The 72,089-nt window shown below is 45.4% G+C and overlaps 1 protein-coding gene across 2 annotated transcripts; it reads left to right on the top strand.

The window, feature by feature from the left end:
- Window positions 1-16,287: 16,287 nt before the first annotated feature.
- LOC122930275 (ras-related protein Rap-1A) lies at window positions 16,288-66,427 on the top strand. Of its 2 annotated transcripts, none has more exons than XM_044283521.1 (9): window positions 16,288-16,473; window positions 36,525-36,586; window positions 41,030-41,119; window positions 46,952-47,020; window positions 49,807-49,863; window positions 55,757-55,897; window positions 56,495-56,638; window positions 61,134-61,252; window positions 65,682-66,427. In XM_044283521.1, the coding sequence occupies exons 3-8, from the start codon at window positions 41,063-41,065 to the stop codon at window positions 61,221-61,223; spliced, it is 558 nt and encodes a 185-aa protein (XP_044139456.1). In that variant the 5' UTR covers window positions 16,288-16,473; window positions 36,525-36,586; window positions 41,030-41,062; the 3' UTR covers window positions 61,224-61,252; window positions 65,682-66,427. The 2 variants fall into 2 exon arrangements, with proteins under 2 accessions (XP_044139456.1, XP_044139457.1); XM_044283522.1 differs by lacking the exon at window positions 16,288-16,473 and adding an exon at window positions 16,657-16,742.
- Window positions 66,428-72,089: the final 5,662 nt, after the last annotated feature.

Raw genomic sequence — 72,089 nt, 5'->3', positions numbered from 1 at the left:
GATTAAAAAAAACAACAATTTATACAATATAGACTGCAAGCAATATAAAACCTCATGTGTGCTGCTGCATCTTGCTCATTACCAATGCTCCATTCTATTATTGATCACATGATCAATAGCAAACGACAATGCTAAATTATTTTCTTAAAGGGGTTGTTCGACGAAAAATTATTTTTGTAATTGCATGTAATTAAAAATGTAATATAGCCACTGAGTTATTCAATAAAATGTATCTGCATAGCGCCACCTGCTGTTTGCCATTTTTATTCTTTGTCCTGCTCACTGAGAAGGCCGCACGTGCTCAGTTTCATCTTTCCAACTGCCTCCTGAGCTGTGATAGGGAGAGCTGAGACACGTCCCCTGAGCTGTGATAGGGAGAGCTGAGACACGCCTCCTGAGCTGTGATAGGGAGAGCTGAGACACGCCCCCTGAGCTGCCAGCTTGATATAAATCTAACAGAGCAATGAATGGGGAGATCTCTGGATCCATGAGAGGTACAGGGCTGCTTCTAGCTTTGTTAGAAAGAGATAATCATGTACTGTATGATGTCTGATTGTCATTTTAACATTGTTCATGGGGTGACCCATTTAAAGAAGCAATGCTAAGAAATGGTTTTTCAGTATTACATTTTCATTTTTGTCATATTCAAATCAACATTGGAAAATTGCAGTTGAAAGGAAGGCAGAAAGCGAAATTCATAGGTATGGCGATTTACCTTAGGGCAGGGATGCCCAACCTGCGGCCCTCCAGCTTTTGCACAACTACAACTCCCAGCATCCCTGAACAGTCTACAGCTAACAGGGAATGTTTGGAGTTTGGCAATAGCTGGAGGACTGCAGGTTGGGCATCCATGTCTTAAGCTTCATGCATACGACTGCACCGTGTTTTTCTGTCTGAAAATTGTGGATCCGCAAAACACGGATGCCACCCGTGTGCGTTCGTCAATTTGAGGAACGGGCCGCCCATTAATGGAAATCTCTATTTTTTTCTGCAAAACTGACAATAATAGGACATGTCCTGTTTTTTTGCGGCTTGGATGCGGACCCAAACAACGTTCCTGTGCATGAGGCCTTAGGGTATATTAACAAGGCATTTTTTATGCAGATTTTAAATTCACATCAAGAAGTGGCATACCAAATCTTGAAGCAGAAATCATGCCGTGTAGCCACACACAGTTTAGCCCCATTGAATGGAGTTCAATCCTATGCAGATCCTGGGCAGTGCAAACCACCAATGGAAACCGATCTCTGCGGCAGATTTTTCCGCACGACTCATGTCATGTGAACATATCCTAAGATGCATGCCATTGTACTTTACAGATTGCACTCGTAAAAAGCAGTCTGTTTACTACCAACATGGTGATGTGGTAACCCAGGGCACAAAGTAACAAAAGGAGCAGGAAAACCAAAGCATTTTGGTTAGTAACAGCTCAGTGAGTAGAGACAGAGAATACATAGAACCGGCACCATACACGGAGACGGGGAGGTAATAATAGAGACTACATATCTGCAGGCTTTTCCAAAAAGTTATGTCCACCTTTGAAAAATATTACCATTATCTATTTTGTAAAGACTGTATTATAACCCAGAGCTGAATTCATAATTCTGCTGGTCATTTGTGGCGTTGACAAGCTTGTTAAAAGACTTAACCCTAACAAGTAATCTAAGATTCTCTCCTGTAAATGGAGAGTGAGTTCTTCCTCCTCTGATTACCGTAGAGCGCCTGGAATAATGACTCTACAGGGAGTGCAGAATTATTAGGCAAGTTGTATTTTTGAGGATTAATTTTATTATTGAACAACAACCATGTTCTCAATGAACCCAAAAAACTCATTAATATCAAAGCTGAATATTTTTGGAAGTAGTTTTTAGTTTGTTTTTAGTTTTAGCTATTTTAGGGGGATATCTGTGTGTGCAGGTGACTATTACTGTACATAATTATTAGGCAACTTAACAAAAAACAAATATATACCCATTTTAATTATTTATTTTTACCAGTGAAACCAATATAACATCTCAACATTCACAAATATACATTTCTGACATTCAAAAACAAAACAAAAACAAATCAGTGACCAATATAGCCACCTTTCTTTGCAAGGACACTCAAAAGCCTGCCATCCATGGATTCTGTCAGTGTTTTGATCTGTTCACCATCAACATTGCGTGCAGCAGCAACCACAGCCTCCCAGACACTGTTCAGAGAGGTGTACTGTTTTCCCTCCTTGTAAATCTCACATTTGATGATGGACCACAGGTTCTCAATGGGGTTCAGATCAGGTGAACAAGGAGGCCATGTCATTAGATTTTCTTCTTTTATACCCTTTCTTGCCAGCCACGTTGTGTAGTACTTGGACGCGTGTGATCGAGCATTGTCCTGCATGAAAATCATGTTTTTCTTACCTTGCAGACTTCTTCCTGTACCACTGCTTGAAGAAGGTGTCTTCCAGAAACTGGCAGTAGGACTGGGAGTTGAGCTTGACTCCATCCTCAACCCAAAAAGGCCCCACAAGCTCATCTTTGATGATAATAGCCCAAACCAGTACTCCACCTCCACCTTGCTGGCGTCTGAGTCGGACTGGAGCTCTCTGCCCTTTACCAATCCAGCCATCTGGCCCATCAAGACTCACTCTCATTTCATCAGTCCATAAAACCTTAGAAAAATCAGTCTTGAGATATTTCTTGGCCCAGTCTTTACGTTTCAGCTTGTGTGTCTTGTTCAGTGGTGGCCGTCTTTCAGCCTTTCTTACCTTGGCCATGTCTCTGAGTATTGCACACCTTGTGCTTTTGGGCACTCCAGTGATGTTGCAGCTCTGAAATATGGCCAAACTGGTGGCAAGTGGCATCTTGGCAGCTGCACGCTTAACTTTTCTCAGTTCATGGGCAGTTATTTTGCGCCTTGGTTTTTCCACACGCTTCTTGCGACCCTGTTGACTATTTTGAATGAAACGCTTGATTGTTCGATGATCACGCTTCAGAAGCTTTGCAATTTTAAGAGTGCTGCATCCCTCTGCAAGATATCTCACTATTTTTGACTTTTCTGAGCCTGTCAAGTCCTTCTTTTGACCCATTTTGCCAAAGGAAAGGAAGTTGCCTAATAATTATGCACACCTGATATAGGGTGTTGATGTCATTAGACCACACCCCTTCTCATTACAGAGATGCACATCACCTAATATGCTTAATTGGTAGTAGGCTTTCGAGCCTATACAGCTTGGAGTAAGACAACATGCATAAAGAGGATGATGTGGTCAAAATACTCATTTGCCTAATAATTCTGCACGTAGTGTGTAGTACAGACACAGAGCAAGCAAGGAATGCTGGGAAATTAAAGGGGTTTTTTCAGGATTAGACTATTAAAGACCTGTCCTGAGGACAGGTCATCAATATCTGATTGGTGGAGGTCTAACTTCTGGCACCCCCAGGATCAGCTGTATGAAGAGGCCACGGCGCTTCGATGAGTACTGCAGCCTCCTCACAGCACACATAGCACAGCGCCGCACATTGCACAGTGGCTCTGCTTGGTATTACAGCTCAGCCCCATTCATTTAGGCCTATCCTGAGGATAGGTCATCAATATCCAACTCCCTTTAAATCTTGCAGAAATGTGAACGCAGCTTTGGACTACAATGCGGAATCAGAACAAGATTAGTAAAGTGGTGTAGTTTTTGGTGTCCATTTCTAATCTGTTTTCTATCCATTAGGCCTCACGACTATGTCTATGTAAAACAGACCCCTTCTATGTCCATTCCGTTTTTTCCTCACTCCCATCAATAGAACAGACTGTTCTCTTGTATAGCTCGTGTGGGGAGATTCTTGGATCTCAATGGGTCAGCGTGCTATCCTTAGCTATACGGCAGCATCACTTGAATTCTGTAGTATATTCATTTCTTATCTGACGTCTCGGTCACCGTTCTTCTGTGGTACAGAGAATATACAAAGTGATAACAGCTACAATATGTGAAAAAGTCAGAAATGTCGCCTAGTTTCTATACAAATAGAAGAATGAAATACATGTGTGAGACAGTTTGAAGTGTTCCCACACCCTACTTATTTAAGGAAGTTCCACTGTGAGAATAGCTTTATAAACAGTATAAAACCACCGGGTATTCACAATGCGACAACATCAAAAGACTCCAAGGAGGGAATTTGTCGTTAGGGGACCTTTGGAAGTCAGTTTTACAAGAGCCTGAGTCGCCGTAATCTAAGCCAAATGTATCAAATGTTGAATGGTGTTTGATAAATTTGGTGTATCCTAAGGACTGGCCATTTTCTGGCTACTCTTCATCAATGTGTTTGTAAGATGATTATATGGCACTTACTAATATAGTCTTTGTTAATATTCTGCACCATTTTCTATATTTTGTAAGGTATTCTCCCCTGTTGGCCAAGTCTTTTGTGCTGTCCACGTAGAGCTCCTGTCCGTAAAATGGCTGCTGATGGAGGGTCATGTGACCAGGCAAATCACCTGCACTAACCTCTCAACATTGCATGTGTAGACGGAAGGAGTGGTATATTTTGGTGGAGAAGGTTGACTGATGTGTCTGGAGTTATTTTTGCCTGGTCATCAGCGGCCATCTTATGGACAGGTCTTCTATGTGGACAGCACAGAAGATCTGCCCAACAAGGGGACATGACTTATGAAATGACACAGAAAATCAACAAAGGCTAAATTACGTGTCATATAATCATCTTAGATACACATTGGACACAAGTAGTCAGAAAGTGGCTAACCCCCTTTAAGGCCTCTTCCACATATCCATGATAATATCTGTGACAAGTTGGTCAGTATTTCAACTAATAATGTCTATGAGGGGTCCTTCGTTGGTCAGTCTGTCTGTTCTTTGCCCTCCATGTATCATCCGTATTCCACATGCACTGCTAGGATGAAAGGGGATTTCAAGAGCATCTCTTTCCAATAGTCAGTGAAAACCACTGACCGATCACGAGTGCCATTCATATTTTGTCAGTGGCTTTCACAGACCCATAGACTTCAATGGACCTCTATCACACATCGGTGAATCATGTGTTCTGCACAGATAGCACACATATCCATTGATTTTAATGTGTTTATTCACACATGCTTGTTTTTCCACTGACCATGCATAAGTGTAAAAGCAACGGAGACACTCATGACTTTGGTCCATGAGGTGGATAAAACATGCCCACTGAAGTCTATGGGCCCTTGAAAACCACTGAGAGAACACAGATGTCAACCATGTTCTGTCAGTGGTTTTCACAGACCATTGGTGGGAGATGCTCTGGAAATCCTTTTTGTGCATGTGGAATACATATGACACACGGACCATCAATGGAATCTTCAGACATAGTCACAAAGGAAACACTGGCCATCTAGTTATGGACAGACGTGTAAAATAGGTCTAAGGCCGCTTTCACACAGTCAGTGTTTGGTCACCAGTTTCCATCAGTGATTGCAAGCCAAAAACACAGAATGTGGGTCAAAAAACACAGAATAGGTGCAAATCTCTCCATTATGAATTATTACTGTCGTGAGATGTTACTCCACTTTCCACGCTACCCCTTTAGGCTGCCCGTACCTGATGCCAAAACAAGTTGCATGTACAGGTGCGGCTTAGAAAGTACCGATACATCGTGTACAGACAGCCTTACCAGAGTGCGGGTACGGCCACACGTTCAGGATTTTTTATGCAGTTTTGGAAGCCAAAATTGGGTGTGGATAACAAAAGGAGAGAAAGAATAAAGGACAGATACCACTTCTCTTTTTTTAATCCACTCCTGGTTTTGGTTGAAAACCGCATAAAAAATAACTGAATGTGTGATCGTAAACTTGAGACAGTTTTTGAAACTTTTTAAAGTCTGGCTTAAATTAGCTCAACAGGCTAACCACACCATGTTCCCATAGTAAAAATAAAACTTTGGTAATATGTTTCAGCAAATAAGCCTAAAAACATTAGAAGTCACTACTTTGTGATTTTCAGAAATCAGAATTCTTTAGTGCAGGGCAAGGAGTGAAAGTTCTAGAATTAGACGAAATGTTGTGAAATACTATCTAAAACCACCTCAGATTTGCACATTTAAAGGGAATATGTCACCTATTCTTTTTTTTTTCTGCCAGTTAAAACCATATAGTGACATATTTCTTTACTCTGATTTGATTTTCTGATTGCAATATTTTTAATTTCTATTTTCTGGACTTGATTATGGGGGTGGTCATCTTGGCTGAGCTGTTATTAACAGCATTTAGAGATACGCACTACAGCAGCCACCATGGGCCATAGACACAATGGACAGGAGCTGACTCATTGACTTCTGTAGGGGAGTTTCTGTGACCCATGCAGAAGTCACGAGGGAATATACAAACTGTGACAGCATCTATCTAATTATTTATCTATTTATCTATCTAGTCAGGGGCGGACACAGACAGTAGAGGGCCCCTGTGCAAGGAATGTACCTGGGCCCCCCTCCCCCAAACCACACTTACAGATATAAACATCTATGTGCAAATAAAAAACATCTTGTTAATATGGGTGAATATATTTACAGTATATATATTTTTTTTTCCATTCTAGGCCATGCCTCTGCCCCCTTAATGCCCCCATATAGTAATTATTCCCCCTTTGTGCCAGTACATAGTAGTAATGCTCACACTGTGCCCCCTTCACAGCAGATGCCCAGATCTTACAGGCTGTTTTGTTTACTTTTTACACTGCTAGGCGAAGACTTCCTCCTAGCAGTGTTACCGGTAATGGGTGGCTTTACAGGCTAGGGCAACACTAAAGCCCGTCCATTAGTGCTGGTGATGTCACCGGGCCCATAGTACCCCCAGTGGTAATAAGGCTACCCACAGTGACCTCAGTACTAATAAGGCCCCCCTAATAGAAATAAGACCAATCTATAAGGCACTTCTATAGAGCTCTCAGTAGTAGTAATGACCCAACAATTCCCACAGTATTTATAATGTTCCCTGCAAGGCCCCCTGTAATTATAATGCCTCCTGCCGTACCCCCTGGAGTTATAATCTTCTCTGTAGTGCCCCCATAAATTATAATGCTTGTCCTCTCCCTCCAGTATTTTATACCATGCAGTCCAATGTAAATAACTTCACCCCTCTCCCTCCATTCTTCTAATCTATACCATGCAGCCCCATGTCAATAACACCAGTCCTCCACCTCCAGTCTTCTATACCATGCAGTCCCATAAAAATAACATCAGATCTCTCCCATCAGTCTTCAATATGATACAGTCCCACGTAAATAAGCTCTATTCCTTACAGTCTTCTATAACATACAGTCCCATGTAAAAACTTCACTCCTCTACCTCCAGTCTTCTATACCATGCATTCCCATATACAGGTCCTTCTAAAAAAATTAGCATATTGTGATAAAGTTCATTATTTTCTGTAATGTACTGATAAACATTAGACTTTCATATATTTTAGATTCATTACACACAACTGAAGTAGTTCAAGCCTTTTATTGTTTTAATATTGATGATTTTGGCATACAGCTCATGAAAACCCAAAATTCCTATCTAAAACAATTAGCATATTTCATCCGACCAATAAAAGAAAAGTGTTTTTAATAAAAAAAAAAAAGTCAACCTTCAAATAATTATGTTCAGTTATGCACTCAATACTTGGTCGGGAATCCTTTTGCAGAAATGACTGCTTCAATGCGGCGTGGCATGGAGGCAATCAGCCTGTGGCACTGCTGAGGTGTTATGGAGGCCCAGGATGCTTCGATAGCGGCCTTAAGCTCATCCAGAGTGTTGGGTCTTGCGTATCTCAATTTTCTCTTCCCAATATCCCACAGATTCTATATGGGGTTCAGGTCAGGAGAGTTGGCAGGCCAATTGAGCACAGTAATACCATGGTCAGTAAACCATTTACCAGTGGTTTTGGCACTGTGAGCAAGTGTCAGGTCGTGCTGAAAAATGAAATCTTCATCTCCATAAAGCTTTTCAGCAGATGGAAGCATGAAGTGCTCCAAAATCTCCTGATAGCTAGCTGCATTGACCCTGCCCTTGATAAAACACAGTGGACCAACACCAGCAGCTGACATGGCACCCCAGACCATCACTGACTGTGGGTACTTGACACTGGACTTCAGGCATTTTGGCATTTCCATCTCCCCAGTCTTCCTCCAGACTCTGGCACCTTGATTTCCAAATGTCATGCAAAATTTGCTTTCATCCGAAAAAAGTACTTTGGACCACTGAGCAACAGTCCAGTGCTGCTTCTCTGTAGCCCAGGTCAGGCGCTTCTGCCGCTGTTTCTGGTTCAAAAGTGGCTTGACCTGGGGAATGCGGCACCTGTAGCCCATTTCCTGCACACGCCTGTACACGGTGGCTCTGGATGTTTCTACTCCAGACTCAGTCCACTGCTTCCGCAGGTCCCCCAAGGTCTGGAATCGGTCCTTCTCCACAATCTTCCTCAGGGTTCGGTCACCTCTTCTCGTTGTGCAGCGTTTTCTGCCACACTTTTTCCTTCCCACAGACTTCCCACTGAGGTGCCTTGATACAGCACTCTGGGAACAGCCTATTCGTTCAGAAATTTCTTTCTGTGTCTTACCCTCTTGCTTGAGGGTGTCAATGATGGCCTTCTGGACAGCAGTCAGGTCGGCAGTCTTACCCATGATTGCGGTTTTGAGTAATGAACCAGGCTGGGAGTTTTTAAAAGCCTCAGGAATCTTTTGCAGGTGTTTAGAGTTAATTAGTTGATTCAGATGATTAGGTTAATAGCTCGTTTAGAGAACCTTTTCATGATATGCAAATTTTTTTAGATAGGAATTTTGGGTTTTCATGAGCTGTATTCCAAAATCATCAATATTAAAACAATAAAAGGCTTGAACTACTTCAGTTGGTGTGTAATGAATCTAAAATATATGAAAGTCTAATGTTTATCAGTACATTACAGAAAATAATGAACTTTATCACAATATGCGAATTTTTTGAGAAGGACCTGTACATTACACCTTTCCCTCCCTAACACAACCGGATCCGTTCATGATGGATGCATGCGGTTGTATTATTGTAACGGAAGCGTTTTTGCAGATACATGACTGATCCGCAAAAAACGCTAGTGGGAGTATCGTGGGAGTTGTAGTTTTACAACAGCTGGAGGGCAGCAGGTTGAGCATCCCTGTTCTATAACATACAGTCCCGTGTAAATAATTCCCCTCCCTTCAGTCGCTCTGACATAGTTCTAGTGAAATAATATATTTCCTTCTCACTAAGGGTACTCTCACACAAGCGGCAGGATGGATCCGACAGGCTGTTCACCCTGTCGGATCCGTCCTGCCGCTATTTCGCCGTGCTGCCGCTCCATCCCCATTGACTTTAATGGGGACGGGGCGGAGCTCCGGCGCAGCACAGCAGTGCATGGCGAAAGGCCGCCAGACTAAAAGTACTGCATGTCCGACTTTTTAGTCCGGCGGCCTCTCACCGCGAACTGTCGTGCTGTGCCAGAGCTCCGCCCCCGTCCCCGTTATAGTCAATGGGGACGGAGCGGCGGTCCGGCAGCACAGCGAAATAGCGGCAGGACGGATCCGACAGGGTGAACAGCCTGTCGAACCCGTTCTGCCGGTAGTGTGAAAGTAGCCTAAGCAAGGAGGAGGTATAATGGGGACAACCACATCTCCTAGCATTTCTCTGGCACTCACATTCATTCCATGGCATCACAGGTCTCGCCACTGCTGCACTGCACTGATCACATGATGGTGACCTCATCACAGGTCCTATCACCACTTCCACTGTTGAAAAGATCACATGACTATGATGTCATCCCAGGTCCTCCAGCTATGAAGTTTAGGCACAACGGGCAGCAGATTCACAGTAAGTCAAAATCAAGTCTAAATCCATCCTTTCAGTTTTTTACCGCCTATAAGAAGAACGTAAAGTGAACGCTGATGTGAAAGCATCCTAAGGAGATGGCTGCTGAAAAGTGGTCTGTGCGGACCAAGTGGCGCCCATGCAAAAACTGCAGGATTTTAAAAATTTACAAAATATAGATAGTGACAAAATTAAAACCAATTCTTTAAAACTATTTGAACAAAAACATGTGATTTAAACAAGAGGTCATTTTCTGATGACACATTCCCTTTAAATCGTCTTCTGCCCTCTACTTCCTTAAACTGAATTCTTTGTGACCCACGCCCATGCACTAGAATCACCAGACCGCTTAATCTGTAGCAGACTCCAAAATTCCTGTCAGCACATCCAACAATTTATTCTTTTAGGCAATAGTAAAAAAAAAAAAAATAATGTTTCCCTAAGCATTTCAATAAATTACGCCTTAATTTTGCAAATTATCTGAATGCCCTATTTCTGGTAATGTAATATACTACTGTATTTTAAATGCTACAAGCGCAGGACAATAATCGCATTGGCTGGAGCAAAGGGGGCATGCTGCGTTCAGTATAGGGACTTAAAGTGGTTATCCAATTTCAAGAACCCCTCCCCCCCACGTGGCGGGCCCCTCACCGGTAATACGCTCCCGGCTCCGCTCCTGGTCCCCGCACTGCCACTGCTACTTCTCCCTGCACACGGATGAAAACATCCGGTGTTGGGGGGGGGGGGGGGGGGGGAAGGGGCAGCCAATGGCAGGCAGGGACGAGCCTCCCTAGCATCGCGGGTGACGCTAGGCAGGCTCGTCCTGGCCTGCCATTGGTGTTTTCTTCCGTGTACAGGGAGAAGCTGCAGCAGCGGTGCGGGGACCAGTAGCGGCGTAAGTATATTACCGGTGAGGGGTCCGCCACATGTGGGGGGGGGGGTTCTTGAAATTGGATAACCCCTTTAAAGGGCATCTGTCAGCAGATTTGCAACTATGAAACTGGCTGACCTGTTACATGTGCGCTCGGCAGCTGAAGGCATCTGTGTTGGTCCCATGTTCGCATGTGCCCGCATTGCTGAGAGAAATTAAGATTTAATATATGCAAATGAGCCTCTAGGAGCAACGGGGCGTTGCCATTACACCTAGAGGCTCTGCTCTCTCTGCCACGCCTTCTCCACTTTGATAACGTTTTCCCTGCCTGCCGCTGTTAATCAGAGTGCAGAGGGTGCCGCAGCTGCGAGAGAGCTATAAGGGCTCATTTGTCAGTGTTTTGCGGTTCCGTTTTTTGTTTCCGTTGTGTTTCCTTTCCATTTTTCCGTATGCCATATACAGTATACAGTAATTACATAGAAATAATTGGGCTGGGCATAACATTTTCAATAGATGGTTCAGCAAAAACAGAACGGATACGGAAGACATACGGATGCATTTCCATATGTGTTCCGTTTTTTTGCAGACCCATTGAATTGAATGGAGCCAAGCACCGCGATTTGCGGACAAGAATAGGACATGTTCTATCTTTTCACGGTACGGAAATACTGAAACGGAATGCACACGGAGACACTTCCTTTTTTTTTGCTGAACCACTGAAATGAATGGTTCAGTATATGTACCGCATACTGAACTAAAAAAAACGGCAAGTATACTGAACGCAAAAAACTGTCATGTGCATGAGCCCTAAGTGTAATGGCTACACCCCCATTGCTCCTAGAGGCTCATTGGCAAATATAAAAAAAAAACATTTTCCTTATAGGTCAGCCAGTCTTATAGGTACAAATCTGCTGACAGATGCCCTTCAAGTCCCTGGTGCCAGTCCTATTGTAGGGAATATATGCAGTGTATATCTAATAAATATAGGACACCACAGTTTTTTTAATCCATTGCACATGTGTGAGGAGAGCACAGAATTACCTATACTGGAGGCTTCTACAGTAAAATGACCTATGTCCATACAGGTCAAGTAACCATATGTGTGCTGGTCCCTCAATAGCAACCGGCCCTGCACACATTTGTGCCTTCAGGGACTACTGCACACGAGTTTTGTTGCGGTTTTTGCCATGATTTGGTTTATGCACTTTTGGTGGTAATAGCCCCCCTTGAAGCATTGGGCCCTAGGCGGCCACCTAAACCATCCACATTACAGTCCACCATTACTTACCTACCATTATTTGTAAGATTTCTAGGCTGTGCTGTAGGGTCCTAAACCATGTTATACCTACATGCATAGAGAATGACAGCTTTGTGTCACGGCGAGGTGTGGGAGGAAACACCACCCCAAACACAAGGGGGGGGGGGGGGTATCTGGCCTAGAAGCTAGGGAGAGGAAAAGGTCAACACCTAATGAATCCTAACCCTAGCCCTGACTGCTAACCAAATGAAATGACCTCAGTGGTAGGACCGTTCATTCACTGGAACCTAAAGCCTGACTTAGGCCTCATGCACACGACCGTTATTGTGTTCTGTTCCGCAAAACGGGGTTCCGTTGTTCCGTGATCCGTTTTTGTTTCCGTGTGTCTTCCTTTATGTTTGGAGGATCACCAGACATGAAGGAAAGTAAAAAAAAAAGGTCTAGTCAAGTTTCCCATGCAAATGATAGGAAAAAAACTGACGCGGACGACAATCTTGTGTGCCTCTGCGTTTTTTCACTGACCCGTTGACTTGAATGGGTCCGCAAACCGTTTTCCGTGAAAAAAATAGGACAGGTTATATTTTTTTGATGGACTGAAACCACGGATCACGGACACGGATGACAAGCGGTGCATTAGCCGAGTTTTCAACGGACCCATTGAAAGTCAATGGGTCCGCAGAAAAACGGAACAACGGACACGGAATGAAACAACGGCCGTGTGCATGAGGCCTTACCCTGTAATGCCCTGAGGTGGTGACAGGGCCCAAAGGTGACCCGTTCCTTAAGCAGAAGGAACAGAGGTCTTGACTCAGACCAGATACCAGAAGGCAGGGGAAACAACACAAAACAAATACAAAGGTATGAGACACTTAACTCCTGAAGTAGAAGAAAGAGCAGGAACACCAGAAGAGACAACACACACCAGTTCTTCCACTTGCAAATGAAGCTATACACCGCAAGGAGTGAAGGGAGTAGCCAGACTTAAATAGTAGTGACCACTATGCTGCCCCTGACTAGAGCTGTGGTCATTACCATCAACAACAAAGTGAAATAAAAGAGGCTGTCAGATGACATCACGTGCAGACAGCCTCTCCGACCTTCTAACACCTAGCCTGGGAGTGACCGTGACACTTTGGTTTTGCTATTATATACCAGATATTAGTGGAACATTATATTTCATTTTTAGGCCGTGTACCTATATCTAAGCCCCTAAAAATAAAAAGCACATACTGTACTGTTAAGTTCAGCCATAACTATTTTAGCTACGCCGATGCTCGGAGTCCTTGAGAAACAAAAATACTTGAGATATTTCAGGCCGTAGAGAACAATGGCTTTACTTGAGTGTGAAAGTAGAGATCAACAGCTTCCTGTCTCAGCAAAGGCACCGTAAGCTCCTTAAAGAATTGCTGAATTTCACTACAAGAACGGAAGCCTCACATGACATGACACACACGCAGAAATGACCCCCCCCCCCCCCCCCATCTGCTAACAGTATCGCTGTCTGTACATTACACTGTCTTACCAGGCTGAAGGAACCCACTCAGATGGCTCGTTAGATATGTATTCCAAGCACTTTCCACTTGTCACAGTGGTTTTCCCCCGTTCACCATGTCTTACAGGATAAGCAGAGCCCATTTCACATTCGTGCCCTATACTGCTATTTGCATTCACAAATGCCAGAGCATGTTTATCTAAAAGTAATTTATGCTAAACTTTGTTATTATACTGCATATAGCCAAACAATTTAAAAAAAAATTGAGCATTACGGACATCTGATGTCATGCAGTAATAGGCGTTCTACCAACAACTTTCATTGAATTCAACCCTGAGACACCCAAAATAGTGCTGGAAGCATGGTGGAACCCAGAAGGTTCCTTCATTATTTCCCTGGGTTGTATGTTCTACTCCTACGTCCTATTCTACACTGATTCTTGGAACGTTTATCAAACTGGTATAAAGTAGAACTGGCTTAGTTGCCCATAGCAACCAATCAGATTCCACCTTGCATTTTGGACAGCTTCTTTTGGAAAATGAAAGGTGGAATCTGACTGGTTGCTATGGGAAACCAAGGCAGTTCTACTCTACACCAGTAGTTTGATAAATGACCCCCTTGGTACCGTCTTCTAGTCTTGTTTCTTGGCTATGCTCTCCACTCCTTCCCTGGCTGTGATGTTTCTCTTTGTCTCTAGTATCAATCTCCTCAGGTCTTTAGCTCTGACCTCCAACTGTGCGGTTAAAGGGGTTCTCCGGGCTTTTAATATTGATGACGTATCCTCAGGATAGGTCATCAATATCAGATCGGCGAAGGTCCGACACGTTCATTTCAATCGGACGGATCGTTGTGTAATAACACCTTCTCACCTCTGCAGAGGCGACGGCGAGAAGGTAAACAGCAAAGAAAAGGCAGCTGAACGGCGGGGGGTGCCGGATGTGGGACCCCCGCCGATCTGATATTGATGACATATCCTGAGGATAGGTCATCAATATTAAAAGCCCGGAGAACCCCTTTCACCAGTGACCTCCCTATCCATCTGTTTGCAAACACGTCGCTGTGGTTCACCTGATTGAAACCCTGGTTTTCTTTTGTTGATCTGAGGCTCCGTTCATGAGGTTTGACACTTTTACTTAAAGGGGTTGTCCGGGTTCAGAGCTGAACCCGGACATACCCTTATTTTCACCCAGGCAGCCCCCCTGAGGCTAGCATCAGAGCATCTGATGTTCCGATGCGCTCCCTTGGCTCTTTTGTTTTCAATAACACACAGTGTGTTCGGTGAGGTCACCGGCTCTGATGGGCGGGCTTTAGCGCTGCCCTAGCTGTTTTACTGGCCAAGGCAGCGCTAAATCCCGCCCAACAGTGCCGGTGACGTCACCGGGGTTCCTGGCAGGCCCATGGAGAGCCCTGGTTCGTCACCGGATCTCCAAAAAATGCCTTTGCCCTGCGCGATTTCGCCTGATTGACAGGCAGTGGCAAAGCAGCGAGGAAGGGGCTGGCCACAGAAATGAGTAAAGTCAAATATCGATGACCTATCCTGATGAATAAGTATCAGATCGGTGGGGGTCCGACACCCAGAACTCCCACCTATCAGCTATTTGAAAGTGACAAAGAAGAGCACACAAGCACAGTGCCCTACATTGTATAGTGGCCATGCTTGGTATTGCAGCCCAGGCCCCTTCACTTGAATAGGACTGAACTGCGCCTAAACCATATGACTGATGAATGTGACCTTACTGGTCTTGGAAGAGGCCGCAGCGTTCACTGGAGAACCGCGGTCTGATTGTTGGGGTGTCAGAACCCCTCTGATGACCTATCCTGATAACAGGTCATCAATATTAGATTCCTGGAAAACCTTTTTAGGGTACATTCACACGACTGTATCTATGGGCCTGCATCTGTTCCTCAATTTGGCGGAACAGATTCAAAACCATTCATTTCAATGGGACCGCATCCGCACTTTCGTTCCGCGGCCCTGCAAAAAAGATAGAGAAAGTTCTATTTGTGTCCACAATTGTGGACAAGAATAGTCATTTCTATCATAGTGCTGGCTGTGTGTGTTCCGCAAAATGCAGAACGCACACGGCGGGTATCTGTGTTTTGCGGATGTGCAATTTGCGTACTGCAAAACACAAACGGTCGTGTGAATGTAGCATGCACGAACTTTACAGAGGAGGGTGCTGGCTCGGAACCCCTGCATTAGCCAGACTGGAGAGACAGCCCACTGAAAACTGAGCGGCTTTCTAACGCCACAGCATGCCTTATGGGGTACGGTTCTCCCCATTGACTAGACGCTGGTTCATAGGAAAATGTGTAGTTGTCCATAGGTAATAGACTGTGATATGTGCCTTATTGTATGTATACACACTAGTGCCAGGGCAGGCAGCCAATCATCTGTTAGCTCTCATTCTTCAGAAGTATTTTAGAAAATGGAAGCAGCAACTTGATTGGTTACTATGGACCTCCCCACCCCTCTCTCTCTCTCGCTGAAAGAAAAGTGCTCTTCCAACCAATCAGATGTCCGCTTCCATTTGCTAAACTACACAGAAAAAATGAAAGCTAAACGCTGACTGGCCTCTATAGGTAACTGCATTCTCCCCCTGTAGTGGATTTTATACATGAGAACCTATAGGATGAGGTCCCCTCCATGACAGCTACAAATGGGGGCAGGAGGGAGCTGAGCCCCTAGCGGCTGGGCGGGTTTCTGACACGTCCTATAGTAATCACAGGCCGCTGGCTGTATGTGACAGGAAGCCGGGGCGCCTTACATCACATAACGGTCCCGGCAGCTGCGCGGCTCTGATTGGCTGCCTCCATACATGCGCGCTCCCTGCACTGCAGGCCCCGCCCCCTCCCAGCGAGTAGGAGGCGGTGACGCGCACAGGCGAGGCGGGTTCCCGGCGTGAGGCGCTAGTAGCGGCTGTTGTGTGCCAGTGTGTCCGGTTAGGAGCTGTCTGTGCGCTCGCACCAGAGGAGAAGGGCCTTGCCGGGGGATCCGGCTGGAGGTGGCGGCTGCAGCGTTGTGGAAGAAGCCAGCGTGTCGGTAAGCGGCTGCCGGGTGGGAACTTCGGACTCCTCTAGTGACCAGAAGCTCAGGAAACGCCGGGGATGCGGCCCGCCTTAGGCCCCGAGCTGTAATCTCCCTGTCCGGGTTGGGTGGGGAGGGCGGAAGGGTTACGGCCTGTCACTGGGACTTCCTCCAGGCGGGGGCTTTGTATGCCGTGTCCTGTTTCCGCACTGCTGCAGCTGCGTTACACTGTGTTATCTACTTCCCTGACCTCCAGGAGCAGCGCTGCAGGGAAACTTCCTCTTGTGAGTACATGGCGGCTTGTCTGAAGAGCTAGCACTCTGGGAGTAGCAGAAAGTAGTGGGAGGATGCAGGACTGTCTTCCCCCCTGCCTGTCAGCTATTAGACCGCTGCCCATCATGTGCCTGCCCCCCTCCTGTTAAAGCCCCCTGCCCTGCACCCTTCCCAGTGTGGGTGGTAGGACTGGTGGGTGTGGTGGTGACATTGTGGACGCTGCCTGTCTTCTGTGATTGCTGTGTGTCCGAGCACTGATCGCTCGCTGAGTAATCTAGTAGATCACATGCAGGAGGATCTGCCCCTATACTGACTGTTGGGAGGGTAGTCCTCTGTCTGGACGGCCAGGGAGGGTAGTCCTCTGTCTGGACGGCCAGGGAGGGTAGTCCTCTGTCTGGACGGCCAGGGAGGGTAGTCCTCTGGCTGGCCGGCCAGGGAGGGTAGTGTGCCGGCCAGGGAGGGTAGTCCTCTGGCTGGCCGGCCAGGGAGGGTAGTCCTCTGCCTGGCCGGCCAGGGCGGGTAGTCCTCTGGCTGGCCGGCCAGGGAGGGTAGTCCTCTGGCTGGCCGGCCAGGGAGGGTAGTCCTCTGGCTGGCCGGCCAGGGAGGGTAGTTGCACAGAGAGGTTTAATATTTCCACAACAGTTTGTTTTGAATAACTGGTCACCAGTGGACTTCCCCTTTAAATCATGGCAGCTCCAAGCTTGCATGATGCCTAAAGAGAACCTGTCACTATGAAATCCAGAGCAGTCTGCAGGCAGCAGGCTATAGAGCAGGAGGAGCTGAGCAGATTGTACTGTTCTGTGGGATAGGATTCAGTAAGACTTGGACTTTTTACATTTATCTCAGTGCAGGGAGGGGATGTTACCAGGGACTGACCGCTGTCTTTTATGTCATGTTAAATCTCAGCTTTTTTTTTTTTTTACACCTCAGTTGTACACGGGGGAGATGTTATCGGTGATGGTGTTCCCTGTGTATACAGATATAGCTGTCAGTCACTGATGGTTGTGTACAGGGGTGGTCTTAAAGGGGTTCTCTGGGCTTTTAATCTTGATGACCTATCCTCAGGATAGGTCATTGATATCAGATCGACGGTGGTCCGACACCTGGGACCCACCGCTCAGCTGTACGAAGGGAAGACGCGCGCCGTGTGCACGTGCTCTGCTGCTGTATGTCTATGGTGAAGCAGGAAGAGGAAAGGGAGACCGCACGTGCCTTCCCTTTTATACAGCTGATCAGTGGGAGTGTCGGGTGATGGACCCCACAGATCTGATATTGATGACCTGTCCTGAGGATAGGTCATCAGTATTAAGTGTGGAGAACCCCTTTAAAGGGGATGCCCCCTTTGTAATAAATATAGGTTACTGGTTTCCTGTCCTTGCTCCTGCCATCTTCTGTACATGTCTGCCCTGCGGCTCCTGTATACTACGTCTGTGCTCTTCTGGCAGCGCTGGCCCCTCTAAATGACGTCAGAAAAAATGGCCCCAGTCCCAAACCCCATTCAGCCGGCTGTCCGTGCTCCCCTTGTGTTTTCTACTGCACAGGCTCCACATCCCGCGATCCACTTCTGTGCAGTAGACATCATTCCCGCCTGCCGTGTCCCCTTCTCGCAGTTGGCATTGTATGTCCAAATCTCATGCCAGCAGGGCAGACATTTACAGAAGATGACAGGAAACAAATAGCCTATAATTATTACTAAGTGACCTACCCCTTTTAAGAGCAGAGAAAGCAGAGATCTAAATGTATAAATGACAGGTTATATAACCGTATATCAATCTGCTCAGCTCCTCCTGCTCTATAACCTGGTCATGGCTACAGTTTGTCATATAAACGTGTGCCGTGATGGGACACGCTTCTCTGCCGACCGCCTCTTAAAGAACAGGAAGAGTCCTCAAGGGACAGTAGCGCCTCTCCTGGTACTTCAGGGCTCTGACTGGTTAAGCTTCTATAGGATACAATACGGATGTCATAATGGACGACTGTCCAGGACCTTTTTAGGGTTTGTGACTTCAGATGTTCCCTTACTGTGGTGTGGCAGCAAGGACTGTTGTGTGTGATCCTCATGGTCGTCACAAGAACCTGCGTGTTGTCAGCGTTCCCCTGCTGCCCCCTCATTAAAGGGCATCTGTCAGCAGACTTGTACCTATGACACTGGCTGACCTGTTCCATGTGCGCTTGGCAGCTGAAGGCATCTGTGTTGGTCCCATGTTCGTATGTAACCGCATTGCTGAGAAAAATTATATTTTATTAAATGCAAATGAGCCTCTAGGAGCAACTGGGGCGGTGTTGTTACACCTAGAGGCTCTGCTCTCTTTGCATTTTAATTGGTAGGGCCAAGCAGTGAAAATATTTTTACTCCCTGACCCTGTCAAAGTGCAGAGGGCACAGCAGTTGCAGAGAGCTGAGCCTCTAGGTGTAACGGCAACGCTCCCATTGCTCCTAGAGGCTCATTTGCATATATAAAAACATTCTTTTTCTCACTAACGTGGGCACATATGTCCATGGGACCAATAAAGATGCCTAGTGTAACTTTTTTTTTTTCTTTTAGGTGTCATAGTTTTGATTTTTAATTTGATGCCAAAAATTTTCAGTTGGCTCCTAATTTCTTTAGCCTTGGGTGGTAAAGGCTGAAGCAGTTTAAAGAGGTTCTCGTATCCAGTTATCTGGAAATGATGTCCAACTTATTATGTCGTCTGTGTAGCAAGGGTACTTTCACACTAGCCTTAGGCCTCTTTCACACGGGCGTCGCGTTTGAGGGCCGCATAGGCTGTGGGAAAATTGTGCGATTTTTGCCTGCGATTGAGTTGCGTTCTTCAGTTTTTTTGTCCGCGCGAGTGCAATGCATTTTGCACGCGGGTGAGAAAAAACTATGTGGTACTCAGACCCAAACCCAGACTTCTTCACTGAAGTTCGGGTTTGGGTTAGGTGTTGTGTAGATTTTATTATTTTCCCTTATAACATGGTTATAAGGGAAAATAATAGCATTCTTCATACAGTATGTAAAGTAATATAGGGATGGAGGGGTTAAAAAAATTAATAAATAAATAATTAAACTTGCCTCATCCACTTGTTCGCGCAGCCCCGCTTGTCGTCTTCTTCTTTGAGGACCTGGGAGGAAAAGGACCTTTGACGTCACTGCGCTCATCACATGGTCCATCACCAAGCCGGGCTGCTCGAACAAGTGGATGAGGTGAGTTTAATTATTTATTTTTTTAACCCCTCCATCCCTAATTTATTTAGCATTCTGTATTAAGAATGCTATTTATTTTCCCTTATAACCATGTTATAAGGGAATATAATAAAGATCGGGTTCCCATCCCGATCATCTCCTAGCAACCGTGCGTGAAAATCGCACCGCATCCGCATTTGCTTGCGATTTTCACGCAGCCCCATTTACTCCTATGGGGCCTGCAATGCGTGAAAAACGCACAGAGGAGCATGCTGCGATTTTCATGCAACGCACAAGTGATGCGTGAAAATCACTGCTCATGTGATCAGCCCCATAGAAATGAATGGGTCCGGATTCAAAGCCGGTGCAATGCGTTCACCTTACGCATTGCACCCGCCCGCAATTCTCGCCCGTGTGAAAGAGGCCTTATTCTTTTCCGGTGTAGAGTTCCGTCCTAGGGGCTCAATACCGGAAAAGAACGGATCAGTTTTATCCCCATGCATTCTGAATGGAGAGAAATGTGTTCAGAATGTCTTCAGTTCAGTTACGGTACGGTAGTCATGATACGGTTTTATCTCCGGCCAAAAATCTGGAAACACTTGCCGGAATGCTGGATCTGGCATTTTTTCCATAGGAATGTATTAGTGCCAGATCCGGCATTCAAAATACTGCAGTGCCGGATCCGTTTTTCTGGATGACACCGGAAAGACTGATTCGGCATTTCAATGCATTTGAAAGATGGATCGGGATCCTGATCAGTCTTACAAATGCCATCAGTTGGCATACGTTTTGACTGATCCCGCAGGCAGTTGCGACAGAGGAATCCGGCAGGCAGTTCCATCACCAGAAGTGTGAAAGTAGCCCAAGTCAGTGGTTTTATGACAGCGCTGGTGTACAGGGCTGTAGAGTGCCCACATGCTGCCCTCCGGGTACTGATAAGATGCTCGCAGTTCAGTGTTCTTTTTCTGTAAAGAAACCTTTTTAAATTGAATTTTTTTGGCGGAGATTTTGAGGTGACACATACAGCTTGACTGTGGCGCGGAAAGCACAAATGCATTTTTGTACTTTGCCCATAGCTAACATGGAACGTGCGTGTGTGTTTGCTCCATGGGAAATAATGGCGGCCATTTCTCTCTGATGTCCCATTGTGTAATATAAAAGGGAAAGCAGAGACCGTTCAGCCCCTGTCCCTTAACCTGTAATATGTGGCCTTAGATGTGGAATACCGTAAAGTCTATGAGGTTAGACCATTCTCATCTACACTTTTTTTTTTTTCTCTTCCTTGCAGATATTATTGACCTGTCGTCCAGATTTTGAAATCTGCAGCATGTCAGTTTGTGCAATTTGTGGTGCAGATGTCACGCTTTTCAAAGGGCACATAAAGCCAACCAAGAGGTGCACGTGGCAGCAGAATCCAACACACTTTGTCCCATGCTGATCGGTGACCCCATTTCCAGAAAATACGTGATTTTGTTTTATGCAAATAAGCCTCTTGGTGCAATGAGTGTCGCGGATGCACCTGAGAGCACCTAAAGCTCCGCTCACTTTCCATGGTGGCCTCCCTGCTTTGAGTGACAGGGTCTGGCCCTGTATTCTCGTTCATGCAGGTTCACCTCTGTGATTAGCGCAGTACGGAATTCATCCCCCTGGCAAGCTTCAGCCTAGTACAGTCAGAGGCCTGGAGTGATTACATCCACACTGCCTTCGCCCTGTCAGTGTGTCTGGAGAGGGTTAGGCTCAGCCGGCACGGAAAGCGAGAGCAGCTTTAGGTGCAGTGAGGATGCCTTTGTTGCGTCAGGGGAGTCATTTGCATAGAATTAAAAGCGCTAATTTCTCTCAATTGGAGCCACCGATCAGGATGGGACCAAAAGCTGCCAAACACGTGTGTACAAAGTCAGTTGCCTTTATTTGCATGAATCTGCTGACAGGTTTGGTTTCCTTTAACCCCTTCCTGACACTTGACATACTAAGTGACTTCCCACATTTTGACGTACTATTACGTCATGGTGATCAGACGGGCACTGGAGCGGTGCACACCCGATCACTGCAGGGGCCTGGCAGTCCTTGATAGCCGGGCCCCTGCTGTATCCGCCGGCATTGCTGTAAAAGCCGATGCACTGGATTAACCCCTTCTAAAACATCATTTTATTTTATTTTTGTTTGTTTCAAAACTGCTATTATTGTGAAATAAGAAAATGTATACATTTTAGGTATCGCTGCATCCGTAACGATCTGGTCTATAAAAATTTCACATGACCTAACCCCTTAGGTTAACGCTGTAAAAATAAACACTGTGCCAAAATTACCAATTTTTTTGGTCACCTTGCCCCATAAAGTGTAATAATGAATGATCAAAAAATCATATGTACCCAAAAATGGTACCAATACAAACGTCAACTCTTCCTGCAAAAAACGAGCCCCTGCACAAGACGATCGCCAGAAAAATAAAAAAAATAAGGCGTTCAGAAAATGGGTGTGGAAATCGTATCACCCAACGCCCAGGACATGCAGTTCCGGGCGCCGGGCAGGTAGTTTGTTCAGTAGCTTAGCCCTGCTGGGGGGGACGGGGGGGTGTAGAAGGGGTTATCGGCCCCCTGTCAGAGTTAAAGGGGCTTTCCATTTATATAAACTAGTGGGTTCATTTATCAAACTGGTGTAAAGTAGAACTGGCTTAGTTGCCAATAGCAACCAATCAGATTTAACTTTTTTTATTTTCCAAAGGAGTTGTCAATAATGAAAGGTGTAATCTGATATAACATATTAAAGGTGTTGTCTTGGATCAAGATAAAACAGGCCAGTGGTGAAAATTAGACCCTATTCAATTTTTGCAGTTCCCGTGCCACCAAATCCGGTGCTGCAGTGGTGAGATGCTGAGGCCAGTGATTGGCTGCAGTGGTCACGTGTCTGAACAGGATGTCAGTCTTACAGCACAGTAAACAAATCCTGAAATGGCAGGGGATCTTGTAGCCAGGTATTGCTTCTTTAATTATTGTATACAACTACTCATCATCATTGTCTTGATCCCAAACAGCTCCTGGCACCTATTTAATCACCTAACTGGAGAGGACATGGTGCTTTGGTGCGCGTGGTGTCCCCCTCATTGTTTATCAGCCACGGCGCCGGCCATTTTTTAGTGGCTGTGGCTGGTACTGCCGCTTTGTTCCTGTATTACCAGGTGCGCTCGGCTATCTGTTTGGCTTGCGTTCCACTGCTGCGGTGTGTGGAACGCACGGCCATCTTGGTTATCACATGACTGTGTGTTCCACGGATACCAATGGTGGAACGCACGGCCATTTTCCCGAACATCATGAGATCAGAAGGAGAGATGGGTGGAGAGACATACCTCCAGGAGTGGCTTAGGACGCTAAGCGTCCCACTTAACCCGATTAGGCTGGTAAGGGGAGACGCTGATTAATTTGCTGCCCAATAATAGCGGTGACTGTTAGGCCCCTTTCACATGAGCGAGTATTCCGCGCGGGTGCGATGCGTGAGTTGAACGCATTGCACCCGCACTGAATCCTGACCCATTCATTTCTATAGGGCTGTTCACATGAGCGGTGATTTTCACGCATCACTTATGCGTTGCGTGAAAATCGCAGCATGCTCCTGTTTGTGCGTTGCGGTGCGATAATCCACGCAATGCAGGCCCCATAGAAGTGAATAGGGTTGCGTGAAAATCGCAAGCATCCGCAAGCAAGTGCGCATGCGGTGCGATTTTTTTTTTACGCATGGGTTCTAGGTGACAGTCTATTCACTGTATTATTTTCCCTTATAACATGGTTATAAGGGAAAATAATAGCATTCTGACTACAGAATGCATAGTATAATAGTGCTGGAAGGGTTAAAAAAATAAAAAAAGTTAACTCACCTTATCCTCTTGTTTGCGTAGTTCGTTCCTGGTCTGTTCTTTGCTAGCTGTGGGCTAAAGGACCTGTGGTGATTTCAGATCACATGCTCCATCACCATGGTGATGGACCATGTGATTGGAACATGTGATCTGACGTCACCACAGGTCATTCAGCCCACAGCTAGCAAAGAACAGACCGGGAACTACGCGAGCAAGAGGAGGTGAGTTAACTTTTTTTTTTTTTAACCCTTCCAGCACTATTATACTATGCATTCTGTAGTCAGAATGCTATTTTCCCTTATAACCATGTTATAAGGGAAAATAATACAATCTTCAGAACATCAATCCCAAGCCCGAACTTCTGTGAAGAAGTTTGGGTTTGGGTACCAAACATGCGCGATTTTTCTCACGCGAGTGCAAAACGCATTACAATGTTTTGCACTCGCGCTGAAAAATCGCACATTTTCCCGCAACGCACTAGCCTCTTATCCGGGCAAAAAACATGACGCCCGTGTGAAAGAGGCCTTAGGGACGGAGCTTCAGTGAAGTTGACGAATCCGAGTGAAGCCCACCCAGTATTTTACAGTTTAAATGGGAGTCCAGTTCCCTGGCAAGATGGAGCTGTTATTTTGCCCCCTGGAGCCCCCCAGCCGTGTATCCTGCCTCTGCGCGAGGATTGGAGCAACATGTCCTCGATCTGTATCCGCTAAGTGATCTTATCAGAAAGTGTTGCTATTCTTATTGAATGTGTGTTGGACTGACACCTGTCCACACATTAAGGGTCCATTCACACATCCGTGTGTGATGTGCGTTCCGCATTTTGCGAACCGCACATCACCGGCACTTAATAGAAAATGCCTATTCTTGTCCGCAATTGTGGACGAGAATAGGACATGTTCTATTTTTTTTCGGGATCGGAATTGTGGATGTGCGGCCCCATAGAAATGATTTAGTCCGCAATTCCGTTCCGCGAATTGCGGACGTGTGAATAAAGCCTTATGCCTATAAGGCCATAATAGAGGCTGCTTGCCTCAACCTGGTCGCAGATGCTCTCCTGTCTGGGGAGCTCCAGTTTGTTACGTTTTGATGTATTAGTTAGTAGATTATTGCTATACTGTTACTGGCAGTCCCCTGATGAACCTTTATTATCTTTAAAGGGAACCTGTCATGTGGATATTTGATTATAATCTAACTAATTATATACAATCATAAACTACTAAAAAGTACCTTAGATGTATTCACTTACTGGTGTGACAGATGGTTACCCCATAATCTACACACAAAGATGCTGCATGCTAATGAGCTGATTGGAGTCCGGCGTGAGGTCATTAAGTCCGTATATTTAATTCAGAGCTATAGCCACTCCCCTGCCCACCTGCTGCCGATTCCTATGTAAACAAACTGTCATTCAGCAGCAGGTGGGCGGGGAGAGTCAGGAGCTCATGAATATTCATGACTCATCATAATAAGAGAATCAGTCACTTATTTATGTTGCCCTTAGTTAGGACACCATAAAGCTGGTGACAGGTTCCCTTTAAAGGGATTCTGTCATGACATTTTAGGCCTACAACATGAACATATGGCCAGGTCCGTACTAATAACCTGAATCCAAAACTGTCCTAATTAAATGTGCCTGTGGCTCTATTAGCACATAAAACAGGTTTTTATAACCTGTCATTCACCTACCTAAGGTGCCCAAGGGGACGTCGCTTCATACAGGGTGCCCGGCTGCAGCCATCTCCGTCTGGTGCCCAGCGCCACCTTCCCAGTTGAAATCGCCGCCTTCCTCAACTCAGCCCCGCCTCCGCAATCGTCCGGTCCCTCAGGTTATGCCTAGTGCGCACGCGCGGGATCTGGCAGAGGGACCGGACGATTGCGGAGGCGGGGCTGAGGTGAGGAAGGCGGCGCTGGGCACCAGACGGAGATGGCTGCAGCCGGGCACCCTGTATGAAGCGACGTCCCCTTGGGCACCTTAGGTAGGTGAATGACAGGTTATAAAAACCGGTTTTATGTGCTAATAGAGCCACAGGCACATTTAATAAGGACAGCTTCGGATTCAGGTTATTAGTACGGACCTGGCCATATGTTTAGGTTATAGGCCTCAAATGTCATGACGGAATCCCTTTAAGGGGAAACGCGTTGGTACAATACAGATGTGTCAGAATAGTGATATGGCTAGGACAAGTCGGTCTAGGAACGTGGACGGAGTGCATCTCCGGGCTGAGCAGTTTTCAGAAGGGCCAGAATAGGGACAGTCAATCACTTTTGTTGTGTTGATCTATATAAGAAGATCTCTACCCTGGCCACTGCCTATTATATTTATAGTCTTTGGGTTATCGTGTGAGACTATAGTTTAAGAACTTGACAGGGTGCACCTGCTCGTGTAGTGCATCTCCGGACTCAGCGGTTGTTTTCATACTTTAGGTCCTTGGCTGCATAATTTACCCAGAGTCCGCTGACCGTCCATTGTACTGACAGCTTTCTATTGTGGTACTACAATTATCAGGATCCTGTTTGGATTAAATATTTTATCTTATGTATGTAGAATAAAAGTTACATTTTAGAAGTTGCCCTCAGTGATAACACCAATTAAAGGGACACTTTCATCAAAACTTTCACATACAAGCATCCTATATGTGAATATTCTGTGAAAGTTGGAAACTCAATGTATTCAGTTTGTGTCCTGGCTCTTCAACTTCCTCTTTTGTTTGGACTTTTAGCACGGCAAACTGCGACCCCGTTCAGGGGCTGCGCTGCTACACAACAATCCATGGTCATGAGACAAGTGTTAGCCCTAGCCCCATAGAGGTTGTTCAGTACGGGGGGGGTGAAGTGATTAGGACAGAGCCACATGTAGTACCGCTCACAGCCGCCTTGTAATGGAGACTGCGGCACTCCTCCAAGTGCAGTGTCCCCTTCTGCTGGGGCTGGAGAGGTCAGACCCCACACAATCTGATACGAATGCAATATCCTAAAGATAGGCCATCAATATTTAAATCCCAGAAGTCTCCTTTTCTTTTTTTCTTGTATAATGCAGTTCTCTGCTTTCCTAATTGACTTTGTCTCTGATTCACCCGTGTCAATATGTCTGCTGAGTTTCAGTGAATGGAAACATTCCTGTTTACATTGAGTCAGAGCACCTGTCCTCACCCGGCCGCACTCACAGCCGCTACACTTGCTATGGTTTCAGTCATCTGTGAGCTAAACACATTGAGCATCAGATCAGAGAGTAAAAGAAGTCTGATGGGTCATGCCAGCCAAACCCTTAAGATGCCTCTGGTCAAAACCTTAGGTTTCCCTGACTCCCCCATAACCGTGCGCACTATAGCCTCAGCTCCTGGGGTAAAATAAGCCTATCAGGTGGTGCCATGTTTTATCACAGGCTCTCTTCGCACTCCATTTTTCCTTCTGGCGGACGTCCACCTGGGGTGTGTTTTCGTGATGTACATGATGTATATTTTTGTCATAAGTATGTGTATGGGCCAGCTTTAGGCCTTTTTCTCTTTGCCATTTTTCACTGATATGTGCTGTCCGCAGTTTCCACGGACAGCACACTAATTTGTTAATATTTAACTAATTTTAGCCTTAAAGGTAACCTGTCACCAGTGTGGCCTATCGAGCTACTTACATCATCACACTGCCAAGGTTCATAAACTTGTTTTCTGGAATTACCTAATAAGTCTCTTTGTGTCCAAAAAAAACAAAAAAAAAAACTTTGAAAAAGTACCTTACATCATGAACACAGTGCTAGTGAAGTCACTGGGGGTATTGCTGCCTGAGATGAGTCACGTAAGTCATGCTGGCAATCCCGCCCACATCGCTGTTACAGCCCACCCCTTCTATCCTGCACATCAGCGTCTGGCTGTGCGAAGGAGCCCAGATGCAGACTGCTTTCATCCTTCTGCTTCAAGCCACCCCAGGTTCTACAGAATATAGATATAAGGGCCTGGTCTTGTTTGAAAGCTGGCATTCTAAGCTTTAAAACAAGACCAGAAACACAGCATTGTCTAATGTCTACATCGTGTCAGGAGAAAAAGTAGCTGAAACCTGCTTTCACTTTCATTTCCTGATATTCTTAGGAGCCAGAGAGATGAGTGTTGTCTGCTATCAGATATTGGTGACCTATACTCATGATACTCAGGATAGGTCATCAGTATCAGATCGGCGAGGGTCCTCCATCATGTACCTCCTCACGTAATTGGCAACATAGGGTTAATGTGAGGTACATGATGGGTTATTTACTAATTATATGAGGCTCATGGAGGTCTAGATTGCTAAAACCGTGTGCCTCGCATTAAGGCTAGGTCTACACGACGACATTTGTCACACGACCGACAGGGCACAACTACACTGCAACATTTGTCGCGCCACATTTTGTTGCACCAATGTCGCGCGACTATTTTTCATAATAGTCGTGGTGTCGCACTGCAACATGCGACCTACTGCGACACGACAGTCGCAGGAAAGTCCATCTTGAATGGATTTTATGCGACTGTCGTCAGTCGCAGCATGTTGCAGTGCGACACCATAGACTACCATTATAAAAATTGTTGTGCAACATTGGTGCAACAAAATGTCGCGTGACAAATGTAATCATGTAGACCTAGCCTAAGAGTAACTATGTAGCTCATGCATTAACTCCATGTCCATTATGTGTGGAGGTAGTTGATGGGGTGACTTATTAATGTGAGGCACATGGTTTTATCAGTCTAGACTTCCATGTGCTTCACATTATTAGGCTCATGCACACAAGCATATTTTTTTTGTCCGCATCCAATCCACATTTTTTACGGGTTGGATGTGGGTTTTTTCACTTCAATGGGGCCGCAAAAGATGTGTGCAGCCCACTTTTGGTTACACCCACTGTCGCCGAATGTTTTTATCCGCATGACGTGCAGGGATCCAGAGTGACGCGGGTGCCGGGGAATGGGGCATGTATGATTAGAATTGGATAACCCCATTAATGTGTTTGAGTATTTTTTTTTGTGTGTGCTGTCCAGTTGGTATTAAGTATCACAATCAATACTTTTTTGATACCAAAATCGAGCTCAGATTTCTGCTATTGTGACTACTCAGCTGCTGACATTCATCTAAATGTGTGGCCACCCTTGGTGCACTTGCAGTACTGCTTGTCACCACTGGTGGCACAAATACATTTTATTGTCCCTTTTCTATTTCTTTCTTTCATAGTGACACCTTTGTGCCCACCAAAGATATATTTTTATGACCCGTATGTGCCTTGTGCTGTGCCAGATTGTGGATCAGGTTATTGCTGTACACTTTTGTTAGCTGCCTGCTGAACGCAGCCATGTCTTCTGACCACCCCATACACGTGTGCTGTGAATGGGGCAAGGGGAGAGAGCTGCTGCCAGATACCTCATGTTGTTTTCTCCAACATTTGCCGTCGGTAGAAGCTGGCACACCTCTATACACATTACCTTGCCGACCGTCATTGATCAAATGTCTACGGCCTGCTTCGATCATTCAGTGCCCAGGACAACTTATGTTTTTTTTGTTTTTTAAACTACTAAAATTATCTGTAACTCATCTACATGCCGGTTAGGTGTTGTCCTAGCGTACACACTTTAAGAGGCTGCATACATGACCTGGATAATGGGCTCTTTAGCCTATCCCAAAGCGTATGTATTATAGAGAAAAAATATATTTTATTTAGTGAAGACACACATTGAAGATGCATGCATGGCCCACTTGTGTCACTTTTCTGTTTGGTGGTCTGAATATCATTAAGAAGACCTGCATGACTTGATAGTTTCATAGTGGATCCATGGACCGTCCTTGTGCAAGAAAATGTTCATTCCCAGTCTAGTGAGGTTCTGAATTTGTGGCCGAGCCTTAATGCGATTCTGCAGGTTAGAAAGTGCAGCACTCCTAATGCGAGGCCCAATGTTGTAGGACCTTGTCAACTGCGTGGAGGGTTCTGGATGTGTTTGCCATGTATTGTGGATACTATAAGAAAGGACTGGGCGTATCCCTTATAAGAGCATGAATCATCGCTTCCTTCATAGCTTCAACATTTGTACAAACTTTTTACCCCTCTTTATTGTAAAGAGGACCAGTCTGTTGTCTGTTTTTGTGAACTGTTGTAAATGGTTTTGTATTCCTCATGAATACTCTAGATTTTCATTCCTTTTATTATTCCTAAAATGATAAACTTTGTAATCTTTCTTATTGGAGAAATATGCCTCTTTCTCCACTAATCGCCCTCCTTTCTGCTCACCCACCACCTGCTACCAGAACTGTTAGTTCACTCTGAAGTCGCTTTCCGTCTCACTTAGGGCTGATTCACGTTGCCTCACTCGGTTCAGGAAGCACGCGGCCGTATGTTGGCCGAACTGACTGCATCATACTGATTAATATGATAGTCCGTTCCAATCTGATGGCGGCTCAGTGGTTAACAATGACACTTTGCAGAGCTGGGTTCTAATCTGACTAAGGACAACATGTGCATGGAGTTTGTATGTTCTCCCTGTGTTTGCGTGGATTTCCTCTGAGCACTCCACTTTCTTCCTGCACTCTAAACACATACTGATAGGGAACTTAGATGGTGAGCTCCACTGGGGACAGCTAGCATGTATAATGTCTGTAGAGCACTATAAGTGAGTAAAAGACATGATAGACCTGTGATCACATAGGAATTGATGGTATCAAAAATCGCTATGATGCAGCCAGTTCAGGCCAGGTTAGCTGCGGCCGGTCTGGGAGATGTGGCCGACACATGGCCCGTTTTTCCCAGACCGAGCGTGGTCGCATGAATCTGCCCATGAAAGTCTTTTGGAGGGAGGAGTCAGGGGACTAGTGGGTCTGATTACCAGCTCCCCTACCTCTTTGTAGCAGACCCACAGAAGCATGGAAAACAGAAGTAGAAATGAGCAGTGTAGCAGTGACTCCAGCACTGGGGTGATATATACCATTAAAGCCAGCTCTGTGTGTCTCTGCAGCTGCTTCCTCCTCCCCTCTCCATAGACTGTCAGCATGTAGCCTCACCTCTCAGGGAAGCTGAAGAGCTGTATTTTCTCTGGAGATGTATTTTTATCAGTAAATTCAGGGACAGTATTATAATATTTTTTTTTTTTTCTAATTAAAGGGGTTCTCCATGCTTTTAATATTGCGGATGACCTATCCTCAGAATAGGTCATCAATATCATATTGGTGGGGGTCAGATCCCCGGCATTCCTGCTGATCAGCTGAATAAAGGGAAGACATGCATGTGCCGTCTCCTGTCTCTCTCCCTGCTCGCTTCTGCTATGTCTATGGTGAGAAGGGAGACATTCGTATGAGCGGTCTTCTGGAAATTTCAAGGGGATAGAGGTAATAAGCTTGTTCCCTGTGTGGGATATCTGGATAGAGCATGTTGAAATCCAGTATGTACGATCGCTCTTTACTCCAACATCTGCTGCAGGGAAACGGTTGGGCGGCCCCAGTACACAATAGATTGATGCTTAGTCCTAGTCTGTAAAAGCTGCGGGTTTGGATGACTGAGCTTGTTTCCTGTATTGTAAGGTATCATTATTACAGCAGACATCTTTAGCCTAAAACCATCTTCTACAACATAGGCACTGAGTGAGAAATATTTAGAAATGTTGCCGTAGTTTGGCTTTACTAGCTCTCTCAGAAAGGCTTTCATTCGGACACCTTGGTAAGTTCCTGCTCGGGGACGTCCACATCTTCTGCTGGGCAGCTAGAGCGGCTGCAGTGGTGTAAATGTTTTTGGAGTAATATTAGCAGTGGTCTGTGGCTAGGAACGTTCTCCACTCCTCCACTGTCTCTCGATTTAGACAGGACTATAAAGCTAGCCAGAGTTTTAGATTTTTGTTGGCTGATTTCGATTTTGACCCGCTGGATTATTGACTGTATTATGTGACTGCTTTCATCGTTCCTTTATTCCAAATCTACAAATGGTGCTAATGATAAGCAAGTCATCTGAAATGTTTGTTTTGTGACACCTAAAGGGGTTGTCCAGTATTAAAAGTAGTTATCCAGCCATGACAAATCTAGCAGGGCTGGCAGCAGACAACTCCAATGGTGGTAGCCTAGACTGCTAGTGACAGAATGTTCTGACCACTGTGGACCCATCACCACCACCAATACTGAGAATGGGTCCCATCCCAATGCAATAACAGGTCAAGCATTTGCCCTACCACTACAGTCGGTCTCTATGGGACTGCTTGAGATAACCAAGTGCTGTACTTTGCTATCTCCTGCGGTGCCTTAAAGGGGTTCTACAGTTTGTTTTAACTGATTATCTATCCTCTGGATAGATCATCGGCGTCTGACACCTGGGACCCCCGCCGATCAGCTGTTTAAGAAGGCAGCAGCACCGCAGCCTTCTCACTGTTTACCGCTGGCCCAGTGACGTCACGACTAGTATCAACTGCCCTGGGCGCGGCTAAGCTCTGTTCACTTGAATGGAGCTTAGCCGTGCTCGGGCAAGTTGATACTAGTCGTGACGTCACTGGGCTGCGGTAAACAGCGAGAAGACTGCAGCGCTACTGCCAGCGCCGCTGCCTTCTCAAACAGCTGATCTGCAGGGGTACCGGGTGTCGGACCCCCGCCGATCAGATGCTGATGATCTATCCAGAGGATAGATCATCAGTTAAGGGCTCTTTCACACTTGCGTTCTTTTCTTCCGGCATAGAGTTCCGTCGTTGGGGCTCTATGCCGGAAGAATCCTGATCAGTTTTATCCTAATGCATTCTGAATGGAGAGAAATCCATTCAGGATGCATCAGGATGTCTTCAGTTCAGGACCGGAACGTTTTTTGGCCAGAGAAAATACCGCAGCATGTGGCGCTTTTTGCTCCGGCCAAAAATCCTGAACACTTGCCGCAAGGCCGGATCCGGAATTAATGCCCATTGAAAGGCATTGATCCGGATCCGGCCTTAAGCTAAACGTCGTTTTGGCGCATTACCGGATCCAACGTTAAGCTTTTTCTGAATGGTTTCCATGGCTGCCGGGACGCTAAAGTCCTGGCAGCCATTGTAAAGTGTAGTGGGGAGCGGGGGAGCAGTATACTTACAGTCCGTGCGGCTCGCGGGGCGCTCCAGAGTGACGTCAGGGCGCCCCAAGCGCATGGATCACGTGATCGCATGGCACGTCATCCATGCGCATGGGGTGCTCTGACGTCACTCTGGAGCGCCCCGGGAGCCGCACGGACTGTAAGTATACCGTTCCCCACTACTACCAGGACTTTAAAGGGGTTTTCCCACTTCATAAAATAGGTTTTATCTAATCTATTTACCCCCACACAACATATCTTCCTATCCATGTTATTATCCAAAAGCTACCTTTCATTCAAAAAATCATGTAAAGCGATTCCTTTGTTGTTTTCTGTATCCCATGGATACGGCCTCTTTCGTCCGGCCGCATCGCTGTGCCGCGCCTGCGCACAACAGCTGAACCAGTACTCGGGCCGCCTCTCCATTCTTACAAGTACGCGCACGCCCGCGCATGCGCAAATACAGCAGGCGGGTGCCGGAATCAAATAGCCGGCACCCGACCTCTATGACAGGGAGCGGGACCTTAGGGGTTAACTGCCGCTGATCGCAGCCCCCTATCATAGAGGTCGGGTGCCGGCTATTTCACTCCGGCACCCACCTCCTGCATTTGTATTAACATTGGTGGCGCAGTGCGCCCCCCCCCCCCCCCCCAGTATAATATACATTCAGTGCGGCCACCCCCCCCCCCCCAGTATAATATACATTCAGTGCGCGCCCCCCCCCCCCCCAGTATAATATACATTCAGTGCGGGCACCCCCCCCCCCCCCAGTATAATATACATTCAGTGCGGCCACCCCCCCCCCCAGTATAATATACATTCAGTGCGGCCACCCCCCACCCCAGTATAATATACATTCAGTGCGCCCCCCCCAGTATAATATACATTGGTGGCGCAGTGGGAAGTGCCAATGAGGGTTAAAAAAATAAATAAAAAATTAACTCGCCTCCACCAATTGATCGCACAGCTGCCGGTCTCCTGTTCTATCTTCAGGACCTGTGGTGACGTCACTGAGCTAATCACATGGTCCATTACCATGGTGATGGATCATATGATGTACCATGTGATGACCACAGTGATGTCACCAAAGGTCCTTTCACAGGTCCTAAAGATAGAACAGGAGACCGGCAGCTGCGCAATCAATTGGAGGAGGTGAGTTAATTTTTTATTTATTTTTTTAACCCTCATTGGCACTTCCCACTGCGCCACCAATGTTTATTATACTGGGGGGGTCCGCACTGAATGTATATTATACTAGGGGGGGGGGGGTGGCCGCACTGAATGTATATTATACTGCGGGGGGGTGGCCGCACTGAATGTATATTATACTGCGGGGGGGTGGCCGCACTGAATGTATATTATACTGCGGGGGGGTGGCCGCACTGAATGTATATTATACTGCGGGGGGGTGGCCGCACTGAATGTATATTATACTGGGGGGGGGGGGGGGGTGGCCGCACTGAATGTATATTATACTGGGGGGGGGGGGGGGGTGGCCGCACTGAATGTATATTATACTGGGGGGCGCACTAATGTATATTATACTGGGGGGGCCGCACTAAATGTATATTATACTGGGGGGGGCCGCACTCAATGTTTATTATACTGGGGGGGCGGGACCTCACATACGGCTCCATGTGGATGACTCATACACATGAACGAGCACGGACTGAGCTCTGAGGGTGAGTCATGAGGAGGCGTGGCCTTCACTCAACTGCCTGAGAACCAGGAAGTTATCAGGACATCTACTGCTGATAAGATTAAAAAAGCAAAGTGGGACAACCCCTTTAATAGTGTCCTGGGTGCCATAGTAACACTGAACGCATTTTGAAGACTGATCCGTCTTCAAATGCTTTCAGTTCACTTGCGTTTTTCCGGATCCGGCGTGTAATTCCGGCAAGTGGAGTACACGCCGGATCCGGACAACGCAAGTGTGAAAGAGCCCTAAAACGAACTACAGAACCCCTTTTAATGTTTGAATGGAGCGGCCCCACCGATCAATTAGTTATCCCCCTTCACTGCAATATTTTGATGAAATGTACCTCCATATCTTCTGACATGCCACCCAGCGAACGTTGAGGAGAATACAAGAATCATGAAGGTAAATTCATGTTCTTTAAATTGAAATCTGCTCTTGATGTAAAGGGAATCTGTCGCCGAGCAGGGCAGCATAACCCAGAGACGGACATGCTGATTTCAGTGGTTTATTGTACCAGGAGATTCATGTACCCACTGACGACTTTCTCTATGTTAGGCCTCATGCACACGACCGTTGTTTCATTCCGTGTCCGTTGTTCAGTTTTTCGTGGTTTTCTGCGGACCCATTGACTTTCAATGGGCCCGTTAAAAACTCTGCTAATGCACCGTTTGTTATCCGTGTCCGTGATCCGTGGTTTCAGTCCGTCCAAAAAATATAACCTGTCCTATTTTTTTCACTGAAAATGGTTCGCGGGCCCATTCAAGTCAATGGGACCGTGAAAAAACTGCGGAGGCACACAAGATTGTTGTCCGCGTCCGTTTTTTTTCCATATCATTTGCATGGCAAACTATTATTTTTTTTTTTTTTACTTTCCTGTCTGGTGATCCTCCAAAAAATAAGCAAGACACACTGAAACGGAACCCCATTTTGCGGAACGGAACACAACAATGGTCGTGTGCATGAGGCCTTACTGTGCATAGGGATAAGTTGTCACTCAGTGGCAGCAGTGTTAGGTGTAGCCTGTAGAGCGTAGTAGAAACGTGGTGTCTTCAGTCAACTTGTAGCTCCTACTTAAATCTGCATTAGAGCTCATGCACACGGCCTCTGGATGTCCGCAAGACATGGATACCAGCTGGGTGCATTCTGCATAACGGCCGGACCCTAATAGAACAGTCCTGTTCCTGTCCGTAATGTTCTATAATTTTCCGGATCTCATCTTCTATCCAGGCTAGATGCGACACAACAGGGTCCTAGAACCTCCTTTCAGTTGTACGGTTTTCCACAATAAACGTGTTCTTTTGCGCTAATCTTGTAATCACTGACATTTTTTATTACATTCTCACTCACAGTTTTATTTTCTTTCAACTGCTTCTTGGTCCATCAAGTCCAACCTATAGTCCCTACATTGTTGATCCAGAGGAGGGCAAAAATGAGGATGATACCAGTTGCCCCATATTAAGGGACAACCTTTATTTTTTATTTTTTTGTTACAAAAAAAATCTTGGTAATTTTACATTGTAGGACGGGGGCCATTGTAATTTGTAAATAGTTTTTCCTGCAAGGTTTACCAGTGGCCTCCTCCTATGTCAAGCATTCTACCTTGTTTGAGGCCGACAGGGGAGAAACCTTTTCAATTTGTGGGATGTACTGTAGGAGTATGAGGGTACCGATTGACAGACATCGCTGCTGTAGGACCTGTCACCGCTCCTCACATAGTAAATTCTTGTATTCTACCTGAAAGGACCATTCCACAGCATTTAGTATTATGACGGTGTTGTGCTGTTCCTTTTATTTCTCCTAGAAGTTTATGAAAAAAAGGTACAGCCTGGTGTTACCAGTCAGGGAGTCTCACATTGCCCACCCCCAACTGGTACCACCCAGATGTATATTTATAGGGATGACCCCAACATAAGAATAGATGTTCCAAAATTATCACATGGGGAATAGCAATTAGTTACTGAAACAGACATGTCAGAAGGGTATTCCAGGATTTAATATTGATGGGCTATCCTCAGGAATGTTGTGTGTTGTCACTAACACATATTTTTTTTATCTGCTTTTGCAGGTCTTGGTAACTATTGTTCCAAAAACACGAAGCAGCGACTGTTTACATGCTCAGGATAACGAGTAAGTTTGGTGTTGACTTTTTGCTAAGAAATGTAAAATGTGCAATTTTTATTTATTATTTAGGGTATGTTCACGCAGTAGATTTTTTCCATGCAGATTTCAGCAAATATTCCTCACCTAAATGTGCGTAAAACCTTGTGTATTCTGCCACCCGTGCTGTAGTTAGTCTCGTTCTTCACTCGCTCACAAACCTGGGGCAGCTCCGCAACGTGTGCTGGTGAAAATCCGCTGCAGAAATAAAAAGATCCACCTACCATTTCTGCCATGGATTCTGTGGTGGATTTTTCTGGTGGAAAAATCCACGGTGCAAACCTAAACTAGATGGAATATATCATCCAGAAAGCAGAGTCTGTGCGGAGAGTCTGTCTTCAGTGGTTTACTGAGCGCAGAAGATTCCTCTGTGTGATCAGATAGGCGGTGACTGGGCACGTGTACATCGTCGGGGCTGGGGGACTGACGAGGCGGCTGGAAGCCTCTGTATGTTACACACCGGCGTCTTCAGCGCTCAGTAGAACTGAGGACTAATTCTCCTTAGCAGCGCTCTTAGAGCATTGCTGTCAAGACTTTTTACATCTTGCTTTCTAGAACAAAGAAACATGTTCCTCTAATAAAGTATCACATAAGTGTTTAATATCCCGGTCCCTACACAATATTAAGGATAAACTGAATAGATAGATACACTTTTATCAAGTATATACTTTAAGTTTACAGCTTTCACACTGGAGCACACAACAGGCTGACTTCTATATATATATATATATATATATATATATATATATATATATACATACACACATACACACATACACACATACACACATACACACATACACACATACACACATACACACATACACACATACACACAGCGCTAAGGCTGTTTGTGTAGCTTCTTCTTACCTCTCTCTGGCTTCTGGGAGAGGGGCTGAATTTTGTGTTTTCTTGGAAACGGGATAAATGTACTGACCACTTTTCTAACCATTAACTAAAATCGGTTATATTATTAAATTCCCTTTAACCTGTCATAAAGAATGAGACATGAGTGTATAGTGTGCCTCTATTGACTTTTGAGAAGAGAGTATGAGCTCTTGGCAAGCTCCGCAGCGTGTGCAGCTGAAAATCCGCTACAGTATTGGCTTAACTGGGCGAGAAGCCTAGGTCAGCATTTGGGAAATACGGTATCTCCTTATGAACGTCTCAAGGCCTTTTGAAAGGTCTACCACTGACTTATAGGATGGTTACCTTGCATCGGGAGGCATTAGAGGCAGAGCTTGTTAAAGGGGTTATCCCATGACTAATGAAAAGAATGAAAACCAGGCAATAAATAGTTCTCGACAACCTCTTTCTAACAAAGCAACCAGCCCTGTACCTCACATGGACCCAGAGATCTCCCCATTTATTGCTCTGCTGGATTTATATCAAGCTGACAGCTCAAGGGGAGTGTCTGTTCTGCTGCAGCTCAGGGGGCGTGTCCATGCTCTACCTATCACAGCTCAGGAGGCAGCTGAATTATAAAACTGAGCATGTACGGCCTTCTCAGTGAGCAGGACAAAGAAATAAAAAATAAAAAAAACACTAGGCGGCACTATACATATACAGCCAGATTTATCATTGGCTAAAGTCAAAATAATGGAGAGAAAAAGTCGAAAAATTTTGCGCAATCGCTAAAACTGCGAAACAAATTGCGACTTTTATTGGCTCTGTGCTATGCTCGCCAGTTTTCTGAAAGTGGGCGTGTTTTCTTATGTAAATGAATCTCTAGACAGATTTACTATTGCGCCAATTTCAAAAGCAATTTCACTCCCGTGAGGACCATGCTTATCTTATGCGACTTTTTACTAGAACATGCAACTCTTCCAGAAACTGGATCTTATACAAGCTCAAAGTAATTAACTATTTCTAGCACCCTTATAGAATGCTTATTTCTGTCCCTTGGTTCACATGGTAGTCACTACTTTTCTGTCCTGGTTGTAAGTAGCTAGGGTTTAGTAGGTAGTATCTGGATAGACGTGTATTGTGTTGTACTTCACCATTTGTTGGAAAATGTAGTGTAGGAGGGTGAAAGCATGAGAACAATGCTCTAGAGGTTTACAGTAGAAGATTGTTCTCATGAACATATGACACTTGACTAATTCTAGTGCGAAGTATGACTATGTGAACAAACAGATATTTATACATACCGGCAAACAGATGATGACGTCTGTATGCATGACACTACGGCTTCTGGTATTCTGTTGGTTCTTTGCATTATTGGTATGTTTGGGTGAGATAATCTTGTTGTAAAACTGGGAAGGAAGCCATGTAGATGTTTAAGAGAAATGCAAAAGCTGTGTTCAGTACTTGGTGGTGCAGGTGGGCTATGTTCAGTACTTTCTAAGAAGCCTTTGTCTGTGTCAGATGCACTCTAAAGGAGTTGTCCAGCTTTTACTAAGTGATGGCCTTTTGGCCTATAAGGATTAGGCCATCATTAGCTGGTTGGTGAGGGTCCAACACCCTGAAGCCCCACCGATCAGCTGTTTAGGTGTATCTGCTTCATTGGAAGTCGGCACCGGAACTACACCGCTATGTCAACACTGCTCCGGAACTACACAGCTTTGTCTGTGTAATGAACAGAACTCATAACTGCAGCATGGTTCCCATTGACTACTGTACTGTAGTTTCTGGTGCTTACTTCTGGGAAGTAAGTGTTCTTTCCCGACAGTCGGCTGCTCATTCAATGAAGGAGACGGCGCATTTACATGCAGCGATCTCTTAACAGTATGAGGACGAGGGATCGCTATAGGGTTGCTCATACAGAAACATGGCTTCTGAGCAGCTGATTGCAGTTAAGACTGCATAATCTGCTGCTCAGAAACTATGATCGGTGGTGCCTGCACAAGCAACATGATCACCCGACGAGTCATCGGTGATTGGCGGCACATTTAGACAGATGGTCATTTCCGATAATCTAGACGATTGTTGGTGCGTATAAATGCACCGTTAGCCAGCATTACCTCTTAAATTGCTTGTTCGTGGTATTTAAAAAGAAAAACTCCCACAACTAGCAATTGTGATAATCTAATGAAAGAATGTTTACTCACCTCACTGCAGCAATGGTCTGCCCATGTGCTGTATGCTGCTGAGGCCAGTGGTGTCTGCAGTGTGCTCAGAACTCCCATAGAAGTGAATAAGATTTGTGTATGTGCAGCCACCTTGCTGTACAGTGTTAGAGGGGACCTTCATCCTGTACATAGGTTCTGGTCTAGTGGTCTTATTCGGGAGTTCATCACTTGATGGTGGTAGTAGTGCAGCATATAGTGCTTGTTTTGCGGTCAAAGCCACAGAGCTCAGAGTGTCATAAACTGAAACCATGATGCAAGTGTGAACAGAGCCCTGCTTAATTTACCATATAAGTGCTCCCAGCATTGTGGTATTGCTGCTGCTGTAGATGCATTCCCCTCCCATTCATTTTTCTCTGGCGCTGATGCCTAAAATTCAGCGCGCTGCAGCTATGGCATGGCGTTCCATTACTACGGCTGATGGGTGATAGAATAATAGAGACAGAATAAACATGGGAACAAAGATGTTTATTGCTGGCTGTGTCATTCTCCTTATTCGTCGGGGTGAACAAGTATCTCCGAAGTTAGGAGACAGATTGCCATAAAAAGGCATACTTCTGCCGAGCCGGGAGGAAGTACTTGGAACGACAGTGCATTCGAACTTGGCAAAGAGGAGACGTCCTCTGAGAAATCCCGAAAAGCCATATAAATTCAGAGTAGGTTTTCATTATGTGCAGCTCATTTTACAGTTTTGTCCTTATATAATAGAGAACCTAATGTAACAGTATATCTTGATTTAAAGGGGTTGTCTGGTATATATTTTTTAAATGTAAGGAATGCTTTAAAATAAAAAAGAAACCCCTTTAACCCCCTGCTGCCCCAGCACCTCCGATCCTATGGTCCCCGCTGGTCTCTTTATACTTCTGTGCAGCTGATTACGTGCCATCTAACCATGTGAACACTGCCGCCAATCACTGCCCTCAGTGGTCTTGTCTAGGTGACATGATCACCTGCATGGGAATATACACCAACTGGTGCTAGAGCAGCAGGAGATGCCTGCTGGCTGTACACTCCGCCATTGCTTAGGCGATCTCTTTTCAACCTCTTTCCCCCCCATATACATGCCTGCACGACTCGGCTGAGCATGCATGTGTTCTGAACGGGGGGAGGGGTGAAAGCTGCTGGATGAGATCAAACTGGTGTAAAGCTTAGTTATCCATAGCAACCAATCAGATTCCACCTTCCATTTTTCACAGCTCCATTGGAAAATGAAAGGTGGAATCTGGTTGCTATGGGCAGCTAAACCAGTCCTACTTTGATAAATCTCCCCCATAATCCCTGTGTCTATGTACATAGTTTGTTGTAATTATTTTTTTTTTTAAATAAACTTTCTTTCGCCTTACAGTTTGCATCAGTATTTGACAAACCAAAAACCATAATGCGCGAGTACAAGCTCGTGGTCCTTGGTTCTGGAGGCGTTGGGAAATCCGCACTGGTAAGTAACGTCTAGATCTACATTACTAAGGACCCTAAGATTGAAGGAAAGGACCACCACTAACCATTTTATTAATTACTTTACTCTTCCTGATAGATTGAAGGATGCAACTTTGCTAATATTCTTTATTTTAAGAATTTCATTTTAGGGTATATCTTTTATGCAGACTTTCTCCATGGTTACGGACCACAAAAAGTCCTGTATAGTCTGATCATGCAGTCAAATCCCCTTCATCTTTTTCCTATTTGTGTAGCAGTTGAAAAGGTATGGTTAACAAGTAGGGAACAGAAAGAAATATGACTGCAGGATCAGACTTAAAGGGGTTGTCTGTCCCGGCTTGGAGCTGACAACCCCTGGGGTCCTCTCTTGTCCACCTGAACATAAAAAGGAAAAAATACCACTCGCCTGTCCGCCGTCCCACCACTGTGACAGTCCCTGCAGTGTCGGTCTCCAGGTCTGCCATGCATGGAAGCCTGTTAGACCCTGCCAGATTCAGTGTCTCATAGGTATTCTACTGGCAGGCCTAAAAACATACCGCTCCGTATAAGGCTACTTTCACACTAGCGTTTTGGCTTTCCATTTGTGAGATCCGTTCAGGGCTCTCACAAGCGGTCCAAAACAGATCAGATTTACCCTAATGCATTCTGAATAGAAAAGGATCCGCTCAGAATGCATCAGCTTGACGAAACTGAGCCAAACAGATCCGTCCTGGCACACAATGTAAGTCAGTGAGGACGGATCTGTTTTCTCTGGCACAATAGAATCTGAATTGCAATCTTTAATTCCTCCAGCCTAACAGTGGTCGTACGTGTCCCGAAAGCTGCAGCACACAATAAAGTTACGGCTCTGCTGTGAATGGAGCTGTCCATGTGCAGTTTGGTATTGCCGTAGTCTTGCAGGAATTGATAAAAATCTGTAATTGATCGGATGAACGTTCGTCGGTGGAAATTTAACAACAAGAAGATTTTTGGCCGACTGATGGACTAAAATGTGTGCGGTCATGTCTGCAAAATGATCGATCACCAGATGGATTGTTTATTAAACCTACTATCTAATGTGTATGGACGCCTAAACTGACCCACAGAATAGAGACTACACATTTAGGTTCCATTCACACGTCCGCAATTTCGATCCACATTTTGCGTAACTGAATTGCGGACCCATTTATTTCTATGGGGCAGCACGATGTGCTGCCCGGACACGGAATTGCGGATCTGCACTTCCGGGTCCGCACTTCTGTTCCGCAAAAAAATAGAACATGTCCTTTTCCTTTCCGCGGACAAGAACAGGCATATTCTATTAGTGCCGGCAATGTGCTGTCCGCAAAATGTGGAACGCACATTGCCGCTGTCCGTGTTTTTCGAATCCATGGATGCGCAAAACACGTTGCGGACATGTGAATAGAGCCTAATGCTGTGTGGTGAATGACACAAAATATAAAAAAATTATAATAATTTGTTAAAGGGGTTATATCATGACAGACAATGGGGCCATATCGCTAGGATATGCCCCCATTGTCTTATAGGTGTGGGTCCACTGCTGGGACCTGCACCTATATCGAGAATGGAGCCCTGAAAGTGAAGGAGGGTGCACTGTGCATGCACAGCTGCCCTCCATTCATTTGCTATTGGGTTGGCGAAAATAGCAGAGCGGTGGCCGGTCATGCGCGGTGCTCTCCTATTCACTTCTATGGGGAGCCGCCTTGGTGGTGGCAGGACCCGGGTCAGTCACCACCTTGTGGGGCTCCGTTCTAATAAAAGTTAGAGGTTATCCGGAAGTAAAATATTAATGACCTATTCCTCAGGCTAGGTCATCAATATCGGATCAGTGGTGCACTTCAAGGATTAAATGAAAAAATAATCACCTTTTATTCACCCATGTGGGCAGCTCAACGTTTCGGCTCAGCACTAGAGCCTTTCTTAAGCTTGAGAAAGGCTCTAGTGCTGAGCCGAAACGTTGTGCTGCCCACATGGGTGAATAAAAGGTGATTATTTTTTCATTTAATCCTTGGAGTGCTGCCTATTTTTGATATATACACGCATACATATACACACACACACACACTATAGAGGTCACACATATACATACTACAGAGGTCAGATCTATATATTTTTTTTTTATTCCCCCCTCTAAAAACTGTTTGTAAATATTTATTTTATGTAAATAATATATATTTAACTGTTTGTAAATATAATACACTGCAATTCTTCTGTATTGCAGTGTATTACATCAGGTTTAGTACGACTAACCGAATGCCTATTAGATCCTGCTGAAACGGGTTTATTAGGCATCTCTGCCTGTGTTCCATTGTAGTGCCTCAGGCTACCATGGTATCCCCTTGGCATCTCACGATCGCATTGTGGGAAGGTGAGGGCGTTGTAATTGTGTGAGAGGAAGCCCCCTCCCTCCCTTTAACCACTTAGATGCCATTGTCACCTTTTTGATCATGGCATTGTTTGTTGGATCCCTGCAGTTAGTGGGTTGCCAGCTATGTGACATTGATGGCACGGGCACAGCTCTAGGATGCTGTAGGTTAGCCATCTTCCTGCTGTGAGGTATTATGGTACTCCATCACCTCCTGGAGGCCGCTGTAATCTGACATTTCTTGTGTATTGACTTTCATTCATTTCTGCTACTATAAAGCATGTACACACCCTGCTGTCCTTTCTATACGGACAATACAGGGAAAATGTCTTCCTCTTCTACCGATTGACATCTAAGTAATGAAATACATGAGGGCTTCCCATTGATGTGTGAAACATGAGAATGAGCGTCGGTTCTGCCGCCCAGCACAGCAGAGAACAGATGAGGCTGCAGGAAAACCTCTTCTCCTCGGCTTTTGTTTGGACAAGTTCATCAAACATTATGCAAGATCAAAGGTTATTCCCACGCAGCTCGTACATGTACAGATGGACGGCTATGATTTTGCTCATGTGCACGAGGCGATGGAACTTGTTTTCCCACTTAGCTGGAGTGCTTATCTGAGCACAATGTAGACACAGGTCATGCAGGCACTAACGCTCCCAGCCGGTTTGAGGTGAATACTGTATAGGGTGTTAGCCCTCCTGACATGTCAGTTCTAGTAAATAATCGTATTCCCTTACATTTTAAAGTTCTAGAGTATCTTTTATCTAGTTTTTTAGTCCTACTAGAAATATATGAATAAATTGACAACTGGGTGTGTCCCTGCACAGCCTCACATTGTCCAATCAGAAATCGGTACTACCCCTGTATGGAAAGTTGGAAACACTCCATTTAACAAGGCGAACAGTAACATTAGTTGTGAGGTTATTCATTTTATTTCTTGGAGGAGTAACAGAGGCACAACACTGCAGAGTCATAAGTAAAGATGATTCAGAACTCTTATTGCATGGGGAATTCATATATTTACTAAAACACATCAGCAGTCGTGGGTATTATATAGGACAACAGTAAGGGGTTGTCTGCTTTTGTTATATTGATCACCTATCCTTAGGATTGGACGTCAATATCAGGTTTGCGGGGAGCCAACACCTGGCACCCCCGCTGATCAGCTGTGGGAAGAGAACCCCAGTGTTTGTACGAGCGCTGTGCTCTCTTCTGTTGCCCCTGCAATGTTGACGGCGAACAGGTGTAATTGAAGTGAATAGGAGGGAGCCGTCCCATTGAAGTGCATAGAGATGGCGGAGCTGTAATTACACTGCTTACCGCTGCAATGTCGACGGAGAAGAGAGGCTAGGTCAGCAGTATAGCAAAAGCCAACAACTACTCCGGTCATCTGCTTAGTCAGTGTGAGAGCGCTGTTTCGTGGCTTTTCTTCTTATGTACACTGTAAGACTACCTGAACATGTGGCGGATCCTCCTGCATAAAAATCACAGCATTATACAGTATCATTTCACGAATCTCACGTACATGTTGCTTTTTCGTTACATGTGCAAAATGACCTGCTGATTTTGAAATCCGCAGCATGTGCACCAAAAAATGCGAGTAACACATGCGGCCTTTGGTGCGGAAATGCATAAATCCACATCGAAATTCATTTGGAATTTCTAAAAGATGGCCCACAAGCCATGGGCAGGTAGTTTGGAACTGGCCATAAATGTTAGATTAATGTGAGGTGAACCTGCAGTGCATCTAATGTATATGGGCGACTGGATATCAACATGGCGATCCTTTTGTTAGGTGAGATAAGTGTCCGGCAGCGGTTTATGAAATATAGACCGTGAATCTCTTCCAGCATCAATGTAACTAGGTAAATAAAGGATGTTCCAGCTTTTTGATGGTTTTTGGCCCTTCCTTAGGCACCGCTCCATACGTTTTGCAGCAGCTGTTCCTGGTATTGCAGCTCACTGCTGTTAAGTCCCATTCTAGTGCATGAGACTAAGCTGCAGTACCAGGCACAGCCACTAGGACAAGCACTGCACTTTGCCTGGTAAATGATGAAGGGGAATGCAACCTCGATGAACTAGTGCATTGTCGTCCATGAAGTTGAAATTAGGCCAGTGTAGTTCATGCAGAGTATGGGCTTGGTACTGTACTATTCACAAAGTGTAGGGCAGTTCTGTATTGACCACACACACCTGCCCACACTGTAACACCACCACCACCAAAGGTTCACCAGTGGCTGATGCATAGTGCTCTCACTGACCTTCTCCAACATTGTTGGCGGCCATCATTTCTGCTCAGCGTGAATAGACTTTCATCAGTGAACAGCACTGAGGCCCACTGGCCCCTCGTCCAGCTTGGATGATCCAGGGAGCATCTACGACGATGATGCCTGTGGTCAGGTACCCTTGCAGGTCGTCTAGCACGCAGACCACATTGATGTAAACGGTTTTGAATGGTCTGACGTGACACTTGGGTGCCTCTCACCTCTCTTAAATGTGTCTGAAGTTGTGTGGCATTCATCATCTGGTTCTGCAGGGCATTGTTCACAATGAAGCGGTCATCAGTGTGGGATGTGGCCAATGGATGTCCACTTCTATGCCTCTCTGTCACTCTTCCAGTCTCTCTGTATCTCTGTTGCAACCTACTCATGACACTCCTGTCTGAGAACATTCTGCTTGAAGCCTCCCAATGGTGAGGTACTGTTGATCAGTTGTTAGGTGGTGTTTTGGTCTCATGATTTCAAAATGTGAACAGCATGATGATGAGGAGGACAGTTTAATTACCAATTCTAATTGAACCAGGAAACTTTATTGGGCAATTCATGGATCAAACACCTGTTGTGAATTTTGTCGTTAAGCTCATTGTTAGAGAACATAAAGTTGTGCTAAAACATTGAACAGTTGGACATGTGCATTCAGAAGTTTAGAGAAGGTCACATTAAATTCACCTGAGAAGGTTAGAGTGCATTTTAGGTTCACCTGGAAATTTCACCCACAAGCCAAATATCCCTAGCTTTTTGTAAGTAGTGTTTTTGTATATATATGTGTGTGTGTGTGTGTGTATGTATGTGTGTATGTGTATATATATATATATATATATATATATATATATATATATATATATGTGTATTATCTATCCACACATCAAGTGAAGAGTTATGAGTATCTGTACAAGGAGAGGCTAAATGATGTCAGTATATGAAAGGGAAGGTTTAAAGCGTGATGTGTCTGCTACGTGAGGAGTGGCACTGAGACGCTGTGCTGAAGCTTAAGAATCAAGTAATATATACAATAAACCTTCCAATATCTACATCCGACATTATGCAAAGATCTGTACCGCATCTTGTAAAAGTCCTACGACCTCAACAAGACGGGTGAATGTGTAGAATGTAATCGTGGATTTATATTCCTCTCGTGCCGGTGAACTGTTGTGTAATTATTATTATTTTTTTTACTCTTTGTTAGACGGTGCAGTTTGTTCAAGGAATTTTTGTGGAAAAGTATGACCCTACCATAGAAGATTCCTACAGAAAGGTAAATGTCATAAAGAATGATTCCGCTTGGGGTCCATTCCGCAGGGATCTGTACTGGGACCAATTTTGTTTAATATCTTCATAAGTGATATTGCAAAAGGCCTCGATGGTAAGGTTTGTCTTTTTGCTGATGACACAAAGATATGTAACAGGGTTGATGTTCCTGGAGGGAAACGCCAAATGGAAAAGGATTTAGGAAAACTAGAAGAATGGTCAGAACTCTGGCAACTGAAATTTAATGTGGATAAGTGCAAGATAATGCACCTGGGGCGTAAAAACCCAAGGGCAGAATATAGAATATTTGACACAGTCCTGACCTCAGTATCTGAGGAAAGGGATTTAGGAGTAATTATTTCAGAAGACTTAAAGGTGGGAAGACAATGTAATAAAGCAGCACGAAATGCAAGCAGAATGCTTGGCTGTATAGGGAGAGGTATAAGCAGTAGAAAGAGTGAAGTGCTTATGCCGCTGTACAGAACACTGGTGAGACCTCACTTGGAGTATTGTGCGCAGTACTGGAGGCCATATCTCCAGAAGGATATAGATACTCTAGAGAGAGTTCAGAGAAGAGCTACTAAACTGGTCCATGGATTGCAGGATAAAACTTACCAGGAAAGGTTAAAAGACCTTAATATGTATAGCTTGGAAGAAAGAAGAGACCGAGGGGATATGATAGAAACTTTTAAATACATAAAGGGAATCAACTCGGTAAAGGAGGAGAGCATATTTAAAAGAAGAAAAACTACCACAAGAGGACACAGTTTTAAATTAGAGGGGCAAAGGTTTAAAAGTAATATAAGGAAGTATTACTTTACTGAGAGAGTAGTGGATGCATGGAATAGCCTTCCTGCAGAAGTGGTAGCGGCAAATACAGTGGAGGAGTTTAAGCATGCATGGGATAGGCATAAGGCTATCCTTCATATAAGATAGGGCCAGGGACTATTCATAGGATTCAGATATATTGGGCAGACTAGATGGGCCAAATGGTTCTTATCTGCCGACACATTCTATGTTTCTATTCACGCGTCTGTATGAATGGGTCCACAACCGTTCCGCAATTTTGCGGAGCAGGTGCAGACCCATTCATTTCAATAGGGCCGCAAAAGATGCTGACAGCACACTGTCTGCATCTGTAGTTCCGTTCCGCAGCCCCGCAAAAAAAACATAGAGCATGTCCTATTCTTGTTTACAGACAACAATAGGCATTTCTATCACAGGGCCGTCCAAGTGCGGTCCTCAAAATGTGTGAGTGCACATGGCTGGTGTCCGTGTTTTGCGGACCCTTAGATTGAACGTTTATGTGAAGAGAACTTGTCACTAGGAGTTGTCAGTATGATGCCCTAATCAGCGTTAAACTACTGGGTACAATTGCCCCCGCTAAACAACGCCCAAAGCCCCTTTTCACCAATAGTGCTGCTTTTTGGGAGCATAATAAGGATGTATCAATATAATATACAGACAGAGACTTAGACCGATAGGTAAGAAGGTGCCATCAGTGGGTAACGTTATCTCTCACAGTGGCATCTATCAATGGTTTGAATATATGGGGTAGCAAGAGATCTGCTGCGCCTTTAGACGGGCAGATTGTCGAACGAACATTCACACGTTCCCAATTATCTAGCTGTGTCGTGGGCTGTGTAAAATTTAAAAAGTGAAAAACCTTACTAGTGTTTTAAATGTCCTGCCACTCTGATCCCCACTGAATACTGCAGCCATTTCCTGGCTGCAGTGGTCATGTTCTGTTCCTACATTCATGACTGCTGGGACCATTGATTGTCTGTAGCAGTCACATGAATGATGAATGTGACAGCATCTTTGGAGGCTGGTGCGGGACATTTTTAAAGGCGGGGGGGGGAAATGTGTGTCTCCCCCCCCCATATTTATATAGCCTTCTGTGCCATATTTTAAAAATAATGGAGAACTGTATCATAGCCAGCATTAAATGAAATGTGTCAGAGCACAGTACCTCGCAGCTTGCTGTATATTGGATTGTGTAGCCACATATCCACAAGTGCTGACCCCTGTCCTCCACCAAAAACGCTTGTTGTGGGCATGTGGATCTTGGAGCAGTGGACAAAGAAGGCCTGGTCGGATAAATAGCATTTTCTTTTACGTCATGTGCACTGTCAAGGGTGGTCGTGTCTCTTACTAAATGAAGAGATGGCACCAGGATGCACTATGGGAGGAAGGCCAGCTGGTGCACACTGTCCTTCAAATCCCCCAGATCTCTATTCTATCGAGCATCTGTGACGTGTGCTAGAAAAACAATCCCTGGAGACCACACCTCGGGGTGTTCTGGTTATAACAAGTTGTCCCCTATCTAGAGGATCGGGAATAAGATTTGTGGGGGTCCTACTGCTGGGACCCCCACCGATCACAAGAATGGGAGCCACGTGCCATGTGGAGCCCCCGTGAAATGGACAGAGTGGCTGGTCGGAAAAGTGCGGCACCGCTTCATATTTCTGTGGGAGTGCCAGAGATGGCCGGTCGCTGTACCCGTTCTCGTGATTGGTGGGTCCAGTGGTATCACTATCCTGTGGATAGGGGAATACTTATGACCCCCTATCCCTATAGGATTTGCTGCTATTGTGTTGATGCCAGATACCAAAGGACCCCTTCAGAGGTCTGGGGTCCAGCCTTGTTAGGTCAGAGCTTTTTTTTTTTTTTGGGCAGCATAAGTAGAATCTACACAATATTTTGCAGTGTGTATAATATTATAATATACTCATCTGTATGTGTGAATGTACATCAATATTATTCATGGTTTCTTCTGGTATTTCTTCTTAGCAAGTGGAGGTAGAAGGACAACAATGTATGCTTGAAATTCTCGATACAGCTGGAACTGTAAGTCACTTGGCAGTCTGTGCCTTTTGTTTCTCTAGTCTAGTTCTGTTTTATAATTGAATTCGCTCAATGGTCTCACAATGATGCAGAACTGCTTTACCTTCATTAGTTATTATTTCTCGCTCTCTACATGTGACAGTTCACATTTGACATCATTTTAGTCTAGTTCGGCTTTCTACAACTGTTTTGTATGTGCTGCAGGAACAACCCTGTTCAGATATGTGCAGAACTTCAGTCACAGAAAGTTCTATTGCAAGTTTGTTGCATGTGAACTTGCCCTCAGTCACCATTGCCTGCTGCAGTCCAGAAATGTAAGCCGTAAGGGCTTGTTCACATCTGCGCTCACCTTTCCGTCCTTCTGCTCTGTTGTCCCCGCTACAAAATCAATCCCCTGAATGGAAATCTAACGGATCCCATTATATTTCCATGGGGTCCGTAGGCTCCGTTCGGCTCAGTTATGTGACAAACCCGTCCTTTCCACCTCATCACCACGACGGCTACAAGGAGATTGACCCCTGACCTCTGTAGGGGCAGGAACAGAGAGAGGGTTTAAATCCCCCCCCCCCTCCCACCACCAGCACCAGTGTTTCCTGTCCCTACAGAGGACAGGGGCAGAGAGAGTCTCCCTGCGGGGAGATGAAGAGAATGTAACTTCCTGACACCTACCGGGTGTTCCCCCTGCCCTCCTGCGATCCTCGTACTAACGCTGGGCAGGGGTGAAGGAGGGAGGACTCGCTCCATTATAATATGTGAGCCTGCTCCCGGGTCGCGTTCTCCCGCCGGGCCGGCTTGGCTATCGCCAGGTGCGCTCCTAAGCGCTTCATGAAAGCGGCAGACGTCACTTCCGGTGGACGAGGGAAGTGACGTCATTCAGAGGCGTCTCCCATTCAAATTTTCGGCGCCAGCGGTGCCGAATGTCTCAGTGTACCGGCGTACATCGGAGCAGCGTGCAGTCATGTCGACCGAACCCCGCTCCCCTGGAGACCCTTCTGTGCCGCCTGCAGTAAGTTCCCCTGTGGGGAAGCGCTTTTTTCCACCCTGTTACTTGTTCCTAGACACCGTACCAGGTTGCTTGTTCCTCCTCCTCCACTTCTCTGGCTTGGGGCTTCTAACTGTTAGTTCCATGTATACCTAGTATGGCTAATAGGGGTTATTCTTCCCAGGTCGCTAAGGAGGCCCAGAAAAAAATCAGAAAACAGTCAAAGTGTGTGTCCTGCCTTAAACGGCTTCCGGACGACTATCGCAAAAAGCTTTGCAAAGACTGCATCTCTAGCGTTATCGCTGAAGAACAGCCTTCCTTCTTTAACGAATTAAGGTCCATGATCCATGAGGAAGTAAGAACCTCCTTATCCCAGATGCCTTCACCCAGGGATGCACCTCCACCAAAAAAACTTAGGGGTCCATCTCCTTCCTTATCAGACCCGGAGATGATAGAGGAAGATGCCTCATCATCTAGAGCCTGGGAGGACGAGGGGGCCTCCTCTGATATTGATACTTCAGAATCAGATAGAAGATTCTGCTTTTCATTGGACGAGATGCCAGACCTTCTAAAGGCGGTCCGGGCCACTATGGGGGTCGAAGAAACCCCTAGAGCCCACTCGGTCCAGGATGAGATGTTTGGGAGACTCGGGGTTAAAAAGACCCAGGTGTTTCCAATAAACAAGAACATACGAGATATGGTGCTGGACGAGTGGTCCAACCCGGAAAAGAGGTTGGGGGTGTCCAGGTCCTTTAAGAACCGGCTATTGTTTGACTTGAGCGAAGCAAAAATTTTCAGTGAAACACCAAAGGTCGACATTCAAGTGGCAAAGGTCAATAAGAAGACTGCCTTGCCCTTTGAAGACACTTCTCAGCTGCGTGATCCCATGGATAGGAAGGCAGATAGCCTCTTAAAAAAATCGTGGGAAGCGGCGATGTTCACTTTAAAAACAAACATCGCAGCTACCTCAGTGGCAAGATCCATGAGGCTGTGGCTAGAGGAACTGGAATCTCACATCAGAGATAATACTTCCAGGGATGAGATCCTAAGGTCCCTCCCCCTATTGAAATCCGCCACAGCATTTATGGCAGACACCTCAGCTGAGTCTGTCAGATTTGCGGCAAAGGATGCCGGGCTCTCTAATGCGGCCCGCCGTGCCTTGTGGATGAAGAGCTGGTCAGGTGACAACACATCAAAGATGAAACTATGCTCCATCCAGTTCTCGGGGGAATACGTCTTTGGGCCCGTCCTAGACCGTATCCTGGAGAAAGCGGCGGACAAAAAAAAGGGGTTCCCAGAGGAGAGACCCTATAAAAGGAGATATCCCTTTCGGGCCCCCACCAGCCAGAATAGACCCTTTAAGGATAAAGGGAAGTCAGGACGCTGGAGTTACCCAAAAGGGGGCAGGGGTAGGAACAACCTCTCCTCCCAGAATAAGCCCTCGGACAAGCAATAACACCAGAGTTGGGGGGATATTGAAGAATTTTCTGACTCCCTGGGAGTCTACTACCCTGAACCCTTGGGTTCGGGACATAATAAAATCCGGGTACCACATCGAACTTTCTTCATCTCCCCCAAACCGCTTCATTGTCACCAACCCAAGTTCCCCCAAAGTGCGCAAAAAGATTCTGCAAGGGGTCCAAAGTCTTCTGGCGACGGACGTGATAGTACAAGTCCCGTCAACACAGCAAAGACAAGGGTTCTATTCGAACCTGTTTTTGGTAGAGAAAAAAGAGGGCTCATTCCGCACAATTATAAACTTGAAAGCCCTGAACAAGTTTGTCATTTATCGGAAGTTCAGGATGGAATCCCTGAAGTCCCTGATTCCGTTAATAGGGAGGAACGCCCTGATGTGCTCAGTAGACCTTCAGGACGCCTACTATCATGTCCCAATTCATCCAGAGTCACAAAGGTTCTTGAGGTTCGCCATCCAGGACCACAAGGGAGTAACTCATCACTTCCAGTTTACGGCCCTCCCCTTTGGGATATCATCTGCACCCAGAGTGTTTACGAAGCTGGTAGTCGAGATGGTGGCCTTCCTGAGACACAAAGGTCTGGTGATTATACCGTACCTGGACGATTTCCTCTTAATTGGGAATTCGGAGAACAAACTCAGAACAGACCTACAAACCTTCCTGTCTCTCACTCAAAATCTGGGTTGGTTGGTGAACATGAAAAAATCGAACCTGGTGCCCTCCAGCACTATCCAGTTCTTGGGCGTCATCCTGGATTCCCGAACGCAGCATACCTTCCTTCCACCAGACAAGGTCAAAAACCTTCAATTACAGGTTCGACGTTTCCAGAACAGGAGGTCATGTCCCATAAGGGAAGCTATGAGCCTCCTGGGTCTTCTCTCGTCTTGTATCATGTCCGTCCCATGGAGTCAGGCCCACTTCCGATCTCTCCAAGCATGGATCCTCAGAACTTGGAACAAACAACAGTCCTCCTTGGATCACAAAGTTCTGATTCCCCTAGCGGTGAAGACCTCCCTGAATTGGTGGAAAAGCACAAGCAATCTGTCCTTGGGAGTTGCCTGGGAGAAGGTTCCCTACATTCAAGTACTTACGGACGCAAGCGGAAAAGGATGGGGAGCGAAAGTGGGAGATCATTTGTTCCAAGGTTCCTGGATTCCAACAACCCGCTCTCAGTCCTCCAATTTCAGAGAGCTGGAAGCAGTCTGGAAAGCCCTGAAGGCTGCAGAGACCCTTCTGGTGGGTCAGCACGTAAAAATCCTTTCGGACAACACGACGACTGTGGCTTATCTCTCTCACCAGGGAGGTACGAGATCGGAGAAACTGATGTCTATTGCAAGGAAGATCTTCAACTGGGCAGAATCCCATGTGAGTTCCATCTCCGCAATTCACTTAAAAGGAATACTGAACGTAGAAGCAGACTACCTCAGTCGCCAGTTAATAGATCATACCGAGTGGTCCCTGAATCAAGAAGTATTTCAGGTTCTGGCAGAAAGATGGGGCACTCCACAAGTGGATCTGTTCGCCTCCAAGAAGAACGCAAAGGTACCAACGTTCTGTTCGCTAAACCCACAGGACAATCCCTGGGCGCTGGATGCGCTCACGATTCATTGGGACTGGGATCTCAGTTATGCATTCCCACCTTTGCCTCTACTTCCCAGGATAATCCAGAAACTCTACCTAGAAGATACGACACTAATTCTAATAGCTCCCTATTGGCCGAAAAGGAGCTGGTTCTCTTCTTTAAAAAATCTATCAGTAGAGGACCCTTGGCCTCTTCCTTCCAGGAGGGACCTGCTTCACCAGGGGCCAATCCTACACCCAGATCCGAGCTTCCTCAAGCTGTCAGCCTGGATCCTGAGGTCCAGAGGTTGAAGTCCCAAGGGCTCTCAGACCAAGTGATAGCCACCCTAAAAGCGAGTAGGAAGAAGGTTACCTTCTCAATTTACTTAAAGATTTGGAAGAGATTCTGTACCTGGATTGGCAACCCTGCCCCAAATTTAGAGCCGCCCAATTTTCTGAAAATCTTGGACTTCCTCCAGCAGGGGCTTGAATTAGGTCTTAGACCCTCTACCCTGAGGGTACAGGTCTCGGCACTTGCTTGCTTCTTTGATCGAGATCTAGCCAGTCATCGCTGGATCAAAAGATTCATGAGAGCTGCCTCCCGACTACGTCCCTCTCTAAAATCTAGGATCCCCAACTGGGACCTCAATACGGTACTCACTGGCTTGACTCTTGCTCCATTTGAGCCCCTATCTAGTTGTTCCACCAAACATCTATCGCTTAAGACTGCATTCTTGGTGGCCATCACGTCCGCAAGAAGGCTAGGCGAGATCCAAGCACTATCGATACAGGAACCCTATCTCCGTATCACCAATGACAGAATCATTCTTAAGTTAGACCCAGGATTTTTGCCTAAAGTGGTATCGGATTTCCACCGTAACCAGGAGATAGTCTTACCCTCCTTTTGCAGTAATCCCTCTAATATTAGGGAATCTAGCTTCCACTCTCTAGATGTAAGACGCTCTGTCTTACGGTATCTTGAGGTATCAAAAGGTTTCCATAAATCCAGCAACCTATTTGTCTTATTCTCAGGTAAGAATAAGGGTCTAAAAGCCTCCAGGTCCTCCTTGGCACGGTGGATAAAGGATTCCATTTCCATCTCCTATGAGTCCCAAGGTCTGTCGTGCCCCCCAAATTTGAGAGCTCACTCTACCCGGGCTATGTCCTCCTCCCAGGCCGAGCGGGCCGGAGCTTCTCTTGAGGATATTTGTAAAGCTGCTACTTGGTCTAACATCCACACCTTTACTAAACACTATAGGTTAGACCTATCTACTTCAGACTTGTCTTTTGGACGTAAGGTCCTTCAGGCGGTCGTCCCCCCCTAAGCTATAATTTTTTATATCTCCTTGTAGCCGTCGTGGTGATGAGGTGGAAAGCCGGAATTAGACTTACCGGTAATTCAGTTTCCACGAGATCACCACGACGGCACATATATTCCCTACCCTTCCTTTAGTCTTACCTGGGAGGTTATGAAGTAATACCCTCTCGGTTCATTATTTTTTCTGTTCTCACCACTTATTTCTGTCTCTGTAATTTTGGACACACTGGTGCTGGTGGTGGGAGGGGGGGATTTAAACCCTCTCTCTGTTCCTGCCCCTACAGAGGTCAGGGGTCAATCTCCTTGTAGCCGTCGTGGTGATCTCGTGGAAACTGAATTACCGGTTAGTCTAATTCCGGCTTTCCGTTTTTCTGCTCTTATAACGGGACGGCGAGTGCAGATGTGAACTTAGCCTAACACGTAAGCTGCATAACTCTCAGTGGACTATCTGACGCTCAAGATGTTTTATGTTCTAGAGTAGTTATGGCCTTTTCACGTGACATTATTTAGCATATTGCATATTTTTCATGATTTATTCATTCTGTTTTTTAATTAATTTAGGAACAATTCACAGCTATGAGAGACTTGTATATGAAGAACGGTCAGGGATTTGCACTAGTATACTCTATCACAGCACAATCTACGTTTAATGACCTACAAGACTTAAGGGAGCAGATTTTGCGAGTTAAAGACACAGAAGACGTAAGTCTGAAATAGCTTCAAATAAGCAATGTGCATGTTATCCGAACTTTTATCCTCTGTCGGCCTTCACTGAGCACAATGTATTTAGCTGCGCTGGTTTAGATGCTGCTTTGACTTTATTTTTTCATATCTGTATTTTTATGGTTGTGGAAAAGAGCATGGGTGAGAGTTTATCCTAAGGCCTCATGCACACAACCGTATTTTCAGTCCACGTCCGATCCACTTTTTTTTTTTTTTTTTTTTTTTGCTGGATTGCATGTGGACAAATTAATTTCTAATTGGGGGGGGGGGGGGAGGGGGGTAGTTGCACAGCACACGATGTCATCCATGTACTGTCCACATCTGTGCGGCCAGGTCACAAATTACAGGAACATGTCCTATGTTGTCTGGTATTTATACAATGGGGCCCACACGGTCGGTATCTGCGTTTTGCTGACCGCATAATAGGTACAGCCGTGTGCCTCCTAAGGTGTCCCACAGGACAGTTACATTTTCTAAGACCCCATTCACATGCAGAGGAAAAGACCACCTTTTTGATTATAGGTGTGCTGTGTGCCCATTTATTTCTCACCTGTTTGTTTTTTCCTTCCATTACAGGTTCCCATGATATTAGTTGGCAATAAATGTGATTTGGAAGATGAACGGGTAGTTGGCAAAGAGCAGGGACAAAATCTAGCCAGACAGTGGAATAACTGTGCCTTTTTAGAATCTTCTGCAAAGTCTAAAATCAACGTAAATGAGGTGAGTGACCCTTTAGTTTCTCCATGTAAATTCTAATATATTTATTAGTGTTTTCCAGTGAGCCAATAAAAGCACAGATTGGTCTTTTAAAGGGGTTTCTGGCACTTAACTGATGACCTATCCTCCAGATAGGTAATCCGTATCTGATTGGTGGGTGTGTATGGCACTCGGGTCCCCCACAGGTCAGCTGTTTGTGAAGGCATTGGCGCGATACCAGGCACAGACACTTTGTGCTTGATAAGCTGCCAGAAGGCCGTGGCGCTCACAGGAGCGCTGCTGCCTTCTCTAACAGCTGCCGTCAGTACCTCCAAAGTAAAATAGCCTGTAAAGTAAAGAAAAAAAAAATCTACCCCCAACCCGCCTGCATCGATGCAGGTGGGTTGGGGTTGGTGGTAGATTTTATTTTTTTTCTTTACAGGCTTTTTTACTTTGAGTGCAAGCATAACATAATCCCCCATCATTCTCCTGTATCCAGATCAGAAATGATAGTGATTAGGGATGAGCGAATTGACTTGGGATGCTTCATGCAAAGTCTATCTGCATAAAACTTTGTAATACTGTACAGCAGCTCCGTACAGTATTAAGCCTCATGCACAAAACGGGGTTCCGTTGTTCCGTGATCCCTGTCCGTTTTTTCTTCCGTGTGTCTTCCTTGATTTTTAGAGAATCCACGGATATGAAGGAAAGTTAAAAAAAAAAAAAAAAGTTGTTTTGGTGTTCGCCTGGCCGTGCCGAGCCAAACAGATCCGTCCTGACTTACACTGCAAGTCAATGGGGACGGATCCGTTTGACGATGACACAATATGGTGCAATTGCAAACTGATCCGCCCCCCATTGACTTTCAATGTAAAGTCAGGAGTCCCTATCAGAGTTTTCTCCAATCCGATGGTATATTTTTAACTTGAAGCGTCCCCATCACCATGGTAACGCCTCTGTTAGAATATACCAGTGGTCGGCAAAGCCACAAGCGGCTCTTCCCCTGGCGACCCATCCTGCACTGCAGAGGAATCGAATCTTGCCTGTGGGACGCATTTGCGTTCCACAAAGCAAGAGAGGGCGTGTTCGCTAACTAGTATTAGCGCACGCGCATCACAGTAGGGCCGGCAGTACACGCCTCCTTCTAGAGTAGACGTCGGAACGAGGAGGAAGTGACGAGGGGTATTGAAAACTTATCGGGCAGTAAAATCTGCCAGAGACAAACACCGCTGCAGGCTACAAGTCAGTTAGTGTACCTCCTTTCAGAGTCAGTGTACCTCGTTCTACAGGTGACTCAATTATTTGGCATCAGCATTTACTTGGCATGTGTTTAAACAGCAAAAGTAATGTCTGCAGACGAGTTTAATAAAATAAAAAAATGATAAAGATAAAATAATAATCAAGATCCAAATAAAAGAAAGTACATATAAAAGTATGTAAAACACACTTTGGGCTCATGCCCACGAATGTAAGGGCGCCTTGCCTGTGCTGCGGACCACTAATAGCAGTCCGCAATGCACGGACACAGACCATGGGGCAGCTGCATGAGGATCGCCGACCTATTCACTTGAATGGGGTTCACGATCCGCATCAGACTGCCCGCACCGCAAAAAAGTAGTGCATGCTGAAGTGAATGGGTCCATGATCCGGGATATGTGTGCTACAGAGTGCTTCTGTGGGCTTGGTGCCCCCGCACCGCAAAAAAGTAGTGCATGCACTACTTTTTTGCAGTGCGGAGGCACAGCCAGAAGCACTCTGTAGCACTCATATCCCGGATCCTGGACCCATTTAGGTGAATGGGTCTATGATGCGGGCTGCACACGACCGTGCAGTACACACTGCAGCAGGGAGCTTACCATGGCAGCCAGGGCTTCAGTAGCGTCTTGGCTGCCATGGTAACCGATCAGAGCCCCAGGATTACACTGCTGGTGTATACATTTTAAGAGCACAAGTTCTTGTTGATGTATGCATATGTATACATACGCGCTTCGCACACCTCGATGTAGTATTCTTAGGCTACTTTCACACTAGCGTTCGATCGGATCTGTTCTGAACGGATCCGCTCATATTAATGCAGATGGCTCCGTTCAGAACGGATCCGTCTGCATTATATTGGCAAAAAATGGCTAAGTGTGAAATTAGCCTGAGCGGATCCGTCCAGACTTTTACATTGAAAGTCAATGGGGGACGGATCCGTTTGAAGATTGAGCCATATTGTGGCATCTTCAAACGGATCCGTCCCCATTGACTTACATTGTACGTCTGGACGGATCCGCACGGCCAGGCGGACACCCGAACGCTGCAAGCAGCGTTCAGGTGTCCGCCTGCTGAGCGGAGCGGAGGCTGAACGCCACCAGACTGATGCAGTCTGAATGGATGCAGATCCGCTCAGACTGCATCAGGGCTGGACGGAAGCGTTCGGGTCCGCACGTGAGCCCCTTCAAACGGAGCTCACGAGCGGACAGCCGAACGCTAGTGTGAAAGTAGCCTTACATTGTTTTTTAAGTGTAAACCTCTGCTTGGAGTTTTCGGTGCAAATGTTACACGAAGAGGTGGACGTGGTTATCAACAGTCAAGACAGCTACAATCATCAGGTTCACTTAGGCCTTTCACACGAATGCATAGCACCCGCACTGAATCCTGACCCATTCATTTCAATGGCTCTGTGTACATGAGTCTTTTGTCACGCATCAGTTCTGTGTTGCATGAAAAACTGGCCCTGGCGCCATAGAAGTGAATGGAGCTTATGTGAAAAATGCATTGTGTCCGCAGGCAGGTGCTGATGCAATGTGTTTTTTTTCACTGATGGTTGCTAGATGTTTGTAAACCTTCAGTTTTTTTATCACGTGTGTGAAAAACGCATTGAACCCGTGCGGAAAAAACTGAATGCAATCGCAGACAAAACTGACCGTATTTGCTTTCAAAATGGTGCGAGTTTCACTGAACGCATCCGGAGCCAATCCGTATAGTTCGTGTGAAAGAGGCCTTACTTTTCAAGGACTATGTATTATAGGTTACTTTTTTTTTTTTTTTTTTTTTTTTTACATTTTCAGCTGAAAACCAGATTTGCATAGATATGTTATGTCAGACTTTTACCCACTAGTATCAACTTTTATGCAATTTTAATTTTAAAAAAATTACAATTTGACGTAGTTACATGACGGTGTCTTTGTATATAAATTGCAGAAGGGCATTTTTTATATTTTGCCGTGTGTACACTTTCAGAAAATATGTGGTGGGTTAGTATGATTTTGTTTTATTTGTACATGTCAAAACTTCAAATATTTCCAGGCTACCAGAGTTGCAAAATGTTCAAACACCCCTGGCAGTGAAAGGGTTAAAAGTCTTGCCTCTGATTTCTTATGTTGATGGGGTACGAAGGCATATAAGGGCTGTTGGGAATAAACATACATGTTCCCAGCTACAAATAGCTACAATTTCTTCTCTTGGACGGGTTACGGTGTAGGCTGGCGCTTTTTATTTCTTGGATTCATTGTAATGTTTGCTTCGGGGGAAAACTGACCTGCGGCTGCACTCGGCAAATAAACACTTGGGAGTTTCCATGGGTGGAAGCAAATCTGATTGCGGGAAAGGGTGAACCATCGTAGTTAGTTGTAGATTTGTGACTTTTTAACCTACTGTAATTTTTTTCTGTGTTCAGTATTCCTTTTTCTTGTTTTACCTTTAGGCTGTTCTATACAACATCACAAAGAGTGGGTTCATATCAATACTAAACCTCTATAAGGCCTCATGCACACGACTGTATGCAAAATATGGATACTGTTCCGTGTGCATCCTGCATTTTCCTCAGTCCTTATTAAAGAAATGCCCTTTTTTTTTTTGTCTGCAAAATTCACAAGAATAGGACATGTTCTGTAACGGCTGCGTGGCTGCAGACAAAACACTGATTGACTTCCTTGTGTTCTCCACATTTTTTGTGCCCTGATAGAAACCGCAATGAATGCAGATTGGACCAAAAATACGATCTTGTGCATGAGGCCTATATATGAATTTTTTTTGTGTATTGTGATATTTGCTGCTTTAAATTTCATAGGCAATGGAGGAGCTTCACATTGACAATGTATACTACAGTTTAGGGTAGTTTTTTTTGCCCCTTAAAGGGGATATGTGTCTGATCGGCAGTTGGACCCTGCTGATCAGACACACACCCCCTTCAAGGGGCAAAATATTACGAGACTGGGGACCCGATGTTCCCCTGTTTAAATAGCGTGGCACACATTCATCTGCACTGCTGTGCCATTCAGCTCTATGGGACTGTTTGAAACTAGCTGAGTAGCAGGGGGACCAGACAGCACCATCACGGGAGCACCAGGCCATTGGTAATTGGATTTTTATTTTTTTTCTGCAAAATGGAGATTGGCACCAAAATTTTTCTTATCAAATGTTATGTGTGAACCTACCTGTAAAGCAATTGCAGTTTTTTTTGTATTATATGCTTAGAGTTCCTGATTTTGTAGTCCTCATTGATTCTTTATAGCAATATCATCTTTTGTTTCAGATCTTTTATGACTTGGTCAGACAGATAAATAGGAAAACACCAGTGGAAAAGAAGAAACCTAAAAAGAAATCAACTTGTCTGCTGCTTTAGACATGTGGCAAGCAGCAGGTCTGAGCCAGGTGAGCTGTAGAATGGGTGTTAAAGAACTTTCCATTTATGAAACTGCCAAAACGAACTGCTGCCTCCAGAGTGTTCACTTTTCCCGGCCACCTTTTGTACTTGGGGAGTACTAGCTCTCCTTGCAAAGTGCCTTAATCAGTGTGAGGAGACTTATAGGCCATACACGCTCCTCTGGAATTCTGGGAAGAAAGGGATGAGCTCCTAACAAGCTCTGCCTCTAATACTACAAGATGTAAGGCAGCTATCCTATAAGTCAATATTCCACACTTTAACTTAAGACATAACTTGGATAATAAATAAGCCAGCATCTCATCTGCAGACAGCTGTTTCAGGGTGATTGTTCCTCATCCGTGCAGAACATTGATGGGATAGCTGGTGGCATCAGAGGCAGAGCTTGTTAGTAGCTTCTTTGTATCCCTTCTTCCCACCTTTGTACAGTGACACTTCTCTTAGAATAGCTGCATTTAAAGGGGTTTTCCGGGTGTTTAACATTGACTACATCAATATATGGTCATTTTGCTCCGACTTCGGGAGCCCCCACCTATCAGCTGTTTGAAGAGACACTGCGTTGGATGTCATCTTCATTAGTCACATGTCCTAGGCGCAGAGCAGTCCCATTCCAGTGAATGGGTATGAGCTGCAATGCCAAGTACAACCACTATACAATGGCAAATATATAATCGGTAGAGGTGTCGGACCCCCCACCTATCAGATTGACTACCTGTCCTGAGGATGGGTCATCAATATATAAACACCTGGAAAAACCCTTTATTTCTATGACTTGAGAATTCGCTATAGTGTTAAATCTGAATTCACCATGCTGTAGAACAGGAGATGAGTTGACTGATATATATTTTTTGGGTAAAAGATTCAGTAAAACCTGTAATTTATACATTTAGATCTCTGCTTTTTCACCTCCTGTGAAGATCCATCCGTAGAGGCAGGAGGTGTTATCAGTGATTGCTTGCATTGTGTGTATAGTGATATGGCCACCAGTCACTGATAACACCACCTCACTGTACTGATCTTCACAGGAGGTGAAAAAGCTAACATAAAAATTACAGGTTTAAAAAAATTAAATAAAAATTCCCCCAAAAATGTATCAATCTGCATAGCTCCTCCTGGTCTATAACATGTTGCTTTCAGATTGCATTGCATTTTGTGGTGACAGCTCCTTTTTAAAGGGAGTCTGTCACTTAGTTTTCACTCATCTATCACGAATGGTTAGCAGAACGTTGCACAAGCATGTTAGACATACCTTTTTATGTGATTTTATTTCTGATTAGCGAATTTCCAGCAAAAAAGCACTTAATCCTCTGTAAACGGCTCGCAAGTGTTCAGCGGGGCAGGCTTTGCTTTTAAAAGTGCCACCCTTTCCTGCTCTATGCTCCTTCCCCAAACTCCTTCCTCATTGAAGTCACAATAATGCACCCCTTCCTTGCTGTGTGCTCCTCACATATGCTTCAGCAGGCTTTCTACTCCTCTACCCACGAAGCGCAGCACAAGGCGATTCATCAGCAAATCTCACGGAAGTAGGCGAAGAGGGGAGGAGCGCTGGGCACTTGGGAGCCGTTTTACAGAGGATTAAAAGTGCTTTTTGTATCAAATATCTAGTAAGACAAATGACATAAAGGTATGTCTAGCATGCTTGTGCAACATTCTGCTGGCCATTAGTGGTGGTTTCCTGTTTCAAGATATTGATGACCCATTCTTAGGATAGTTATCAATATGAGATTAGTGGGAGGCCAACACCCGGGACTGCTGTTTACAGCAGCCGCTAACTCTGGAGGCACTGTTTTTGGAGCTGAGATGCAGTAAGCTGGTACAGCCACTAGAGGGTGCATGAAACCTTCTGCTTCCAGCTCCATTCAGTGTTTTGTCCAGCTACCAAAAGCAGCTGATCGGTGGGGGTGCTTGGTGTCGGACCACCAAAGATCTGATATTAATGCCCTATCATGAGGATAGGTGATAAATATCTAGAAACTGGGAAACCCGTTTAAAGGGAACCTGTCATCAACTTTATGCTGACCTCACCGAGGGCAGCATAAATTAGTGACAGAAATGCTGATGTCAGCGGTGTGTCAGTCATCAGCTAAAAGTGGTTGCTGAGAACCAGCATCATAATCGTTGCAGTCCAGGCCTTGAGAAGAGTCCTGGTTCTTCATAATGTCCTGCTCCCCCGACCATCTGCTGATGATTGGCAGTTCTCTCCTGAAGAGAAAGGGAGAAAACTAGGTAAAGACTGTCAGTCATCATCAGGTGGGCAGGAGAGCAGGAATTCATGAATAACCATGACTCTTCTCAGGTGGCCATGCCTTTTTTTTTTTTTTCCAGGCCTAGTCTTTAAAGAGGACCTTTCACTACTCTACAAACTAAAAACTAACTAGATCAGTGGGCAGAGCGGCGCCCAGGGGTCCCCCTGCACTTACTAGTAAGTCTGGGCGCCGCTCCGTCTATGAGCTGTGCGCTGCGATTGGCCAGCAGTGCAGCAAGGGACACGCCTCCTACAATAAATCAGTCAGAGGGAGCGCAGACACCGGAGCCTATACCGGGCGAACGGAGCGGCGCCCAGACTTACTAGTAAGTGCAGGGGGACCCCTGGGCGCCGCTCCGCCCACTGATCTAGTTAGTTTTTAGTTTGTAGAGTAGTGAAAGGTCCTCTTTAATGATTGTGATGTTGGTTCTCGGCAACTACTTACTTTTGACAGCTGAAATCAACTCACCTGTCTCTACTATGCTGCCGTTAGTATAGACAGCATAAAGGTGATGGCAGGTTCCCTTTAAACTAGGTATGCTCATGAAATAGCTGTCAACTGAACTGAGATTCAACATACCTGCGCCTTCTCTTACTCAACATCTGCCATCAAGGTGTAGTCAGGAGGACCCCATACAAATTACATGGTCAGCTGACCCTGGTTGGTTCATAGAACATAAATCTGTTGTGCATTTCCAAATTTTTTTTCATTCTGCTGATCATTTGGGTTCTCTGGAGTGGCCATCAAAACAGTGTTTGAGATTTCAAATGCCTTTATGTAACTTGGCAACAGAAATTTTAAGGGCTTTTTTTAATTGGGCTGTTTTTGTGAAGTGAAGATGACGGAGGTTGTGCACCTTAAGTACTGCGATGACCACATGGGGTAATGTGCTGCCATCGAACGATTGTAATGTCTACATAAAAGACGCAATCAACCAACATACAAGCATTTGCTGGTTTGTTGGGTGATCAGCAGATGTTTTACATGGGCAATGACCAGGAACAAACATTTGTGTGTCCTATCAGACCATGTACTAGGACCTTAGGCTATGCTGACAGTCCGTTTGCAGTGTATTTTCAACATATATCTAGGGAAAACCTTTACTACATATACTAAACATCAGTACAGTCCTATAGACCCAAGAGATGCTAAGTGTCCTTTTGGCGATTGCTGGGACTGTATGTCAGATTATTTTTTAAATATTTTTTTTTTCATTTTACTGTAAAAAGGCTCCTGCACACACCCATACTGGCTCGGTGACCATATTGCGGACTGTAAATGGCCAATCTGCAATATACGGGCGCTGGCTGTGTGCACCATGCCACTGTAATGAAATACACTGGTATGTTGCACATAGCCTCCTATGATATACATATATATATATATATATATATATCATACTGTGCAGTACAGAGTGATATTCTCCTGTATAAGAAAGCGCAGCAGACTATTCTTTCTTAGGGCTTATGCACACGAGTGTAAGGTCTCTGTGCATGGACCATAGCTGTCCGCATTATATGGGCACCGGCTGTGTACACTCAGTTTGCGGATGCAGACTCAGACTTGAATAGGTCCACCAGATATGACTGAAGATAGGACTTCACCTATCTTTTGCGGAGCGGAGGCATGGAACTGAAGCCCATGGAAGCACTACGAATCTCTGCTGTGGTTTTTCGGGTCCCTGCCTCTGCGCCACAAAAAGATAGAACATGTTCTATGTTTGGCCGTAACTTGCGGATCGCGATCCCTTTAATCAATCAGTGGGTCCGCAAATGAAGTAGTCACAGCTGGTGCCTGTATATTGCGCACAGCTATTTGCATGCCGTAGCGCGGGCACTGAGACCTTACACTCGTGTGCATGAGTCCTAAGAAAGTAGTCTGCTGTGCTTTCTTATACAGAAGAATACTACTCTGTACTGCACAGTTGATGATAGGAGCCTAAGTGCAACATACCAGTGTATTTCATTAGTGGCAGATGTTGAAGTCTTCTGTCTATCTCCACCAGAAGCCTCAAACATGATGTGAGCAGAACAAGACTATGGCCGTATGTGTATGCAATAAAATATGAAAAGCTGTGAGGTGGAGATTGTAATTAAAACCATAGTCAAGAGACTTGTATTAGCTGTTGAGTGATTGTAAAATTTACCTTTTTTCCTCCTCTCTCCCGTTGTAGACTATAGGAATGAAGAACTGTTGCCTGGTTGGAAAGTGCCAGCATTCCAAAATGTAAAAAAGAGATATCCAATCCTAAGTTAACATATCCGAAGAGTCTCCTTCTGTTTTATATACTGTATTACGTGAAGACTTTAGATCTCCAATACTGTTTGCACAAGGTTCCCTGGCAATGATTTAGCTGTTTCTGTCTGAACATACGACACTTGTTGTGTCACCTCTTGCAATAGCGGCACTCGCAGATGTGAAATAAACATACTTGACTCTATTCTGAATGATTATGAGAGCATGAATGCATTTCAGATGTTCAATGACTTCAATGATTTTTTCATATTGACTTCTCTTCCATCTCCCCTCCCTAGCCGTGCCTGTGTCAAGCACTAAAAATGTAGCCATTTATAGTTTTTCTTTATAAATATATACAGAGAGATATATATCCCCCCCGTAAAGAACTCAATGGGGCTAATACCTTTTTGAGTCACGATGACTTCATTTTATATTTAAAACGTCTGGGTTTATTATAACTTTCATCTTGCCATTATATTATAATTAAGAAACCATTTTGTGCATAATGCTTTTGGGGAGGGATGGTGGGGTCTTTTATAGAAAAACCGGGATACTGATTTCTATGGATTTCAAAGCTGAAATATATAATATACTAAAACAACTCTAATATTGCTTCTTGTGTTTTACTGTCACAAATTAAATTACAGCTTTTATGAATGATTAAATTTTAGTACATTTTCATTTTCTTGATTGCGTGTTTTTGTTCCTCCCTCCCATGATGCCATTTTATGTTACTTTAGCCTAGGAGCATTTAGGACTACGGATACACTTTTTTTTTTATTTTTTTATTTTTTATTGTTCATGCAAAATATTAGTATTCATTAAAAAGTTCCTACTATTTTGCTTTTACAGAGTGTGTGTGTGTGTGTAAATCCTTCGCCTAGCTACAGAATCTGATGAAGCCATTAGATCTCTGCTACTGTTTGACAGCTCCCTTCAGTGTTGGAGACAGGGTGGGCAGATGCGTGTGGAGATGGGGGTAAGAATCCAAGGCTACATTAGCGTTTTTTGCAGATCAGTCATGGTTTCTGAGCGGATCCTTTTGCATTCAAAATGCCTTGGGGCAGAACTGATCTGTTTTGGACCGCTTGTGAGAGGCCATGATGGATCTCGCAAACAAAGCCAAAACGCTAGTGTGAAAGTAGCCTAATGTGGGGGAACACACAGTTTGCAGGAGAAGAGACAGCAACATCGGGAACACTGTTCCAGCATGTATTACTAGGAGTAAGGCCTCATGCACACGTCCATTCCCGCGTGCCTTCCGCAATTTGCGGAACAGGACAGGACGGCCCATAGTAGAAATGACTATTCTGGTCTGCAATACTGACAAGAATAGGAGATGTTTATATTTCTTTTTGCGGGGCTACGCAACGGATGCGGACAGCACACACAGCTGTCCGCATCTTCTGCGGTTCCATTGAAGTGAATGGGTCTGCCCCCGAGCTGCAAAAACTGCGGCTCGGATGCAGACCAGAACAACGGTCATGTGCATGAGGCCTAAGACATGATAAAAGTCTGAAGCCAGGAGCAGGTTGCAACCTGAGTTTCAGGACCTCTAAAAATGAAGATTGCAGAGTGAATTTTTATTTTTTTATCAAAAATAATCCCCCCCCCCCCATTTTTAAAGGAGTCCATAGCTCACAGTGGCTCTCTTTCTATACCATGTGTTTCAACAGTGAATAAAGGTTCGTAGCAGTTGGTAGTCGGTGCTTTACAATCAATGAATGTAGCAGGTTTTAGAGATCTTCCTTTTATAAGGTTATACCACGAAAATGATTCCTCTAACCACAGGATACATAAGGGATTGCAGGAGGTTTGGCTGCTGTAACCTCCTTCATGCTTTCCTGAGTCCTCTGCGAATGAAGGGACAGTCTGCATGAGATGACCAGCATGTTGTGAGGCTCGGTGGCTGTCCAGTGTTCTGTAAATAAAGCTCTGCAAATGTTATGCAGTAAAATCTTTAAAGGGTTACTAAGTTTTCAAAAAATCTTTTATGTCATACACACACATCAAAAGTTTTGATCTGTGGGGCACCGAGACCCCCACAATTACTAGGAGAGTGAATTCTTGCATATTGCACTCTCGCATTGCAGGTGACAGGCTCAGTAGAAGTCTTTGGGCCATCTCTATTCCATCCTCTCCAGCGAGAGTGCGCTATGTGAGCACTTCTCTCTCCTCTATTCAGGGATCTGTGGAGGTCTCGGCACTCAGACCCCACCGATCAAAACTTTTGATGTCTACAAGTTTGTTTGTTTTTTTGAAAACTCAGTGACCCTTTAATCCTGGATACAGATTCTCAATATAACAGCGTTGGGCCTTATTCATGTGTCTGGTGACATCTGCGACAAGATGGTCAGTGGTATATCTGTTGGGATATCCGTGAAGAATCTGTGTTTGGTCGGTGTCTGTTTTTTGCCCTCGTCACCCTTATTCCACAGACACTACTCGTCTAAAAATAATTTCCAGAGCATCACCTACCGATAGTGTGTGAAAACCACTGACAGAAGACAGATGCCAGCTGTGTCAGTGATTTTCACGGACCCATAGACTTCGTTGGGCGTATTCAATCTGCATTACAGACATCTGGACATCTCCTTCATGGCACTGGGTAATGAGGGTTTAGGAGGGGTGAGCCACTGAATACAGTGGCAAGAGTTTCATAAAAGTGAGTTATAAATGGGTTGTGTCATCTCAAACATTAGTGGCATATCACTTGTCTATCAATCAATGTCTGATACCTGCAAGTCCCATCTCAGGGACCTGCAGCTAAGGGCTCATGCACACGACCGTATGCCCTCCGAGACATATGGCCCGCTCACGGACCGTATATGTCCCAGAGTGGCATACATCGTTCGCACAGCATCGGGTCGCCCGCGGGGCTATTGTCCCGCACTCAAAATCATAACCTATGATGCTGTGCGCTCCCGTGCGCACGATGTATTCCTCTCCGGGACATATGGCCCGCTCGCGGACTGTATGTCTTGGAGGGCATACGGTCTTGTGCATGAGCCCTAAAACAGAGCCTGCAAACTGAAGGAGTGGACAGTGCAAGCGCTACCACCTATCATTTTCTTCTATGTGAGTGGCAGAAATGCCATAAAAATGAATGGGAAGCATTTAGGGGGCTGACAGAGATGGCAGAGCTCTGCTATTTCAAGAAGTCCCATAGAAATGAATACAAGGTGCCATTCTAGAGAGAGGTGCCAGTCCCACCCAGACATTGGTCGTCATCTTCAATCCTAGTGAGGCTTGTCGCCGCCTGCCATTGGCCATCTAAAAAGACTGAATAATGGCTGCAATTGGAAGGGGTTAAAGAGAACCTGTCAGAACCCGGCAGCACTAGACTACCTGCTGTGCTCGCTAATGGTGTCCTTATTAGGAAAAGTAGAAACACAAGATTTTGTGCAAAAAAAAAACTAAAACATTAGTCCTCGCTCCAGCTGTATGTATGCCTTACTATTTTTGTATAATTTTAGCTTTTTTTTTTTTTTTACTTTCACTTTTTTGTGATTAAACTTGTCCCTTATTTATTTTTACACAGCATATTTCACTTTTATCTGAGGTGTGCTTCTACTGTGTATATGGCAATCATTGAGTACAGAGATCAAGAGGGCAGAAACTGTATAACAGAAAAAGTCACCCCTCTGTCTTTTACCACCAGGTACCCGGTCCTATGTCTTCTTTATACTACGTGCAGCCTCTAGAAGACATAGCACCAGGTACCGGTCCTATGGCTACATCCACACGACAGTAACGGCGTCACACGGCCATTTTTAGCACCAGTGAAAGTCTATGGGGCTCTTCACATGGCCGTTTTTTTTTTAACGGCCAATGAACAGCATCCGTCCAAAAATAGGACATGTCCTATCTTTGGCCGTTTTCATAGCTGGACAGACCCCATTGAAATCAATGGGACCGTTTTGAACGGCCGATTGACAGGAGTGTACCAGTTAGTGGCCATTTAGGGGTTAAAAAAAACCCTCACCTCATCCACTTGTGCTGCGGCAGTCTCTTCTCTCCTCATTGAGCAGGACCTGCCGAAGGACCTGCGATCTGTGGTGATGTAACCAGTTGGGAGCGCGCAGCGACATCATCGCGCACCTTCAGCAGGTCCCGTTCTGTGAAAAGAGAAGTGACTGCTGCAGCGCGAGCAAGTGGATAAGGTTTTTTTTTTTTTGCGGGACACTATGGGGGCATTATATAAACAATGGGGCACGTTATAAAGCTGGGGGCCCTTAAAAAACAAAACAAAAAGAAAAACACACTAATGGGAGACATTATTTAAGATAGGGGGTCTACATTGGGGGCATTATTAAAGCTAGGGGCAGAAAAAAAGTATGATATACACTATGGGGGACATTTATTTAGCTGGGGGCCTACATGGTGGCATTAATAAAGCTGGGGGCAGCATAAAAAAAAAAATCTTACACTATGGGGGACATTATTTTAGCTGGGGGCCTACCATCCTGTGGGTGTTCTCAGAAGGGTGGGAGTAGAAATAACTGCCAATCAAATTCATCCATTTTTCATGTCCGTTTTTAACTGACATGAAAAACTGATGCAAAACGGACATTAAAAATGGACACACGGACAGAAAATTGATGCAAAATGGCCATGAAAAACGAACAGTGTCCGTTTTTAACAGACTTTTTTTTTCACTGTCGTGTGCATGAGGCCTATGTCGTCTTGATACTATGTGCAGCCTCTATCCAGATTTACGAATTGTCAAGACGGAGTTAGTTTAGACCAGCTGTCTAGACCTGTACCAGATTTATCACAGGGGCTCAGGCTGGTGAAGGGATTGCTACTTTCCTCCGACTCTACGCCAACTATTGGTTGGCTTACTTTTAAACTTATTTTTATGGTGGAATCGTTGCCTCTTTTGCCTGCCCCATTGTCAAACATGGAGAAAAGTTGCCAATTTTCACCTCTTTTTTAGGGTTCGTTCACACGAACGTGTGCTGCCCGTTGCCATATTGCTGACCGCATTCACTTCAATGGGTCCGCAAATCCGGAGATGCGGAACGGAAGCACTATGGACTGCTTCCTGGGGTTCCGTTCCGTGCCTCCACACCGCAAAAAGATAGAACATGCTCTATCTTTTTGCGGACCCCATTCAAGTGAATGGGTCCATGATCCCCATGCGGCTACCCCACGGACTGTGCCCGTGCATTGCGGACAGCAATTTGCGGTCCACAGCACGGGCTTCACATGGTCGTGTGAACAAGCCCTTAGGCTTCATGCACATAAACGTAAGGGCTCCGTGCCCATGCTGCGGACCGCAAATTGCAGTCTGCATTGCGCAGGCACAGACCGAGGGGCAGCCGCATGCCGATCGCGGACTCGTTCACTTGAATGGGATCCGCATCCGACTGTCCACACCGCAAAAAAGTAGTGAATGCGCTACTTTTTTGCGGTGCGGAGGCACTCCGTAGTGCTTCCGTGGGGTTCCGATCCATGCCTCCATTGCACATCTCCGTGATTGCGGACCCATTCAAGTGGATGGGTCCATGATGCGGAATGTACACGGCCGGTGCCTGTGTATTGCGTACCCGCTGTACGGGGGGGGGCACACGGTCGTGTGCATGTAGCCTTAGATTTTGCACATTAGTAAATTTGAGCCAGTGTATTTTTACAGAGCTGCAAATTTCCTCTCCCCGTGCAACAGCAAGATGCAGCAGCGGCCGTGCAGAGATCAGAAGCGACGTGGGTGCCGGGGAGGGGTGTAAGTATAACCTATATGAGGGGCCCAGGCTTTGGGGGTGATTATAGAGGTTGGATAACCCCTTTAAGATGTTTAAAGGGGTTTTTGCCAAGTATTAAAGTTCAAATTAACTATCTGATCACTGGAGGTCCAATCCCTGGGAGCCCACTGATCCAGCTAACGGGATCCCAAGTCCCCAGCCTGGTGGAGTGGCAGGTTGAGCAGACGCCCTGCTGCTCCATTCATTCTCTGTAGGGCTGCTGGAAACAGTTTAGAACTGTATTCAGTTCTCTTCAGTGGTCCCATACAGAATGAATGGAGCAGCAAGGTGCATGCTCGACCTGCTGCTCCGCCAGGACAGGAACATGGGCTCCCATTCTCTGGATTGTTGGGGGTACCAGTGTTCGAACCCCCAGCAATCAGTATTGAAGGGGTCGGACCCCCCAATCATTAATCAGTATTAAAGTTATCCCCTATCTTGTGCACAACCCCTTTGACTTCACATATGTTCAGCCCTTGCTTCATGCAGGACATTGTTGTCAGAAGTGATCCCATAGTTTCCTATGGGAACAGTGTTGTCAGTCACAGTCAGTGTCATCAGTTGTGACGGCCGACATCTCCTAAGGCCAGAAATGCAGT

Source organism: Bufo gargarizans, chromosome 3 (genome assembly GCF_014858855.1).
Source record: "Bufo gargarizans isolate SCDJY-AF-19 chromosome 3, ASM1485885v1, whole genome shotgun sequence".
NCBI lineage: Eukaryota > Metazoa > Chordata > Amphibia > Anura > Bufonidae > Bufo > Bufo gargarizans.
Note: the sequence above shows the minus strand (reverse complement) of the source record. Positions and strands in the feature narration are given on the sequence as shown.

Bases quoted from the DNA above. Each gene is read 5' to 3' on its own strand.
- LOC122930275 (XM_044283521.1), top strand. From the start codon at position 41,063: ATGCGCGAGTACAAGCTCGTGGTCCTTGGTTCTGGAGGCGTTGGGAAA. The intron at 47,021-49,806 runs GTAAATGTCATA...ATTTCTTCTTAG, and splicing joins TAGAAGATTCCTACAGAAAG to CAAGTGGAGGTAGAAGGACA. The intron at 49,864-55,756 runs GTAAGTCACTTG...TAATTAATTTAG, and splicing joins TTCTCGATACAGCTGGAACT to GAACAATTCACAGCTATGAG.